Raw genomic sequence first — 69,097 nt, 5'->3', positions numbered from 1 at the left:
TGTATGTGTGTGGCACAAATCGGTGCTGGTGCTTGCTCAAGCATCAGCTCGATACTTAACAGGTGATCCTCTGGATCCTTAGCAAATGTTTAATCCAAGATTTGCTTGTTAATATCAATTATCCGTGTTGCTTTAATTGATGAAGTGGATAATTGATGTGAGTGCGTGATATAGTGATGATCATCACAATTGGTTGGATTAGGCTAGATGGATGCCCACAGTGGTTGGGAACCCTAGCCCTTCTTTGAACCCAATCAGGGTGATGATATTTGTATTTGGCTTGTTGGTTTGGCCGTTCTAGGGTTTGAGGTGACCACAGCAGTAGTCATGTGCTGCCCTAGGGTAGCTCTCCTATTTGTTGGCTTGTTGTTGCTTACCAAATGCTTTACGGGTGATCCATTTATTGGATTGCCGGTGGCTCTTGATGTTGAAATCAAGCAGGCAATATTCTGTCTAGGTACCGATGGTCAATTAGCCGTAGGTGCTAAGTGTGTGAACTAGGCTGACTTGTGCTCTCATCTCTTCGTTGGATTCCTTCAGTTATGCAATTATTGTCATATCTATTGTTCCCTTTTGATGATTGACCGGTAGGCCTTTGCTCTCCTTTGCACCATATGGCTTAATAGCCAGGATGATGACATAACTTGGGTATCACACCTGTCGATTATGGGTGCTTGATCTTTATTATCACCGAGAATTTGACCAGGTCGAGGTGGGCTGCGATCAAGATGGATTTAAAAGAATATACATGGGAGAAATATGTGAATCGGCCTTTATATGCAAAATGTGGGCTAGTTGGCCCGTGTATACGTAACATTTTAGGATGCACGTCGGTTAGTTAGAGTTTTGCCGTGCACGGTTAGGTGCACGCCTAAATTAGAAAGTCCCTGGACTATAAATATGTATCTAGGGTTTATGGAATAAACAACAGCCAGCGTTCAACACAAACAAATCTCGGCGCATCGCCAACTCCTTCGTCTCGAGGGTTTCTCAGTAAGCACCATGTCGCCTAGATCGCATCTTGCGATCTGAAAGCGGCTCTGGCTTGCCACGTTGTTCATGCGTTGCTCGTCTTTGAAGCCTTTTGATGGCGAGCAACGTAGTTATCTTAGATGTATTAGGGTTTGCATTGTTCTTCGTATCCACATGCTTTCGTTATGCAACCCTTGCACATCTAGCCGCCCTACACCTATCTTAGGTGTAGGGCGGCACCCCGCTTGATCATAGTTTAGTAGATCTGATCCGTTACGGTTGCTCCTTGTTCTATCAAGGATTAGTTTAATATCCGCACTAGTTAGGCCCTACAAAGGGTTGGAGGATCCGGCGGCGTGTAGGGTGACGTTTGCTAGCCCTAGAAAGGATGTTCGGGGATCAACCTCGTGTTGGTTTTTAGGCCCTGTCTAGGATCGGCTTACGGTCACCGTGCGCGAGCGCGAGGCCCAATCGTGAGTAGGATGATCCGATTATACGGTGAAAACCCTAAATCGTCGTAGATCTCATTAGCTTTATCTTGATCAAGCAGGACCACCATATATTCGGACACCTCGTCCGAATCATGGGTGGATTGGCTCTTTGAGCCGATTCACGAGATAACCTGAGAGCCGATCGAGGCTCGTATTTAATGTTTACGTGTATGCCATGCAGGAAACTAAGCGAGGCATCATCCACACCTTCATGACCAGGTATAGGTCAGGTGGCACGCCCTTGTGATTGCATCGGACGTGCGACCAGGAGGCTTTGCGGGCCGTCGCTCCGAGGGACCGGGGCCAGCCGCAGCCCTAGTTGTTCCCGGCTCTACTGTGTTGGCCCGTCTCTGCCCGCCAGGGGGTTTCTGACATCAACACATTCTGGCACGCCCGGTGGGACAACCTTCGACATCCACCACATCGCCATCTACATCCGAGATGGCGGAAGGCACTCCGGTCAAGTACGAGGATCTGCCTGATGAGCTCAAGAAGAAACATGACGAGATCAAGGCAACCCTCGAAGCCGAACTCATCGGCTATTTCCACGAGACTCTCTCCCATGGCATCAAGTGGAAGGGTTTCTCACATGAAAGTGCGTTCCAGGTCCGTCCGCCGTTGCCGTGCGTATTGGCAGCACCCGGGATTACCGATTTCACCGGCGTCCACCGTTAACATGGTGGGCATACCTTGAGTGCAACAGATCCCACTCGGCAACGTCGGATCGGACGCCACTATGGTAGGGACGGAGATGAGGGTAGCTGCTCTCACAGCGGCGACAAGGAAGAAACCGTTCCACGCGACCAGCTCCGACACTATGTATGGGCAAACGCCGCAAGGCCGATCCGTGAGATTGGCCCCAAAGATCTATAGAGGAATACCGCCAGACCAGCATGGACCTACTAACATAAAGGTCGACTCTAGGAATCGGCCAAAAAATCATCCTCACCATGTTTCGGTCTGGGCTGAACGTCGATCTAGTGGGCAATGGGATGCGTCGGCTGAGGCACTGGAAGAAATCCACATTGTTCCTGACAAAGCCGACGTTCACATCGTAGTCTTTTGGCTAGCCGTAGAGCCGATATCGGCAATTCTGGCGAGAATCGGCTCGGGGGGGCACCTAATCATATGGGCATGCGGCGACACCGTGGAGCATGTGCGGAGGAATACCGGCGGCCGATAGGGAAATTGGCGGAAATTGACGATATAAAAAAAAACAATCAAAGTGGCAACCAGCAGCCGATGCACGCGACTTGGACAAGTGCGGCAAGGCAAGTTTACAGGCATCGGTTTACACAAGGGGGCCCTGCGAAGAAAAGCATTAAGGGCGTGAAGAGCATCGGCACGGATTCGATCCACCTCGGCGATCTCGGCCTCGTCGTCCTCGTCTCTCCCCATCACCGGCCGGCTGCTCGGGGCACGAATTTCAGCCGGGTCGGCCTTCGGATCAGGCTGTAAGACCTTTTGCTTCCTCTTGGGAGCAAGCAATGAGGGATTCCTCGTCCTGGATAAGTTGTTTGGTCTCCATGGCCCTCTTCTCAAGGTCCTCTAGCTCCTTGCGCAAGGTCGTAAGTCTGACGCTGCGAGCAGAAGTGGCGGTCTTGGCGTCTAAAACGGCTTTCTTCTCATTGAGCCGTTGACATTTGCCTGCAATATCGGCTCTCAGCGGGAGTTGGGCACGGCGAAGAGTAATCCTTTGACGAGCCGACTGCACCCTTGACCTGAAAACTGGCAGGGACACTGCCTGCCAAAGCTTAACTTGCAGCGCTACTGGGAGACGGGGCTGGATGTCCTCGAGGATACCCTTGATTTCCTCAGGGTTCTCGACCAGCGTATCGACCGAGGAGGAGAGCAAGACTTTGAGGCGCTGGAGTGGGCCATCGATCGCGCTAGGATCTGGCTCTTCACCTGTTTTGGAAACGGCAGGCTCGATGGAGTCGGGGTCGAATGTCAACAAGCTTGAAGGATCACACCCCTACAGACGTCAAGAGCAGCATGAGCATACGACAAAGGAAAAGAGCGGGCTTGAAAGAGAGAGAGAGAGAGAGAGCTTACCTCTCCCAAGAAAGGAAGGGAAGCCGATGTTGTGACGATCGGCTTTACGGCAGTCTGGGCTAGGTTAGTTACTTGGTCAGTCGCGCCTGGCGAATTGGACAGGCCAAGGGCAGCAGATGGCATCGGCACCTCTTCAACGTTCCCGCTAGAAGTCCCATCGATCCGCAAGGGAAATGGTAAGGCAATCCAGTTAGTGGCAAGACGATGTGGAACACGAACTGCTGAGTATATTACATTTGAAACTTCCTGGCTCGGCGAGGAGACTTGCGGGTTAGAGCGGGCCCTTTTGAAGCATCGACGTTTCATGCGCGACCTCGTTTGAATCGGAACCTGAAGGACAGCCGGCTCGGAAGTCGACCTTTTCTGAGAAGCCGACGTTGGCGAATCCGTCTGACTCTGTGTAGTGGACCTTTCTGTATCATCTGGGGAAGAGTCCCTTGGACTGGACTGTGCTCCCTCACTGGAGTTCTCTTCAGTAGAAGCCTGGAAGAAGAGGTACAACCATGTTACAAAGATTGGGAAGGCAAATGTGTGCGATTAAGATACGGATCAACTTACGTGCAAGCTTTCCTGAGCAGGAGCTTTGCGCTTCGGGGTCTTCCCGACAGCCACCTTCCTCACTCGTCGTCCTCGCTCGGGTCGAGGTTCGGGGGCAACCGGCCCCAAAGTTGCTTTACTCTTGGGAGCCGATTTCGGAGGAATCGGGCTGGCTCGCATTATGACTTTCTTCGGGGATGGCGAGCTCGCGTAAAAGAACCACCGGAGCCGGAGGAAGAAATACGAAGGGGGAGCCGTCGGCTTGCTTGGGAACCGGGCCCTCTTGTTGCTCGTTAGGAAGATAGAGTCGGGTCACCGGACGATTACCATAAGCGGTTACAAGAAATATGTGAGTAATGGTACTCGGTGCACGGGGATGTCATACTCGGCATCGAGTTGTCTCAACGACGGTCCTAAAGCCCTTCTGAAGACATGGGTCTTCCACATGGACCACCAAGTCTCGAAACCGTCGGTGGTAAAGGAGAAACGAAGGTTGTGGGGAATTGGGATGGCCAAAGCATCAAAGAAGGTGTAGCACCTTTGGCCAGTGAGTATGTCAGGCAGTTCAACTCTGCTTGCTGTCAGGTGGTGTAAGAAGAAGTGTGGCGGCACCTGCCCGAGACCAAGCTGTCGGGCTACCACTACCGGTTGATAACACTCATAACCGGGCTTGATGATCCGGTTCGAGGTACTCATGCCGACGGGGAGGAAGCAAGGGCGAATCATGATAGAATACGGATGCTTGGGTGCTATCGTCATCGGCAAAGTTATCCAATCGAAAGGAGACTGGATTTTCAAAATTCTCCGGTTCGAGTATAAGGAAAGAACAGGGGGTTGTCCAAACCTTGGAAGAAGATCTTGAACCACCCTGTCTGCTTCCTTAGGGATCGACCTGCTGCTCGGGAGACCATACAAAGCTTGGCCATAGCTGGTACATCGGATATCCTTGCCGTTAGCATGCGGGAAGGTGCGGGAGGTCAAAGGTGGGAAGTGCGGGATCCGGTTACGAAAGTATAGCTGCGCCCATAACTGAATAAACCACCGGGGACCGCCGCTTTAACTCGTCTTTTGAGAGAACGAGTTTGACGGACATCAGTTGAAGAGATCGATAGACCTCTCCGAGAAACAGCTTGCCTAGGCCAAGATGGGTGCCTTTGGCCAGTTCATAGGCTAGGGAAAGGTAATTTTTGGTAGGGGCAAGTGATGGGCCACAGAATATGAAGTGTTCCAACCAAAAGTTCGGAGAAGGCTGTGTGTTCTCTCTCGTCACGGGGCCTTTGGTCTTCATATAACGATTGAGGTAGGCACCCCAGCTGGTACACTCTTTTTTAGAAGAAAGGGTGAAAGGGACTTTCGGCAGTTTGAATGCGAAGGGCTTGGGGATGCAATGTCTAGGCTCTGTGATCATGGTCACATCCAGCAGAGTGGGTGTCATAGGGCCATGGCCAAACATGAAACGAGTTCGGTGCGTCGGACCGGAAATAGCCGATGGTTTTCGGAATGTTTTCATTCTTCTCAAGAGGAGACAATGATAAGGACGGGGCATCGGCTATCCCTATGGTTTCCCGGGTGGCATACTGGGCTTTGGATACTCTGTTGTACCATGTCACCCAACCCTCGGGGGGTTAGGCCGGGCTCGCAGGCGGTCGGCCCGGGAGGTCGGATCTAAGTTCCGATTCACAAAGGGGATCCTGTTAGCTTCGCATGAAATTAAGAGGGCGGGGCTCTCGGAAGAACGAGGACCAAGGCACATAGAATTTGCGAGAGAAGGATGTGGCGACAGGATGTCCGAAACCTAAAATTGGTAGTGGGAGAAAACATTAATTCAGGTGTTTGCTTGTTTACTCTTGACATTGATGCATGTGGCGAGGGGGCCGTGAGGATTACCTTCAGACCGGAGATCATGGCGTTGGCATTGGATGATTCCGCCATTGGATGCGCTGAGGGATTGGGACGGCGCGGCTGAGATCTGAGATCCGTAGAGCTGTCTGGATGGCGATTTGGGGATCTGAGTTTCTCAAACGAAGGGCGCAAGTTACCGTTTGGAGGGGTAGTTAGGTTGACCTTGCTCCCGTTTATCATAGAGGCTGATGTGATACCATCGGCTCTTTTGGGGGGCGCCTGACTCTGGCTATCGGCAGGGTTAAGTGAAGAGGTTCCTTCATTTTTTAGATTGGTGATAAAGTTAAGGAGGCAAGATGACATGACCCGATGAGATATAAGCATAATGATTTTGGAAATGGCATTTCCAAAACCAGGGGGGCATGTGTTATCACCAGAATTTGACCGAGTCAGGGGTGGGCCGCGATCAAGATGGACTTGAAGATATATATATATATAGGAGAAATACGTGAATCGGCTTTACGTGCAAAATATGGGCGAGTTGGCCCGTGTATCTGTAACATATTAGGATACCTGTCGGTTAGTTAGAGTTTTACCCGTGCACGGTTAGGTGCACACCTAAATTAGAAAGTCCCTTGGACTATAAATATGTATCTAGGGTTTATGGAATAAACAACAACCAACGTTCAACACAAACAAATCTCGGCGCATCGCCAACTCCTTCGTCTCGAGGGTTTCTCCGGTAAGCACCATGCTGCCTAGATCGCATCTTGCGATCTAGGCAGCGACAAGCCTGCCCACGTTGTTCATGCGTTGCTCGTCGCTGAAGCCTTTTTGATGGCGAGCAACGTAGTTATCTTAGATGTGTTAGGGTTAGCATTGTTCTTCGAATTACATGCTTTCGTTATGCAACCCTTGCACATCTAGCCGCCCTTACACCTATCTTAGGTGTAGGGGCGGCACCCCGCTTGATCATAGTTTAGTAGATCTGATCTGTTACGGTTGCTCCTTGTTCTACAAGGATTAGTTTAATATCCGCACTAGTTAGGCCCTACAAAGGGTTGGAGGATCCAGTGGCGTGTAGGGTGACGTTTGCTATCCCTAGAAAGGATGTTCCGGGGATCAACCTCGTGTTGGTTTTTAGGCCCTGTCTAGGATCGGCTTACGGTCACCGTGCGCGAGCGCGAGGCCCAATCGTGAGTAGGATGATCCGATTATGCGGTGAAAACCCTAAATCGTCGTAGATCTCATTAGCTTTATCTTGATCAAGCGGGACCACCATATATTCGGACACCTCGTCCGAATCATGGGTGGATCGGCTCTTTGAGCCGATTCACGGGATAACTCGAGAGCCGATCGAGGCTCGTATTTAATGTTTACGTGTATGCCATGCAGAAACTAAGCGAGGCATCATCCACACCTTCCCGACCAGGTATAGGTCGGGTGGCACGCCCTTGCGATAGCATCGGACGTGCGACCGGGAGGCTTTGCGGGCCGTCGCTCCGAGGGACCGGGGCCAGCCGCAGCCCTAGTTGTTCCCGGCTCTACCGTGTTGGCCCGTCTCGCGCCGCCAGGGGTTTCGACGTCAACGGACGTATCAAGCATCCCCAAGCTTAGTTCCTACTCGCCCTCGAGTAGGTAAACGATAACAAAGATAATTTCGAAGTGACATGCTATCATAATCTTGATCATACTATTGTAAGCATATGAGATGAATGCAGCGATTTGAAGCAATGATGAAGATAATGAGTAAACAAATGAATCATATAGCAAAGACATTTCATGAATAATACTTTCAAGACAAGCATCAATAAGACTTGCATAAGAGTTACTCATAAAGCAATAAATTCTTAGTAAAGGCATTGAAGCAACACAAAGGATGATTAAGTTTCAGCAATTGCTTTCAACTTGTAACATGTATATCTCATGGATAATTGTCAACATAAAGTAATATAACAAGTGCAATAGGTAAACATGTAAGAATCAATGCACACAGTTGACACAAGTGTTTGCTTCTGAGATAGAAAGAATAGGTAAACTGACTCAACAATAAAGTAGAAGATAGGCTCTTCGCAGAGGGAAGCATGGATTACTATTTTTATGCTAGAGCTTTTCATTTTGAAAACAAGAAACAATTTTGTCAACGGTAGTAATAAAGCATATGTGTTATGTATAAGACATCTTATAAGTTGCAAGCCTCATGCATAGTATACCAATAGTGCTCGCACCTTGTCCTAATTAGCTTGGATTAACACGGATTATCATTGCATAGCATATGTTTCAACCAAGTGTCACAAAGGGGTACCTCTATGCCGCCTGTACAAAGGTCTAAGGAGAAAGCTCACATTGGGTTTCTCGCTTTTGATTATTCTCAACTTAGACATCCATACCAGGACAACATAAACAACAGATAATGGACTCCTCTTTAATACATAAGCATTCAACAACAGTTAATTTTCTCATAAGAGATTGAGGATTAGTTGTCCAAACTGAAACTTCCACCATGAATCATGGCTTTAGTTAGCGGCCCAATGTTCTTCTCTAACAGTATGCATACTCAAACCATTTGATCATGAAAATCGCCCTTACTTCAGACAAGACGAACATGCATAGAAACTCACATGATATTCAACAAAGGTAAAGGTTGATGGCATCCCCAGAAACATGGTTACCGCACAACAAGCAACTTATTAAGAAATAAGACACATAAGTACATATTCTTCACCACAATAGTTTTTAAGGCTATTTGTCCCATGAGCTATATATTGCAAAGGCAAAGAATATAATTTTAAAGGTAGCACTCAAGTAATGTACTTTGGAATGGCGGAGAAATACCATGTGGTAGGTAGGTATGGTGGACACAAATGGCATAGTATTTGGCTCAAGGATTTGGATGCACGAGAAGAATTCCTCTCAATACAAGGCTAGGCTAGCAAGGTTGTTTGAAGCAAACTCAAGTATAAAAGGTGCAGCAAAGCTCACATATGAATATATTGTAACTATTATAAGACTTTACATTGTCTCCTTGTTGTTCAAACACCTTAACCGAGAAAATATCTAGACTCTAGAGATCAATCATGCAAACCAAATTTTAACAAGCTCTATGTAGTTATTCATTAATAGGTACAAGGTACATGATGCAAGAGCATAAACATGATCTATATGAGCACAACAATTGCCAAGTATCACATTATTCAAGATATTATACCATTTACCACATGCGGCATTTTACGTTTCCAACCATATAACAATGAATGAAATAGTCCAACTTTCGCAATGAACATTAAAGATAAAGCTAAGAACATATGTGTTCATACGAAACAGCGGAGCGTGTCTCTCTCCCAAACAAAGAATGCTAGGATCCAATCTTATTCAAACAAAAAACAAAAACAAAAACAAACAGACGCTCCAAGTAAAGCACATAAGATGTGACAGAATAAAAATATAGTTTCACGAGGTGACCTGATAAGTTGTCGATGAAGAAGGGATGCCTTGGGCATCCCCAAGCTTAGACGCTTGGGTCTTCTTAAAATATGCAGGGATGAACCACGGGGGCATCCCCAAGCTTAGACGCTTGGGTCTTCTTAAAATATGCAGGGATGAACCACGGGGGCATCCCCAAGGTTAAACTCTTCACTCTTCTTGATCATATTGTATCATCCTCCTCTCTTGACCCTTGAAAACTTCCTCCACACCAAACTCAAAACAAACTCATTAGAGGGTCAGTGCATAATTCATATATTCAGAGGTGACATAATCATTCTTAACACTTCTGGACATTTCACAAAGCTACTGAAAGTTAATGGAACAAAGAAATCCATCAAACATAGCAAAACAGGCAATGCGAAAGAAAAGGCAGAATCTGTCGAAACAGAATAGTCCGTAAAGACGATTTTTTTAGAGGCACCAGACTTGCTCAGATGAAAATGCCCAAATTGAATGAAAGTTGCGTACATATCTGAGGATCACGCACGTAAATTGGCAGATTTTTCCGAGTTACCTACGGAGAACCATACCCAAATTTGTGACAAGCAAGAAATCTGTTTATGCGCGGTAATTCAAATCTAGTATTGACTTTACTATCAAAGACTTTACTTGGCACAACTATGCAATAAAATAAAGATAAGGAGAGGTTGCTACAGTAGTAACAACTTCCAAGACTCAAATATAAAACAAAGTGCAGAAGTAAAATAATGGGTTGTCTCCCATAAGCGCTTTTCTTTAACGCCTTTCAGCTAGGCGCAGAAAGTGTGAATCAAGTATTATCGAGGGATGAATCATCAACAGAGGGGTTTGGAGTTTTCTCAACTATGCATTTTATCTTGTCTATGTAAGTTTCAGAGACTCCTTTTTCATTATACTTAGGCTTGCTATCCTCATCAAACAAATTTTCGGGAACAAGCCAACCATAGTTATTTTCTAGAGCTTCATGCATTCCTAGGAGCTTACAAGGTATTGTTGTCTTAATCTCCCCAGCATCATTAACATTATTAGTGTACCTTACTCTATCCATGTCCATCTTTTCGAGGGTACTAGCAAAGTTGGTATAAGAGCCAAGCATCTTATATTTAATAAAGACTTTTCTAGCCTCTCTTGCTACACCACCAAATTCTTTAAGAAGGGTTTCTAAGACAAAATCTTTATTTTCTCCTTCTTCCATATTACCGAGTGTAAGAAACATATGTTGAATTATAGGATTGAGATTAACAAATTTAGTTTCCAACATGTGTACTAAAGAAGCAACAGCAATTTCATAAGTAGGAGCAAGTTCTACCAAGTGTCTATCTTCAAAATCTTCAGCTGTACTAACATGAATGAAAAAATCTTCTATATTATCTCTCCCAATGATAGACCCTCGTCCTACCGGTATGTCTTTAAGAGTGAACTTAGGAGGAAACATGATGAAATAAACAAAAGGTAAATAAAGTAAATGCGAGTAACTAATTTTTTGTGTTTTTAATATAGAGATCAAGACAGTAAATAAAGTAAAGCTAGCAACTATTTTTTTTGTGTTTTTGATATAAAGCAAACAAAGCAGTAAATAAAGTAAAGTAAAGAAAGACAAAAACAAAGTAAAGAGATTGGAAGTGGGAGACTCCCCTTGCAGCGTGTCTTGATCTCCCCGGCAACGGCGCCAGAAAATATACTTGATGCGTGCAGTTAACACACGTCCGTTGGGAACCCCAAGAGGAAGGTGTGATGCGTACATTAGCAAGTTTTCCCTCAGAAAGAAACCAAGGTTTATCGAACCAGTAGAAGCCAAGAAGCACGTTGAAGGTTGATGGCGGCGGAGTGTAGTGCGGTGCAACACCAGGGATTCCGGCGCCAACGTGGAACCTGCACAACACAATCAAAGTACTTTGCCCCAACGTAACGATGAGGTTGTCAATCTCACCGGCTTGCTGTAAACAAAGGATTAGATGTATAGTGTGGATGATGATGATTGTTTGCGAAGAACAAGTAATGAACAATTGCGATAGATTGTATTTCAGATGTAAAGAATATGACCGGGGTCCACAGTTCACTAGTGGTGTCTCTCCCATAAGATAAACAGATGTTGGGTGAACAAATTACAGTTGGGCAATTGACAAATAAAGAAGACATAACAATGCACACACATATATCATGATGAGTACTATGAGATTTAATCAGGGCATTACGACAAAGTACATAGACCGCTATCAAGCATGCATCTATGCCTAAAAAGTCCACCTTCAGGTTATCATCCGAACCCCTCCAGTATTAAGTTGCAAACAACAGACAATTGCATTAAGTATGGTGCGTAATGTAATCAACACAAATATCCTTAGACAAAGCATCGATGTTTTATCCCTAGTGGCAACAACACATCCACAACCTTAGAACTTTACGTCACTCGTCCCGGATTTAATGGAGGCATGAACCCACTATCGAGCATAAATACTCCCACTTGGAGTCACAAGTATCAACTTGGCCGGAGCCTCTACTAGCAACGGAGAGCATGCAAGAACATAAATAACATATATGATAGATTGATAATCAACTTGACATAGTATTCAATATTCATCGGATCCCAACAAACACAACATGTAGCATTACAAATAGATGATCTTGATCATGATAGGCAGCTCACAAGATCTAACATGATAGCACAATAAGGAGAAGACAACCATCTAGCTACTGCTATGGACCCATAGTCCAGGGTGGACTACTCACACATCGATCCGGAGGCGATCATGGCGATGAAGAGACCTCTGGGAGATGATTCCCCTCTCCGGCAGGGTGTCGGAGGCGATCTCCTGAATCCCCCGAGATGGGATTGGCGGCGGCGGCGTCTCAGTAAGGTTTTCCGTATCGTGGCTCTCTGTACTGGGGGTTTCGCGACGAAGGCTATATGTAGGCGGAAGGGTAGGTCAGGGGCGTCACGAGGGGCCCACACAATAGGGCCGCGCGGCCAGCACCTGGGCCACGCCGCCCTAGTGTGTGGCCGCCTCGTGGCCCCACTTCGTTTCCTCTTCGGACTTCTGGAAGCTTCGTGGAAAAATAGGACCCTGGGCGTTGATTTCGTCCAATTCCGCGAATATTTCCTTTGTAGGATTTCTGAAACCAAAAACAACGAGAAAACAACAATCGGCTCTTCGGCATCTCGTCAATAGGTTAGTGCCGGAAAATGCATAAATATGACATATAATGTGTATAAAACATGTGAGTATCATCAATAAAGTAGCATGGAACATAAGAAATTATAGATACGTTTGAGACGTATCAAATATCTAAACCTCCAGCTAATGTTTTGCAAAAGGATGTTCCTTTTACTTTTGATGAAGATTGCACATGATCTTTTGAAGTTTTAAAGAGTGCTCTAACTACTTCCCTATCATTCAATCTCCTGACTATGATGTATCTTTTGAGATTATGTATGATGCTAATGACTCCTTGGCCAATGAGTTGATAAGAAATTAAATATTACTCCCTCCGTTCCTTTCTATAGTGCCTATTGTTTTTTGGCACGGAAATTAGCGCAAGGAAATTTATTGACACAAAACCCCCAGCGCTATTTGAGAGAAAAAAAAGGAAACTGGAAACAGATCGGAGACGTGATCTGCTCCCTACGCGCGGCCTACTCCTTCCTAATCTCACGTGATCTGTATTTGCTATTTCCTTAACGGACGCGTGCGTGATCTACTCCTTCCTAATCTCACGTCCAGATTTTCTCTACGTGATTGCATACCAGATTTTGTCAACGTGAACAGATTCTTTCCGGATTTTACGGACGGAAACAAATCGGTGGAAGGGGTTATTTGCAAAAAAACACAGCTTTTCTCTTATATTCTGAAACAATTGCGAAAAAACAATAGGCATTACAGAAAGGAACGGAGGGAGTATCTATTATGCTGACAAAAATACTAGATGGTGCTCAAAGGAATTACACCACTAATGAAAATGATTTTTAGTTGTTTTTTGTTTTTTAAGAAAAGTTTCTTCTTTGTTTTACTACAAGAATTTAATTTACATATTTGTTTATAGGAAAGGTGAAGATAATCGTTTATCTAGAAAGGAAAATATTCAGTAGACTCGATTCGTATTGATGATAGTTTCACAATGAACAATTAGCTAGCGTTCGAGTTTGCATAATTACGCTAAGTATTTTGCTGGGAAAGTAATGCCACCACATTCTCATCAAACTCGAGAGAGAGCAAACTAATGATCCAAGGTGGTCGGTTTTCATGGGGAAGGAATACAAGAAGATCGAGCTTGAGATGGCACGAGTTGAAGCCGCCAAGATGGAAGGCTTGGTATATGATGGCTCATCAACCATCATGCATGAAATGAGACTTGCTAGTGCATCAACACGATGGTGCCAACACCGGTGGCGACGGACGAGCCAACACTGGCGGTGACGAAGGACCTCTCGCCCTCCATTTGATATCTATGCATACCATGTTATAATATGTGATGCCCAGACTTTGATGGCGTTTTGAATTTATTTGCATGTTCTATGTGTCTTTGAATTTATTTATTGGGCCAAAACTCTATTCGACCTGCCATACTGGGCGCCACTATAAGAAGCCCCTCCCAATGCGGCGGCAACTTATGCTAGCGCTCTTAAAAGCATATGTCCAACGCTGTTGCTGGCACAACACCCCATCGAGGGTGGAGATGCTCTAAGATTATACATTTATTTTTTATTTTTTATTCAAAGACGCTTTGGTGTTTGGCCTCACGTCAAGAAAAAACAACAACAAATCTGTGGAAAAGAAAGTCGCATTTCTTTCCTGAAAATAAAATCTAGTAACGGCATAACTCTGCGTGTACTTTCAGAAGTGGCAATTCTTTTTCCACCTATAATCGTCACTCAGAGCGAAAAATCATTGTGAGATATGGTGAGCCTTGGCGATAATCCGCCTAGAGCTGTGACCCGCACCACACGGCCGACGGGAGGGTCTCCGGCCAGCCCGGCCCAGCCCAGCCCGCCCCGGCCTAGGCCACCTGTACTGTACGGCTCTACCCCTGCATCCTCCGTTGGTCTCAACAACGCATCCGTCACACCGTCGTCCTCGCCAGCGCCAGCGCCTCCATGCTCCTACTCCTTCCATTCCACCGAAGCGCACTCGCCGCCTCGTAGCGTAGGAGCTCGCCGCTGGTAGCTGTCGTGTCATCCTCTTGCTCTCTGCTGGAGGGCTCTGGGTTGGCGTGGCGTGCCGTGGCGTGGAGATCCATCCGGGCCCTGAGATTATTTTCTCTTCTTGGTAAGTGCGCCTAACTTCGCCTGATGGATTGTTAGCTGCGTGGTAGTACTGTGCTAGCCCGATCCATCCATCCATGTTTCGATGGATCTTTTCGATGCTGCCTGCGTGCAATCAAATCCAAATCTTTTTTGTTTATCACCTCGTCAGTCTGTAACATGGAGATTTGTTAGCTGCGTGGTGCTATACTAATCCGATCCCTCCATCCATGGTTGGATTATGCCCTTTTGTTTCACAGCCCGCAAAATCGATCTTGGTTGACCCTACATGACTTGGTACCCAAATTGCGGGTGCACCTTTTCGCCCTTTTTTTCCGGGTCCTGATCAGTGGATCAAGCATACCATGCAATTTCTGCAAGTGTTTCGCTGGAGGTGACTATAAAATGCAGTCATTGTCGAAAAATAGTTTTTTTGGGGTTCGCTTTGATGTAATTAAACCACCTAGATTTGCAGAGTAAGTTTTTGGGGTTCGCTCTGGATGTTTATACATTTTTGGGGAAGATTTTATCCCTTTCCTGGAAAATGTGTAATTCAAAACAACATGTTAAGAAAGTAATCGTTGGTAAGTTAGACATTCAGAAACGATAGATTCAAACAACTGCCAGAGCAAACAATAGAATGTGCCACTTGATATTAACCCAGTACTCTCTATATGTATATGTACGACTTGTTGGCGCCCAATTTTCATGGGCTCGGTCTCCTGGATTTTTAGAACTGTGACATATCAGTGTGGTAAACATTTCTGGTCAGGTTTCCTTTTTACTGCATTATGAAAATGCAAAATCATGGTCTAATAAGACTGTTTACATGATGTCTCTGATGTAATACTTACTTCCTTGTATACACAATGATCATTGTGACCGCTGCTCCTTGTAGTGCGGCTTCTATTCTCTGCATTTGATTGTTTTAGCTATGCTGTTACTGTCTTTGGATGGTCCAACTCATGCCTAAACGCTGTTTTCTAGGCCAAATTTTAATCAGAAAAAACTGCTGAATCGATTGATACTTGTACTGAAGTAGTTTACCTTCTACCTAGCTACAGGGTTATAACTGTTAAATTTATTAATTATTCTAGTAGTACTCGAATCGGTTAGTTCTAGAAACTTCTGTCACTTTTTGTGCCTGCGATAAAGTCCTGAATTATTATATGCTTTGCATATGATATGAGACAACAAGCTAACAAATTTAGAATGTGTAGATTTTAGGTACTGTGAGTTATTGTTTTTGTTTTGTTCAGATGTAGGCCTCAGAGTTACAGTCCAAATACGAGGAAAATGACTAAATTGACCGTCTTATAGCTCTGCAGTCGGTAGCTGATGCTGCTATTGTTCAGCATGGCACTAGCAGATGGCAGCACCGGAGCAAGTTAAAATGGTAAAAATATAAACTTCAAAATGTTGGTTGCAATTCAAGAGGTCCCCAAGAAAATCATTTTTAATCAAAACTCCAGTAGAAACGCAACCGAGTTAGGTGTTACCATATGTGTTCCCAGTTGCACATTTACCGGATATCATCTTCTCTTTTCTTTCTTCTGTTCGCCAGATCTGGTACCCCTTCTCTGGCGTCTGGTGCCGCGAGCTCTCATTCGCCCTTTCTCTTCCCTTACTTTGTTTGCCTCATCTCCTGCCCTCTCCGGCTGCCCGTGCGGTGAGCTCTAGCCGGGGATCCCCTTTCAAAACCCTCACGAAGGTACAATCCATGCTTGCTGCAAACTTATTTGCTGCACGGGGAGCACTACTGCATGATAATCTAGTTTTTATATATATATGGATGGCTTGTTAGATTGGAACCCCAACTGTTACAGGAACATTCTGCAAGATTTTGTAGAACCAGGAGACATCAGTGAAATATGAACACTTTTGATTCTTGGCACATGTTTCCATTGACACCACATGTTTCCATTGACACTTGTTTTTGAAAAATGCAAAATGATGATCTGATGAGACTTTATACATAATAACCGTGGGATATAATCCAATAAGACTTGTTTATGCAATGTATCACTCTGACTGTATTCCTTTTAACTGTAGCTTTCTGAGTAAGGATTTTTGGCTCCTGCATGTATCCTCTATTAGCCTGAAAACTGTACTCTCACATTTCGACAAATCACGAAAAATATATATGTTTACATTGAGCAAAATATCGTACTAGGAAACATTGTGCCAAAATGTGACAATTTATTTTTTTGTACATAAACGCTAATTGATAAACGACTAAAATAGTAGCTATGCATGTGTATTTTATTATAGAGCTCACAACTATTCATATTTTTTACTCAATTCTATGCTTGCTGTGTTTTTTAATCAAATTTTGGTGATGTGCCCATGTTTTTACCATGTGAGCACACACCCGAGAATGCTTTTGTATACCATTTATTAGCTATATGTTTTGCTCTTTCGTGTTTTTAGCTATGCTGCTATCAGCTTATACTAAATTTTATTCAGATCTTGGGGTGGTTCTGGTCCCAACTCACCTAGGCCACATTTATCTCAGTAAATTAGTTGCAATCGATTGATACTTGTAACAATGTAGTTTTGCCTACTAGGCTTGTATCTAGGTACTGAATTGTAACTGTTAACATTATTTGTTGGAACAACTACTTTAAATTTCTTTGGCATATTTTCTACAGTTCGTAAACAAGTCTCAATTGTTCAAGTAGTACTTAATTCAATATGCGGCATGAAACTCCTGAATTTTTATATGCTTTGCACATGCTATAATTCAAACTAACAGATTTATATTAACTTGATTTTAGGTACTGTGAGTTATTGTGCGCTTCTTTTGTGCAGTTTATCTACTGCGAAGCAAGTTGTCCTTTGCAATTTTGTCTGGCTAAAGCCAATTTATATTAACTCTCACTGTAAGACTATTCTCCCTTTTATCTTCATGCACAGATTTATCTAGGTTTATGTTCTGCTGTTCAGATGATTTTCATGGTGAATTGAAAATCCATGGACTAATATGGTCCATGCTCTTTACAGATGAATTATATTGAAATCAAGAGCGAAGAAGAGTATCTGGTAATTATATATTTATATTCTATTGGAGCTATGTGTTCACATATCATGGATCCTAATCTTATACCCCCGGTTTTTTTTTGTGTATGTGTGTGTGCAGATGGATCCTATTCAAATCAAGGATAATGAAGGGCATCCGGTAGAGATGCTTGCTGACCAGCCACATTTTCTAGAGCCCGTATGTCCAGAGGAGGTCAATGAAGATACACGAGTATACCCTCGTGAAGGGAATGAGTACCAGGTGGAAGTTCCTAATCTAGCAACAGAAGAGGAACACATGAAATTAAGGTCGTCACCAATTGATGACAGCAAAATGTCAGGTTTTGAGTATCCTGTGGTAGTTGGATTAACTATTCCAGTCACATGGAGCCAAAATACAAGCACCCTCATGAAAGAAGAGTGGAGGGAATTTTCAGGACACAGTTTGTGCCCTTCAGAAGATGAACATAACAGCCACAGTAGTTCAAACATTGCAAGAAATTTATCTCAGGACATCATTTGTCCTGTCTGTCTGGGCTGTAAAGTTGAATATGATGATCAAGACAGGAAACTTTCAAAATCTGCTGGACAAGATATGGACCGCTCACACAGAAGTACAATTTTAAGCTGTTCTTGTTTAAAGAGGAAAGTCAATGATTATATTCCATTGCCTGGAATGCCAAGATACTCCTGGACAGATGAAGAGGCACAAACTTTTCTTCTTGGTCTCTACATTTTTGGCAAAAATCTTGTTCAAGTGATGAAATTTATGAAGAGCAAGACAATGGGAGAAGTTCTATCGTACTACTATGGAGAATTTTATAGGTCTGATGCATATAAGCGATGGTCGGCATGTAGAAAAGTAAGAAGCAGGAGATGCATACTTGGGTTGCGTATATTTTCTGGTTCCAGGCAGCAGGAACTGTTGTCACGTTTGCTTGCTGGCGTAGCTGGCGAAATTCGAGATCCTTTGCTAGAGGTGTGCTTAACTCTAATTTCCTCCTTTTTCTTTCTTTCTTTCCTTACTGAATTAGATCCCTTGAATTAGTGAACATTGGTATGCGGAAAGTTGATGTTTATAGTAAGTTCCATAGCTATATCCTACATTTTCTAATCCTGATTACACTCTGGGAGCGGTTTTCTTCATTAGCATCGCTACAATATTATTCTGTACGCCATTACAATCATGTCTTTTCTGTTTTTTTGAAAGGTCCAGCATTTGGTGTACTGGTTTGCCTATATTTAATAATAAAATCTCACTGTATTACTATTATTGCATTTTTTTACTTATTTTCTGTACTCCTATATTTTCGCATATCGTGTCTTTCCATTGATGTTGACCGATACCAGTTTATGCTCCTGCTAGTTTTTTCAAGAGAGTGACAGTTATATATGATCGTCTGCAGGTCTTCAAGACATTCAATGAGGGAACATCTGATTTTGAGCAGTTTATTTTATGCTTAAGGTCCACAGTTAGTGCGCAGGTTCTTATAGAAGCAGTTGGAATTGGCAAGGGAAAGTATGACTTAACAGGATTTGCATTAGATCCTAGTAGAAATCATGGTATTGCGGCCCGTGCAGAAATACCTATTGGCAAGGCTTGCTCATCGCTTTCGTCTGGAGATATCATAAAGTATCTGACTGGTGATTTCAGACTAAGCAAGGCAAAATCTAATGATCTATTCTGGGAAGCTGTATGGCCTCGCTTGCTTGCGAGAGGGTGGCACTCTGAGCAGCCTAAAGATTCTTCACTAGTCGGCAAACATGCTTTAGTCTTCCTCATTCCCGGTGTAAAGAAATATTCCAGAAAAAAGCTCGTCAAAGGAAATCATTATTTTGATTCTGTTAGCGATGTCTTGAGAAAAGTTGCATCTGAACCAAGGTTACTTGAGTTTGGAGTTGAAGGTGGTAATAATGAAGGTGGGGTTAAGCTTGAAAATGGATGGACCCATGATGTCGAACCTGACAAAAACACACTTCCTGACAAGAAATCTCCTGGCTATGTCCAACCCAGTGAACCTGGTTGTTCCCCAGAGCTTATGAAATTTACTGTAGTGGATACTAGTTTTGTTCAAGGCGAAGCACCATGTAAGGTAAGGTCACTAAGAAATCTACCTACAGACGCTGTTCATGGCTACAATTCTTCACCAAATTCAGGAAATTCTGGGAGTGCCAACTCAGAAGAACACTCAGATTCAGAAGACAGCTCTCAGCCTTATGAAGATATAAATGTTGATCAAAGCAAAACTGATGCCAGCTATGTCAACGAGCAGAGAACAGGCAATCTCCCAGCAGGGGATGAGATGGATGCTGATGTACTTCTGAAGATTTCTGCCTTTCCAGGCACAATCAATGGTCACATTTCTACTGATCTATCTTTTGGCACAAAGAATAATGTCTGCTCTTCAGCTGCCACAGTTCTTCCTGTTGTTAATCAAAGGATCCATGCTACTAATTCTTCTACTGAAATAAACTTCCAGTTCGATCAGAGAGTAACTCCTGAGCCTCAAGTTTTCTTAGCACCTGTGTCGAAGAGAAGAAGGTTAGTTTCTTGCAAGAATGAAAGAACTGGTCGCAAAAGTACTGCCGTCAATAAAAGACACTGCTGGAAGCAAGCTGACACCCCATTGCAACATTTGGCTGACGCAAACGAAGCAAGTGCAGGGGCCAACCCTTTCATATGGAGTGCAATTCCCAACTCATCAACCAACATAACCTTCGATTTAAATAATAATCACACATATCACAGACCGCTTCACAATGTGCCCCCTAATATTGAAGTGGTTTACAAGGAAAAGGCCCAACATAAGCATGTTATTGATCTGAATATCCCTCAAATGCCTTCAGATTATGAGTCGACTGCAAGTTATATCTTGCCTCCATCTGGCAATAATGCACCAATCATGGACAGATCTATACATCCGTCAGAAACCAAGGAGATGGAGTACTGTCTTCCCGACATCAATGCTCCTAGCAATGCAGTCTTGAGTGAGCAGCTTTCTTTTAGCTCAAGGAGGCAGAGTACCAGAAGCCGCCCACCAACAACCCGTGCTCTGGAAGCTCTGGCATGTGGCTTTATGGGGACAAAACAGAAAGGTGGGGAGGGAAACTTTCCATCTTCAAGCAGGAGCAGCAGACCTGTCCGACGACCACGAAGATCACCTGATGTTAGAGTTCAATTTCCTTCTGATGGCGAGGGAAGTAGTTCTCATTTTACTGATCAAGCCATTGCTGTCAGTGAATGGGGCATGAGTAACCATCAGTACCAAATACTTCACAGCAGCCCCTCAGATAAGTCCAGTGAAAAGGGGACTCATGCATTGTTTGTGGCAGACAAGTCTACTGATAAAGGAACTCAGGAATTTGTTTGGCATACCGTAGATGGCATGAAAACGAGTAAAGATCTCCATGCCCAGCAATTCCGTTAAATTATTCAACCTTTATAGAATGGATTTTCTGCTGGTTAAGAGAAATGACTTTGATATTATGGTCATACTTCAACCCGCGGAGATCACAGATACTACTTCATCAAACTTCTGTTATGGATTATGAATCAAATCGGGGAACTTATACAGATAATATGAATTTCAGCTATAGTTCGGTGCATTTGAATCACCAAATGTTTGGGCTTGATTCTTATCAAGGACATATGAGACTAAACTACAAACATGTGAAGGATGTTTGTCCTCGTGCCTTTTCTGATACCTTGTGAAGATTAAAAGAGGAAGAAAATGGCGAGTCCCCTTGTTGTTAAGAAGCCATCTCATGAAGCTTTTACTTCATTTTATGTGTGGAGATTTTCCTGATGAGTTATACTTATACTCTTGACCTTTAATACATGTACCATGTGGAGATGCTTGAAAAGTCTGTAATGGTCTGCCCATATAGGAACCATAGTTAACTAAACTTTGAACTCTTTATCTTGTCCAACAGTCCCTGAATTCAGAAAGAAGAACACAAAATACATATGTTCAATCCATACATGTTAAATTCTCTTTGCTAGTGTTCGGCTCCAGATGTTTGAAATCTGCATATTTGCCCTTTTAGTTTTAGCAGTAGGTAGCGATAGTATGGGTCTTGATTTGGTGTTTTTTTTTTGCTCTGAACATTTACTAGCCTTTTTTGGGGTTCATATACCAATATTGCAAACATATCTACTGGATTCAATGAAACTGCTACTCAAATCGTGGTCGAGGAGAAAAGCAATCCAACATCCCTTTTTTTTTTATCAGATATACTCCCTCAAGATTCAAAAGACTGGATAGGGGCGACCAGGTTGGTCGATGGCTTTTCTACATTTTTCGACACAGCTTTTGTGTTGCTAAATCTATGTTTTGTAGGACCAGTTTTCGATCAAACACTGAAAAAGGTTGAAACCTGGATGATTGGATACCTTATAAATTTAATAGAGTAAAAGATATATACCGCATATTTTAGTTTTGACTCAGATGTACCATGGAAACTGAATGGTTCTTGCTTCCTGAAGCAGGAATGTCATAAATAATGAACTGATGCTACCTCAACATTTCTTGTTTTAGTTTGCCAAATAATACATCGACAGTAGTCCAAAGAATAGTTGGGCCACACATGCATGGCACATTCACCATCAGCACATAGTATTGAATTAACGGAAATTTTACAGGCAAAACTGCCTCTCCAGGAAAGCTTTTGTCGCTGCCACAGCCGTGGATCTGCTATGTGGTCACTGCGTCTGCATGGCCTATGTAAGTGCAACCTCTTCATGCCCTCCTCAGCCATTCATGGCTTCACAGTAAACTCAGGTTGTGTCTTCAGCAAGCATCGCATCCATGAAGACCATGGGGGATGAATGAGGACACCGTTTCTAAGATCTCCAATACGGAGGCGAGTTACCTCGGAACCCAAGGCAGCGTTTACAAAGGTCCTTTACCCGCGTCTATTCGAGCCGAATCCAACGCACATTTTGCTGCATCTATCCGGGCTGAGCCTGACCCAAACATTTTCCTGTCTATGGATAGGTAGCGGTTGGAGCCGAACGTCCCGGTGCTCTCCATGGACCTCATGTACTCCGAGGCATTGTTCTCAATGATCAGGGAATCCTCCAGCTCTCTCACGATGTCTTCCATGCTCGGTCGGAAGGTCGAGAAGGACTCAGTGCATGCAGATGCAACCTCAAGGACCCTCCACATGGCCTCTGAGCAGTACTGCCCTTTTATACCAGGGTCGACAATTTCTTCAATCCTGAAATCTCTAATGTATGGTTTTGCCTACAGAACATAGACCATGGTAAGATTGGATGCACAAACACTTCAAAGTTTTGGAACTTGAAACGAATGTGGTTTCATTTGACCTGTAAGTAAAATGCAAGGCTGCTGATGGTACACAATGAAAACTTACCCACTCAACTACGCTCCATTCACTTCGAGGCCTTTGAACATCAAGAGGTTCTCTTCCCGTTACAATTTCCAAGAGGACCACTCCAAAACTGAACACGTCACTTTTGGTTGATAACACCTGAGTGGAATAGTATCTGAAACAAAGGGAAGATTCACAAAATCAGCCAAATGTCGAAGCAAATATGAAGTGTACTACAAAAGTTCCGATACACAAGGGAATTTACATTTCCACATGTATGCAGTGTACTCAAAATCACAACAGATAAACGCTAAGTTCTAGCCTTCTAGGTTAACTTAACAAATTACCGTAAAAAAGGATAGCTGAAATTTTTACAACCCCTTGGACTTCTAATAAACCTCTGTATATAGCTTTTGATGTAGCTTTCTGTCTACTGAGTATATTTTGAATCACCACTTTCTCAAATATACAGACTTTTCATCTGGTACCATCGTTGCAAAAACTTACTCAGGGTCTAAATATCCAGCCGTTCCTCTCACTTCCATTGATGCATTGCTGTCACCTTCTTGAGGTGCATATTTAGAAAAACCAAAGTCGGCAACCTTGCCACACATGTTGTGATCCAGAAGTATGTTGCTTGACTTAACGTCTCTGTGTATGATACATCGGCCAGCAAAGTTGTGAAGATATACTAATCCTGAACAATCAACAAATTTATGTGAAGTTACGACTGGAAAGAAGAATTTGCAGTGTTCGAATATTTGTAAAAATGAAGCATGAAGATAAGCACAATTTAGTGTCCCCAAGACCCTAACTTGCATAAAGAACAATTAGTTTTAAGTTTTAACCCTATTGTCGATAACATCAACTGGAGTCAGTTTTCTGAAGAAAAAAAAAGACATTTACACTGCTGACCTCTAGCAGCACCAATGCAAACAGATATTCTGGTGGCCCAATCCAAAACTTTTCTTTTTGACGCCTCCCCTGAAATAGAAATGCATATTAGAAGCGAAGGATCTTATGTTGAAAACTAACAAAACCTTGACACAGATTACTACCATAGAGGCGATCCTGTAGTGAGCCATTGGACATGAATGGATAAACCAAAATCTGTTGATCCTTTTCACAGCAATAGCCAATAAGTGGGACCAGATTTTCATGCCAGACAGCAGAAAGTAGCCGTAACTGTGTCAATTTGATAAATTCAGTGATCAGAAAGAACACTGAAAAATAAGTAACTGGAGAAATTGTGCATCGATGTAAATGCTGGGAAATTATAGATTATGAACTGTATCCAATAATGACAGTGAAAAGCGTAATATTCCCTCATTCCTGAATCACTGCTGAGAGAGTGCTAATGCAACCTGATCGATACTTCTTATATCCAAAAATAAGAGTGTGCTACCCCTGACACGATATCAATACGGTAGTACTGGCATAGTTTCTGATTACCTCATTGTTAAACTCGCGTGTTCCCTGTGTCGATGATGGTGAACGGACCTTTACTGCAACTTGTTGACCATGTGCTAAAGTACCTTGATAAACAGATCCAAACCCACCCTCTCCTATCAATGTCTTGAAATGTCCTGTTGCATTGTGGATTGATTTGAGGGATAACTGTTGCACTGCAGGATTTGTAGTTATTTCAATGCTGCATTCTTCATAAACAGGATCTGCAAAAAGCATCATCATGAAAAAAATCACTTTTGTCCATTGCATATTTTTCTAATTTCATAGATGGTAAGTGTGCATGTTGATCTAATAGGTCACACATGGTGCAAAAGAACTGTTTTCTATACCAAATAAAGATTTCAGATGACAGGAAACTGCAGAATTGTTCAGCATGACCTAAATAAAAGTGCAGATGTGCACATTATCTACTGGATGAATGTGGTAGGAGAGAGCATACTTGTTGTAGAAGCGCAGTCTGTTTTCTGAGGCCGCTTTTCGCGTTTACTGAAACAAATAAAGAACGATCCAAGTGCAAAAGTACATGCCAAAGATCCTCCGGCAACACTACTAATAACAAATGTTCTCTCTTTGGCAGCTCCAGGTGGACTATGGTAATCTTCGGCAGCACAACCTCCGTAGCTTTTTAATTACCACGAAACAATTCAAGTAGAATTATATTACTGTCAGTAATCACGATATCATGTTGAACATCAGAATAGAAATCTCACCTGAAATTCATGCCGGTAGATAAACCATCAGGTAGCTTATTGATCAAGAAAGGGTTGCATATTACTGACCTGAATCAATGGCCGTGTTTGATTAGAACTTTTTGGTTATAAGGAATGCTATGCATATGGCATGAGAAATTGAGAAGCATATCGAATGGAACTAGGAAATATCTGAATCGTAAGGAACATGGATTTGATCCACAGTAACATTTTAACATAATTTTTTTGCTTGTTTCTGAAATTACCATGAGATGAAATGGCACAAGATAACGCATGCTTACAGCTTCAACAGTTGCGTGAGCGCAGAGAACGATCGTGGAATAGACCCCGTGAAGTTGTTGTCCTGCAGATCACTACACCCACAAGTAATAAGAACATATAAGTAGGTCTAAGATAACATGAACACATTCCGGAAAACAGGCACTGAAGCATACATCTCAGTTAGTTCCGTCAGGCTACCCATCGCGGTGGGAATTGGCCCTTGCAGTCCCTTTGAAGAAAAGTTTCTGTTCAAACACCACCAGGTACATATCAGGTTAGCTGACTGAGTAATCTGTGCTGCATAAATGGCAGCAAGAAACCAAACGAAAATCTGGGTAACCATTGTCACGATTCGACAGGCACTTACAGCTTAACTACGACACGGTTACCATCTTTTAATTGGCAAGAGAACCCTTCCCACGCAGATGGGGAACAAGGGTCTGCTCCATTCCACGACTTGAGCATCTCATTCCCTGGGTTCCTCCCCAATAGTTCCTCCTTCAGTTGCTTCGCCACATCCACTGCAGAACAAGGTCAGCAGAAAAGTCCACATGGCGTCAGGAACACAGGCATCGAATTTGAAAGTGAACATAAAAGGTAGGCGTGCTAGTCACACGAATCGCATGCAGAGTAATTTCCTAACTGAACCAAACACCAGTTCGGACAATCTCCTGAACAAACCAGCAGCTTGAGAGCCACACTATCAACTATGGCGATCGAGCTACCCAAGAACAGGAATCTGCTCCGAAGTTCTAACTGGCTCGGTTGCGTGATTATCTGATCGATAGCTCACAGGTGGGGGCTGTGCTAGCTGCTCTGCTCTACCTTGGGTGAGGCCATCCGGGGACGCGGCGGCGGCAACGGCGGCGGAGGTGATCAGGAGGACGCCGAAGCAGGCGAAGACCATATCTCGTCGGGCCCGTCAAACGACCATGCGGGCGGGGCGGGGCGGGGCGAGCGATGGGGTGCTGCCGCTGCCGGCCGGCCTAGGGGGAGAGGAGAGGGTGGTGGAAAGGGTCAGCACTGGGCGGGCGGCTAGGTGGCGCTTTGTTTTGTAGCTTCGCCGCTTGTCTGCTGGTGCTCGGCAGGCGGGAAGGCTGACGCCGCCGCCGACAGCGACCGCCCGCTTGCTCCGTTGTTGCACTCTGCGGGCGGCACTGTTTCAGCTCGTCATCTCCCGGATATTCTTAGGACATGTTCCCGTCTCCGACCTCAGCGCTACGCGTCATGATTGACCAGGAACAAACCGTTCTCTGTTTTACTCTATTTTTATGATTCTTCATCTTATTTTTCTCCTTCGTCTTTGTCTTTGTGTCCGTTAGACAACAAAGACGTTGAGATGCTTTTCTCAGAACACGCTTCAGCCGGGCACATGTAAGACTTGTCGAGCAGCTCAAATTTGTCTTACCTATATATTCCATTTTCAAGTCATTTGAAGATTTCTTGTTTCAGTAAATTCTGACATGTGGATTTGAAGATGAATTAGAACTCAAACTCAGGTATAAGTGCGATACCACCAGAAAATGACAACTGAATATTTAATAAACCCCTTGCCACGCTATACAGTACACCTAATGCGCTAGTATATTTCATATGCGAAGTTCGGCCTGTTTGGAGCTCTGGCCAAGCTCGAAAGCTATGCCATCTACGAAGACATGTACACGTTATGGTATGGTAGATTTCTAGGACCTCTAGTTGTTGCATCTAGTGAGTAATTGCATCTAGCCTAACCGGGATGAAACTAGAGGGGAAAACAATGGGGTTCATACCGTCAGTCTTCGTCGACGAGGAGCTCGCCATGGCGGCAATGGAGGGGCGGCGGTGATGTCGGTGGAGCTTCCCGCCGCTACAGCGCCTCACCAGATCGGGTGGCTTAGGGTTTGTGTGTCGGTGGGGAGGACGGCAGCGGACGAACCTTCGCGTCCGTGCCCCGGCCCCCACCTCTTTTATATGTGGCGCTGGCGACAGGGGCCCACCAACCAGACGTGGTTGGGCGCCCCCGATCAGGGCGCGAGATAGGGTCGTACGACCGTTGGGTCGTACGTGGAGATCAAACTAACATTCTCCCCCTTGATCTCATCTTACTTTAATCTTAATCTTAGACTTAAACTTTTCTTGGTATCCATTTTATCACAGATTAGCATATAGAGCATGTCTCGTCATGATGGCCAGTTACGCACCATCAGATTCAACAGCTACTACACACCTTTCCATTTTAAAATAGATTCTTCCTCTAGGCCCTTAATATCCGGGTATCATAGGCTTTTCCGTAAACCCATGCCGGCTACGTGTTCACCGAACACACTGGGTGGTAAGCCTTTCGTAAGCGGATCCGCGAGCATTCTCTTTGTGCTTATATGCTCTAAACTTATGGTATGATCCTGGATTCTATCTTTCACAACATAATACTTGATGTCAATGTGCTTGCCAGCATCACTTGACTTATTGTTGTGAGCATAAAATACTGCTCGGCTCATTGTCGCAAGACATTCTAAGTGGTCTTTGAATGCTGTCTACCACTCTCAACCCGGGTATAAATTTCTTTAACCAGTTTGCCTGCCCCGATGCCTCATAACATGCTACATACTCAGCAACCATCGTGGACGGTGCCGTGATAGATTGCTTAAAGCTTTTCCACGATATAGCTCCACCTGCGAGAGTGAATACATAACCTCGATGTGGATTTTCTCGTCATCTACATCTCCCGCAAAGTCCGCATCCGAATACCCTTCTATTTCAAGGGAATCAGCTTCTTCTATATGTTAGCATGAGGCCTTTCGTGCCTTGCGCATAACGCAATGCCTTCTTCACCATTTTCCAGTTGATCTATTCCTGGATTACTTTGGAATCCGCCAAGTACCCCGGTAACAAAAGCTAAGTCCGGGCGCGTACATACTTGAGCATACATTAGGCTTCCGACAACTGAAGCATATGGAACCGCTTTCATTTGATCGATCTCATATTGGTTCCTGGGACATTGAAAATCCCCAAATCTATCGCCCTTGACTATAGGAGCAGGCGTGGCATTACTCGCATGCATACCATACTTCTTTAGAACTTTCTCTAAGTATGCCTTTTGCGATAGTCCTAAAACCCCTCTTTGTCTATCTCGGTGAATTTCAATTCCTAGAACGAATGAAGCTTCACCAAGATCTTTCATATCGAAGTTCGAGGACAAGAACTTCTTCGTCTCCAATAGTAGACTAACATCACTACTAGCAAGCAGTAATGTCATCCACATATAGGATAAGGAAAATGAATTTCCCTTTCTTAAACTTTGCATATACGCAATTGTCCTCTCTATTCTCATTAAACCCAAAACTTTTAATTGTCTCATGGAACTTCAAGTACCATTGCATGGAGGCTTGTTTTAATCCATAAATGGATTTCTTCAGACGGCATCCCATATGTTCTTTTCCTTCCACGACAAAACCCTTGGGTTGTTCCATGTAAACATTTTCCTCCAAGTCTCCATTTAAGAAGGCCGTCTTTACATCCATTTGATGCAACTCTAAATCATAGTGTGCCACTAAAGCCATTATAATTCTAAAGAATCCTTACATGAGACCGGAGAAAAGGTCTCATTATAGTCTATTCCTTCTCTTTGAGTGAAACCCTTCGCAACAAGTCGTGCTTTATATCTTTCAACATTCCTTCTAGAGTCACACTTTGTTTTGTAGACCCATTTACAACCTACTATTTTGGCTCCTTTAGGAATTTCTTCTAAATCCCAAACTTTGTTGCTACTCATTGATCTCATTTCATCAACCATGGCCTCAATCCACTTCGATGAATGAGCACTTCTTGAGGCTTCTTCAAATGTGGTGGGATCACCCTCCATTTGAACTTCTTCACTGACATAGATCTCAAAATCGTCAGGAATAGCTAACTTTCTTGCTCTTTGAGACCTTCTAAGGTTCTCGATCTCTAGCGCACTATCTATGTGGGGCTGTTGCAGCTCTTCCTCATGTGTGGTAACATTCTCTCTATTTTCATTCATTGTTGCCACAGGAGAACTAACAACGGGTGTCGCAATGACATCGTCCTGTGTCGGTGCAGCAGCAGGTATCGATAAAATGGTTCCTGGATCATCGGAGTGGGTGCATACACCCGCTTCTCCTCAAGGTTGATTTCTCGGGATACCGTGCTCCCCCTGATCATCTCATCCTCCAGAAACACAGCGTGTCTCGTTTCTACAAACTTAGTGAGTCTGTCTGGACAATAGAAACGATAACCTTTCGACTTGTCTGGATAGCCAATAAAATGGCAACTTACTGTCTTAGGATCTAATTTCCTAATGTTCGGGTTAAAGAGTTTAGCCTCAGCTGGACAACCCCACACTCGCAAATAATTGAGTGAAGGTTCTCGATTAGTCCACAATTCATATGGTGTTTTAGACACCGACTTACTAGGAACTCGATTAAGTATGTGAATAGCGGTTTTTAACGCCTCCATCCACAAACTAACCGGTAAAGTGGAGTAACTTAACATGCTTCTCACCATATCCATCAGGGTACGGTTTCGTATTTCAGGTACTCCATTCTGCTGAGGCTCGCCCGGTGTAGAATACTGGGCAACTATGCCATGTTCCTGTAGGAACCTTGCAAAAGGTCCAGGAACTTGACCATATGGGGTGTGCCGACCGTAGTACTCCCCACCACGGTCAGACCTTACTATTTTAATCTTTATGCTATGCTGATTTTCTACTTCAGCCTTAAATATCTTGAATTTATCCAATGCTTCTGAACGCTCTTTAATTGGATAAATATAACCATAACGCGAATAATCATCCGTGAATGTTATGAAGGAATCATAGCCATCCACAGATTTCACAGGAACGGACCGCATATATCCGTATGAATTATTTCTAAAACTCATGTGCTTCTTTTGGCGCCCTTCTTTATGTTCTTTACATACTTTCCTTTAATGCAATCGATGCATTGTTCTAAATTCGAAAATTCCATAGGCGGAAGGATTGATTCTTTTACTAAGCGTTCTATTCTCCCCCTCGAAATATGGCCTAAACGACAGTGCCATAATTTCGAAGAGACTTCATCAATTCTCTTCCGCTTATTATTTTCATTCAGGGATGTGGAGACATTCTCATTATCAGCGCTTAAAACATTCACATTCTCATCACAAAGTGACAATAAATAAAGCTTGTCTTGTCTCGAAGGCAAGACCAACAATCTCATTATTAAACTTGATCTTACATTGACCATCACCAAAATGGCAAGCAAAACCATCATCATCTAAGCGCGATACACTTATTAAGTTCCGATGCAAAGAGGGTACATAAAGCACATCTACTAATAAAAGTACAAAGCCATTAGCTAATACTAATGGGAGATCTCCAATGGCTTCGACTTCAGCTTGGACGCCGTTTGCTACTTTAATGCATCTTTCTCCTCTTTGCAGGGTCTGTCTCATACGGAATCCTCGTAATGAATTTGCAACATGAGCAGCTTGCACCCGAGTCAATCCACCAAGTAGATTTTGCATAACTTAAAAATAAGGATTCATCTACAAATGTAATTAAATCCTCACCTTTCTTGCACAGATGTTTCAGGAATGCCACACAGTCTTTCTGGTAGTGGCCCTTTTCCTTGCACCACTTGCAAGTGTCCTTGGCCACCTCTTCATGCGGCTGATGATCTTGAGCTTTTCCATGCGGCTTAGCAGAAGGAGGATTCCACTGAGGTTTCCCTTGTGGCTTGGAACTCTGAAAGTTCCTCTTCTTGGTTGGGCTTAGGTAATTGATAGAATCACCAGATTGCCCCTTGATCCTCTCTTCTTCTTGCACACACATGGCAATCATCTTCTCAATGGCCCACTTTTCTGGCTGTGCATTGTAGTTCACAGCAAAGGTCTCAAATTCTTTTGGGAGTGAGGCAAAGATCAGATGGATGATGAACTGTTCTGGAAGCTCCATCTCCATAGACTTGAGCTTGGAAGACATATGGCTCATCCTCAATATGTGATCCCTTACTCCACCACCGAGTGTACTTTGTAGTGACAAGCTTTCTTATGAGAGTGCTAGCATAGGCCTTGGAAGACCCGATAAACTGACTCTCTACCTTTTTCAGGTACTCACTGGCGGTGTCGCACTGTGGGATTGCTCCCCTTATAGCCTCCAAAATGGAGCTCTTGATCACCATCAAGCATTTTCTGTTGGACGAGTCCCACTTAGCACGATCAAGATCGTACTTCATTCTTTTTGGTCCATGGTCAAGAACCCTTTTGTTGAAGTCATCTTCACTTTCTTTGTCGCCCCTCACGGGGTCCTTAGGTTCTATGGGACAAGCCTCTATCAGTGCCAAGTCGAGGTCAAGCAAAGCAAGCCCCATCTCAACCTTCTCTCGCCACGAGCCATAGTTCCCTCCATTGAGGGGCTCAATAGCCGAGATAAAACTCATAGGATTTCCTGAAACAAAATTTCCATTAAAATGAGTTAATTCAACGTTGGTCAAATTAAAACATGCCACTTCTCAATATTAATTCTACATCACCGTTGGGCAGAAATAGAACCAATAATGATAATTCTGAATCTTGCGGAATACAATTTTATTAACAACGTTGGTCATTAAATAAAATCATCATACTCAAAATTAACTCTCATTTCCTAATTCAATTTTCCCGTTGGTTCCAATTAAATTAGGAAACAATAAAATATGACTTCAATTTAACTAACACAGCGGAAACTTAACTTAATTTTCGAACTTTAACTCACTGGAAAATAATCCATATCTCACTTTTATTCTTATTACTAAACTATTTCCAGAAAATTAAACAGAAAAAATTACTGGAAACAAAAGACAGACAAAACACCCCAGATGGGCTCTGTCTCTGTTGAAAAACGCGCAGGAGGGCGGAAAAAATGTCCGCGTCGCCGGACGGGCCTGGCCCAGCAACCGGCCCCGGCCTCTCCTGCTCTCTCCCTTTGGCCCGTGGCGGCTCCCGACGACTCTGGACCGTCGGATGAGATCCGACGGCTGTGCGCCGAAATCGGCCACACAAAACCGGCCGGAGAGCCCCAGAACCCTAGCCCCTTCGTTCATTTCCCCCCTTCCTCCATCTCCCAGCACCCGACGGCGCGAGGCTGGCGATGGAGACAACGTTGGCCGCCGCAGCGGTCCGTCGTGCGGACGCTCGGGGAGGCGGGGAAAAGCGGCGCCGTAGCCTACCCTCTCGCCGGTGCGCGCGTTCCCCTTGCGGGTGGGCGCGCCGCCATCGATGGGATTGGCCGCGGTGCCCTGGCGTCGGCGCCTCTGCGGAGGGCCCTTCCCGGAGCAAAAGCCGGTAAGTGGAGGCCGGCATGGTGCCGCCTCCCTCTCTCTGTCCCCTTTTTTCTCTTATCTAATCCATGTTCTACTCGGGATGATCCGATCTAGGGTTAGGGTTTGCCTAAAAATTAAAACTTCTCTGTTTTGTTCATCTATCCCGGTTTGGGTTACTACCTCAACTAGATCAACGAAACTAGACATGCTCTGATACCATTGTTAGATTTCTAGGACCTCTAGTTGTTGCATCTAGTGAGTAATTGCATCTAGCCTAACCGGGATGAAACTAGAGGGGAAAACAATGGGGTTCATACCGTCGGTCTTCGTCGACGAGGAGCTCGCCATGGCGGCGATGGAGGGGCGGCGGTGATGTCGGTGGAGCTTCCCGCAGCTACAACGCCTCACCAGATCGGGTGGCTTAGGGTTTGTGTGTCGGTGGGGAGGACGGCAGCGGACGAACCTTCGCGTCCGTGCCCCAGCCCCCACCTCTTTTATATGTGGCGCTGGCGACAGGGGCCCACCAACCAGACGTGGTTGGGCGCCCCCGATCAGGGCGCGAGATAGGGTCGTACGACCGTTGGGTCGTACGTGGAGATCAAACTAACAGGTATAGCCCATGGTCTTCAAGGCCATCGTTTCTAGTTATCTCCTTTGTATCTCAAGGTTTCACCATGCTTTGCATTAAAACCTGCAGAAGACCGAACACATATAATATCGACTACAAGGTTTTGAAAAGATGCATGACCCCCACCCCAATAGGGCCTTGTTTACTTGATTACTTTTCTCTTATTTTCACCTCTAAGAAGCTTGGGGATGTGAGGGGATTTGGTGCTCACCCAATCCCCTCTCATCCCTCAAATACTCTTGTCGGAAAATAAACTAGTAAGGCTTTGTTTGGTACTAGAGTTTTCGTAGAGATTATAGTACTAGGTGAAGCCCCTACCTTTACCCAATTCCCTACGAAACCCCATCCCCAATCCACTAGGTAGGCGTAGATTATTAGGTATTGAGAAAAATACGTTAAGATTTGGAGAAAAGTAGGTGGAAGGGTATATTGCCCTTAAGTGTGATTTTGGTAATTAGTGACAACCCCTATGGACTAATGTTTTCATTGATTTTATATGAAGGAATATTCCATAGGTACTACTTGTATTCCATATATTGGATTCAAGTATGGATGTCATGAAGATTAAGATATACCTTGTGTATTGGCATCAAGATCATCGATTTGAAGATATATATGTGATATGATCAAGAAGAAGAAATGAAGATGGAGTTCTTATGTGGAACTCAATATTAGCCATGCTCTACCTTATGTGATAAGCAATGAACGATCAAGATCTTGAGTGCTTGATTCCAAGTGAAGAATTCAAGTTATGGCTCTAAGTCGGTGTCATGATAGTCTCATAAGTTGAGCTATGGTTGGCTAAGATTTAGAGCATGCAAACAAATGAAGAATTCTATATACACCTCAAGATAGTATGATAGAGCATGAGAAGATACAAGGTTGACCAATACAAAGAGTGAAGAATAGATTCAAGTTTGGTCAACACATGAAGCATGAAGAATGTGCCACGAGAAGTCATGTGGTATGGTAAGCCGTGTCAATTATGCTTTATGAACTAACCCATCATATAGGGTCCCTTGTGTTGTCTATGCGGGTTAGGTATCTTTCCATGGGCATACATCAAAAGTGAGATCTCATATAGCCCATGAGAGGATACCGTCAAGTGGTGATCGTCATCAAGGTTGAGTTGGGAAAGTTCAAGTTGAGCATCTCAAGAGGATCATATGCTTGAAGCTTGCCGTCCATTGGTGATAATGGACATGTGAAGATGTGCATCAATGGAGCTTTCCCACATGGTGTATGGGGGAGCATTTATGAGTCTTCACGAAGCAACAATGATCAAGTGAGGCATTCCGGCTTGAGTGGAGCTTGAAGAGTTATCATCAAGATCAAGCGGGATGCACAAGGAAAAGGTATGGCCTTGCTAGGTTTCCCTTTTGCCGGTCTCAAGGTGGTTGTTGGGAGACCGGGTTATATGATAGATAGCCGCACTATCAAGAGGGGCTTTCGGTTGCGTAACTTAATCACATCGTCTTAGGGAGCTTAATCTTTTCATATTTGCATATCCCTATTACTTCTTGGTGTTTCTCTGTGTGAGGTTCTTGAGCTTGTTTCCAGCTTTACAACAAGCCCAAGTTCATCGAAAACGGAATCCGCATGCATCTTCTATTGCGTTTTCGAGTTTGGACGTCTTCACCGTTTCTTGACGGTGGGAGACTCCCTCTCTAGAATCTCTAAAAATATCCTGTGTGGAGTCTCCATATTTCACCTTTTTTTGGGGTTCTATTTACGTTATCTTTCCAACAAAATTGGTTTCATGTCAATCGGAGTTCGGGAGCATTTTATGTTTAAAAGGAAAAGAACAGGTCTTCACGGGTCCGGCTGGACCGGCCGTGGCACCGGCTAGCCCGGCGCAAACCGGCTCCTGGACCGGTGCCAACCGGGCACTATCCAAGCAAGGTTTCCGGCCTTCGCCCGGCCGGGTCCGGCCTGAGGTCCGGTTTGGACCGGCCGGGTCCGGCCCCTCGCCCGGTCTGACCGGCCTCCCGGCGCCGACCGGCTCCTGCTCCGGTGAACCGGCTGGGTCGTTTTTCTGCCCGTTGTTCTCCCCAACGGTTATACTTTCCCTTGGGCTATAAATAGCCCTTCTTCCACCTTGGGCCAAAAAAAAAGTTCTTCCACTCTCTCTCCTCCATTGTTGACTTTGAAGAACTTGCCATATCTCTTGATTCCCCCCATGATTCTTGCTCATTCTTGAGGGATCTAAGAGAGAAGATCTAGATCTGCAATCCCTGCCAATCTATTTCTCCTCTAAGTTAGGGGAACCCTTTGGATCTAGATCTTGGAGTCATTTGTTGATTTCCTCTTTGTTCTTCCTCTCTAATATCAGTCTAGCATTTGTTGCTTTGGTGGGATTTGAGTGTGAAGGATTTGAACACCTCTAGTGTTCTTGCTTTGCATCATTGCATAGTGTTGAGCTCTCCACCACAATTTGTTCGAGTGAGAGACCGTGAGCTTGTTACTATTGGAGGGAGACCTCCTAGTTGGCTTGGCGGTTGGTGCTCCAGTGATCTCTTAAAGGAAGATTGTGAAGAGGCCCTGGCTTCTCCTTCGTGGAGCTTGTGAAGTGGTTTTGGAGCTTGCCATCTTCGGAGTGGAGGAAAAGCTAACCATAAGGAAAGGGCCATTATCCTTCGTGGGTTTGGCTCGGAGAATAGGGTGAGCCTTCGTGGCGTTGGGGAATCCTTCGTGTGAACTCCACCCCTCCAAACGTGACGTACCTTCTTGCAAAGAAAGGGAACACGGGAATACATCCTCGTCTCCGCGTGCCTCGGTTATTTCTATACCCGAGCTTACTTTCCTCGTGATAGCCATCGTGCTTGAAGTACATATATCTTGCTATCACTTGTGCTACATATATCTTGTGCCTATCTTGCTTAGATCTAGTTGTTGTTGTTGCACTTAGTCAAGCCTAGCATATTTATGATTTGCGCTTGTAAAATAAACGATTAGTTTAATTCCGCATTCTTACAAGACAAATCCGTAAGAGTTTTTAAAACTCCTATTCACCCCCCTCTAGGTGACATCTCGTCCTTTCAGTAGGGATAAGCGAGGATTAAACTTGCTCAATACTCTATTACCAAATATACTTTCACAAATAACTAGGGATGAGGTCTGGTGGTGATTATTCCCACTAATTCCTATAAAAACTCTAGTGCCAAACAACCTAAAATGGAAAATCTTTAATGTAGCCAAAAATATGGGGATTTGAGGGCACACATCAAGATTATTTCATCCAAAACCGGACAAGTAAATGGACTATTGGAGAATTTTGGGGATTTGGGATAATCCCCTCCGATCTTGTAAATACACAAGAAGTAAACAAGCCCTAAGTGAGAATATAGTAAGTATCAAAAAATGCCTTGTGGCCGGGATACCTCCCTTTCATGGCAAGATGTCAAACCGTTGCTTTGTTGACGCACAATTAAAGAAAGAAGGTTGAAGCACAAAAGAAGCACTGCCAAGACATACCCAAGCATCACACGACAATCCATCAGCTTGAGAGCCAATGATTATATGCACTGAGGCACCACAAGCTCCTCGGCAATTGCACCAACTAAGGGCATGAGCAATGGTGGCATACACAACTAGCTGCTCCATGTAAAATTTTTTGTAAGAAGCAACATGGTGAATTTTATCTCTCCAATGAAAGCTACAACTTTAGTCAGAAAAAAAGAGAAATGACCCCACAAATATGACACTATGTATCTCTTTCTCTCTCCAAAAATCATGCTTTTAAGGCTTAAGATCCCACTTCTTGAAGAGGAGGCTGCCTCCTCATCCGAACCTACTTTGGACCACCCGAACCTAACTAAAGGTGTGAAGCAGCACCTCTAGAGCAGTGCATTGGGTATTGCCCTAAGACACCATTTTTTGAAATGGAGGATGATACCCTGGTACTAAGACATACTAAGACACCACTGCACCAAAGCTATGTGGCCTTTATCCTTTGCAACTGCAAGTTGAGATTGACCTAACATGGAAGAAACCGATTTTTTTACTCCCACTAACCCAAATTAATTGTCATGGTTAAAGAGTACACTTGTACTGAACATAGTATACTGCTGGGCCAATGACATCTTATTGTGTTTTTCTCACATCAATGCACAAGCCTATATATTTTCTTACGGAGCTTAGCATGTTAAGACTATCAACCTGACTGATCGAGTGTTAAACGCAAGTTTAATTGTGCCCATGGGATGGGGTGGATTTTGCTCTTCGCCTATGGCACCTTCACTTGTCCAAAAGAGTACCATTGCCAAAGCATCATGCGAATCATTCTAATAGAATGAATATTAATGGCGGAGGAAATCCCAAATCCTCTTGTAGCAATATACGGAAAGAAGACAGAGGGAAGGAAAAGATACAAGTTACCCTTAGTAATTTTCTTCATTGTTCTCAATTATAAGTATAGTTTTGATCTAAAATCCCATATGATGCTCCTCATGGTGCATCAATGGTAATTTCTTGCATTTCTCCTGGCCCATTTGACCATTGTTTATGAGTGAGGGGAGCATATTTGTCCGCAATACATTACATTAGCCCAATACATTATAATATCCCATTCCAGTGCTAAGGGTGGCACTTCTCCACGTGATGCGAAGGGTACATATAGGCATAAGAGAAAATTTGTCCGTTACAACAAAAAGTAACACGCCCGGTAATTCTGGATGAAGTTACTTGGTAGTACCGAATAAGTTCAAAATTAGAATGGTCAGACGGGGATACCAACTTCTCGGAGGTACCAACCTACACCCGCTTGTACATGCATGACCAGATCACCTCTAGAGAACATATCACCTCAGAGGTACTGGGAAGGATACCTTAGAAGTTCTAGATCAAAATTGCAAGTTTGTCTTGCTGAGAAAATTGTGTTCAGTAATTCTAAAGAAGTATCTCATAGGTTCTCAGCCTAATAGAAAATCTTCTTAAATAGAGTTGAATAAAAACTGATAAGCCCTTGCTCGAGGTTCTGGTTCAACTTCGATCACTTGAAAGTTGTTGGGCATTTATAGGAAATTAAGGTTCATTTTCCTCATACTTTGTCAGTGCCCCTTTTTGATAGTACTATATATACCTATGAATAAACAAAATATACAATAACATTCTACATAAGAACCCATCCCTTTCCTCAAATTTTATGGTTTATGTGACATCAACTTAACAGAATTGATAGAATACTCATACCAATGTCACAACTTCTTTTCCAAAAGCCCATCTCCAAAATACTCCGAGGTTAAGCGTGCTTGGCCTGAAGTGGTTTGAGGATGAGCGACCGACCGAAAAACAGATTCTGGGTGCGCATGAGTAGGACAAAGATATGTGTTGGTTTGTGGGGCTAATCTAGAGTTTCCAGAGAGTTTCCATGGGTAACATGCCCGACCGAGGGTGGATGGGGTGCCACATTTGGTTTTAGAGCCGACCTTTGCGGTTACATGTGCGTGTGTGGATCAGGGGCGCGGACATGTGGCCCATCGTGGCACATGTGCCGGCACTGGACACACAATGTAAGGTAGGGACATTTTGGACTACAAAAAATGAGTCAAATTTTCTTAGTAAATAATTTGGTAAATGGGTAATTTCCTAGAATATGTCATGGAAAGTGGTATGGTTTTACACCCCATGCACCGACACAATGGAAGTATGAATTCCTTCTCTCATGCACACCCTACTTCACTCCACCAAAGAGGAAAATGGCTAGAAAACAGAACCACTCAACATGTAGCAACCTTGTCAGCAATTCGGCCATCAGGAAACCTATCTCCTCAAAAAGGTTTGCTAGCTTCCATTGTCGCACTCCTGATCTAATTTATATCAATGATATGAACCGCAGAGGCGTGAGACCTGATGGAAACGACGTCATTTATGTGGGTCCAACTGCACCACAAGACCAAGATTAGCACTGTCCAAATGTCTCTTGTGACACCCCCTCACATGTCGGGTGGTCCATCACTCTTGGATCCGCATACCTTGGTTGGGCAACCCAACCCCCAAGATACCACACCTGTAGCAAGGAGTGCCACGCCTCTTGAGTCACCACACAATTGAGAAGGAGATGGGCATCGATTCCATCTCCTGCCTGCACAACAGATATCTTGGCAAGTGAAACATACATGGTCCCATAAGCAGTCCGTGCCCATAAGCCTATGGTGTCATTTGAAATAACTTTACCTCGAGTGAATTTTATTGAAAATATTTTCACCCTAACGGAGGATTCTTCCATAAGTCTATCTGAATTTTCTATCCATGTAATATTGTAATCTGATGCATCCTCCATGCCTAATGGGCGGGCCATGGTGGTCAGCCATGCCACCTCCCTCCTTTAGTCCCACATTGCCAAGCCACACCCCTTCCCTCCCCCCTTCCACCTATATATAGTGGAGGCACGTGGAGAAAAGAAGACACACGGAAATCTCTCCCGAGTGCGACTCCTCGAAGGGCTGCGCACGGAGGGAGTCAACCCCACCTAGTACGCGGGAGGGTTTCTAGGATTCCAATCCAAAAGATCTATTTCTCCAATCTCAGTTGGATGACTGGATCAAGAGGTTCAGGAGTCGTCGGTAAAACCGTACGTGTGCAAAACCTACGAAATGTGGTACTCGCGACACTTGACGTCGTACTCTTGATTGTGGAATTAGATCTTCCGGATTGGAATCCTAGCAGCGCTCCCGCATACCAGGAGAGGTCGACTCCCTCCGTGCGCAACCCTTCAATGAGCCGCACTCGGGAGAGAAAAGCATCCTGGGAAAGAGAGCCTTTGAGAGATTTTCGTGTGTCCTCTTTTATCTACGTGCCTCCACTATATAGGGAAGCGAGAGAAAAAGAGTGTGGCTTACCAATGTGGGACTAAAGGAGAGTCCAAAACATAGTTGAAGCCACATTCAAAATTAGGAACCGGGTTTAACCAAATTTTGGCCAACGCAAAGTCGAAGCACGCCCAAAGCGTCTTTCAGCCGACGGCTCTGCTTTTCTCACCTGCATCGCACAAGCACAATGCGCAGAAAAAGGAAGGAAAACCCCTAGACCCGCACCCGCACACGGTAGGCCTCCGGTCGCTGCCGGTGGGTGACTGACCCCCATAACGGCACTCCACACTCCACGCCGCTCTGACGCCACCACCGACCCTCTCCTCTCTCTACTCTCTCCTGCCGCGCCGCCCAGTCGCTCACCGCTCGCCAGCAGCCCGGAGAAAGCTTTCGAGCGAGCGCCGGAGAGCCCGGCGGATTATGGGGAGGTCGGCGATGGAGAGCAGCAGCGAGGAGGAGCTGGAGGACGACTTCCCGGGCCACGAGTGGATCACCCCGCAGTCCTCCATCCGCGCCGCCTACCAGTCCCAGACCGAGAAGGTGGTCTCCGTCCTCCTCCCCTCCCAAACCCCATCCACCTTTTCAGATTTCTTCCCTTGTTGCCGCCTTCTTCCCCCAAAACATCCAATCCAAGTATTGCTGAGATTTTTGTTTCTTAGCTAATTCTTCTTCTGCTGCTGCTGCTGTCTAGTCAGCCTGCTGGCGCTTCAAGTTAATTTCCGATGTTGGATCTAGAGCGGGCGTTGCAATGGGCAATCGCTCACTAGAAAATGAGCCTATGCAGCATTTAATTACCGAACCCTTGAGTAAACTCTGATCTGCGAATCTTGATTCTTGGATATGCGTTGTTATGTAGCACAATCTCTGGTAGTTATTGAGAAGTACAACTTAAGCTAGCTTGACCTTATTGCAATCGAACTAAATGAGAGTGTTGATCTTCCTACATCTTTAACTCCTTGTCTGTTGAGGCCGGTGGGGCTCTGGTGGTTGTGGGAACCATCGCATTAGTGTGGTGGCAGTACTCAGTGAGCAACGATGTTGTGTTTAACAGGGTATCAGGAAAATCTGCTCCGAGCTACTGGAGCTGAAGGATGCCATCGAAAACCTGTGCGGGAATATGCAGTCGAAATATCATGCTTTCCTCAGGTAATACCGGTTATCTTGTTCTGTTCTGAAAGTAATGAGAATCGTATCTGAGTGTGACTATGAGTGATGCCTATTATATTGTTGAATATGGTTTCTTCTATTCTGAGTTTTATCTTGTTTGCTACCGGCTCTACAGGGTTTGGTGGTTAGTGGTATGTGCCTAGATTAAAGCTCGCAATGAGGCTGTTTGGTTACCTTCTAGAAACATGTAGGTTGCTGCTTTGCGCCAAAACAACAAACTCATACAGTTGTTCGTTACACATTTCTGCTGATGCCATACATACCTGTTAAAAAAACCTGCATTACTTAGAATTAGACAACTATTGGCATGTGGGTTATCAGCGTTGACTTCGATATTTCTATAAGGTCACCATGGGGAATACAGAAATATGATATTTATTTCCTGCGCAGGTTATGCTGAATGTTGCATAACTTGAAACACATCTTGACAGCGAATGTATGATAACCTGAAAGTCAAACTTTTATTTAATTTCTTCATTGCCCTGCCTGATGCATCAAGCTTCGTTCAATTAGAAGAAACTTGATTATGAACTATAGTGTCTTCTGTTTCTATTTTGGACAGATCCTTGCATTTATTGCCAATTATATTTTAATTCATGCAGAATATCTGAGGAGGTTGTTGAGGCAGAACAGGAGTTAATTGAGCTACAGAAGCATGTGTCTGCCCAGGGGATGCTTGTGCAAGATCTGATGAGTGGTGTGTGCCGCGAGCTTGAAATGTGGCAAAAATATAGCAAGGAAGAACATGCTGTGGAAAAGGATTTTGAGAGTGAACTTAATGAAATTTTATCTGTTGGTACTCAAGACCCCAAAGTTATTTTTCTGGATAAATTGGACATTTTGCTAGCAGAGCACAAAATAGAGGAGGCTCTTCTTGCTCTGGAAACTGAAGAGAAGAAATATATGGCTACAGATAATCCAGGCAAAGAATCAGATACAGAGATTTCTGCCTATAAGACTGCACTATTAAGAAGGAAATCAACTCTTGAGGATCAGCTTGTTAGGTATTCAGAACAGCCATCTTTATCTATTACCGAACTAAGAAAATCTTTGTCTGGTTTAATTAAGATTGGTAAAGGTTCTGTAGCCCATCAAGTACTTCTAAAAACTTATGGTTCACGCCTTCAGAAAAATATTGAGGGATTTCTTCCAACCTGTTCAGTCTACAAAGAAACTTACTCTGCAACCTTGTCACAACTTGTTTTCTCAGCAATCTCAAAGGTGTTCAATGAATCTAGTACCCTATTTGGAGATAGCCCCACGAATATGAACAGGATTACTCAATGGGCTGAATATGAAATAGAAGTTTTTGCGCGTTTGGTTAAAGAAAATTCTCCTTTGCTTGAGAGTGATGCTGCCCTTCGCTCTGCCTGCATATGCATACAAACTACTCTTGCTCACTGCTCTTGTCTAGAAATACATGGGCTGAAATTCTCAAAGTTACTCATGGTACTATTGTGCCCTTATATCGAAGAGGTGCTTGATCTGAATTTTAGAAGGTTGAGAAGAAAGATTATTGATCTAGCAAGGAATGATGATATTCTTCTTCTCACTCCTCAAGAAGGGTCACCTCCATCTGGTGCAGTTGCACCTAAGATGACTCTTACAAGCAGTGGAAAGAAGTTTATGTCCATCGTCAATGTGAGCCCCCCTTTTATTGATTAGGATTTGTTGGTATTTTTCATTCTGGATTTTCCTTATCCCCATCACATGTGTTACTATGTGTGAGAAGTCATTTTCATGTCATGTTAGATTGCACAACATTTTATTTTGAGCATCTGTAAATTTTACATGTATTAGTTCCATTGAATTCTCTTTGCGGTTAAAAACGTGCACCTTATTGAACAGCAAGGCATTTCTGTAAGTTGGGAAGTTTCTAATATCCCGTGAAACTGTTTAACCTGCTCAATGTGGTTGATCTTACTGTTTGTCTCACCTATTTATGCTAGTAGTCAGCACAGTCTCAACAGATACTAGTTAATTGACACAAGCAAACATGCATAACTGTAATAACACCCTGTGTGCACCTATGCAGAATTATCAAGCGCAATGTACTTGCACAACTTAGTGTAGGGATGAATTAGTTAAGACACCAAACTACATTGTCATTTTTACTGGCTAAGCACCTATTCTTGAACTTTGGGTATAATAGTCTTTTGCTGGAAAAATTGTAAAGTGCACCTATTCTTGAACTTTGGGTATAATAGTATTTTGCTGGAAAAATTGTAAAGTGCACCTATTCTTGAACTTTGGGTATAATAGTCTTTTGCTGGAAAAATTGTAAAGTTAATTTCGTTTTCCCATTATTTTCTGTACTTGACTGGATATCTGATAATCTGAAGCAGCTGACTTTGCATGTGCTTCTTGCAGGATGTTTTGGATCAAGTTACCCCAATGACCATAGTTCACTTTGGTGGAACAATTTTGAACAAATTTCTCCAGCTATTTGATAGATATGTCGAAGCACTTATCAAAGTCTTGCCAGGACCTTCTGAAGATGATAATGTAGTGGAGTCAAAAGAGCCTGTAGAATTTAAAGCTGAAAGTGATGCGCAGCAGCTTGCACTAATTGGAACAGCATATACCATAGCAGACGATTTATTGCCAGCAGCTGTATCCAAGTTTTTTGATATGCAAAAAGATAAGAAAGGAACTAGTGGACCAAATCAAGGCCTTGGTCCCGGGTCCGTATACTCTACAGAATACAAAGAGTGGAAACGTCATCTACAACATTCATTGGACAAACTGAGGGATCACTTTTGCCGACAGTATGTCTTATCATTTATTTACTTGGAAGGGAAATCGCGATTGGATGCTAGAATGTACTTGGAGGGGAACAAGGATGATCTCCATTGGGATTCTGATCCCTTACCGTCACTACCGTTCCAGGTGATTCCATTTTAATGATGTGAATTTGCATCAAATCTGTAGTGTAAAATTTTCTGTGTTTCTTATGAAAACTCTAGTGTCATATGCTCATATTACAAAAGTACACCTGTGCTTACAGACTGGAACCTAGTTCAGGGTGGGGTAATGGGGGTGGTTAAGTTAAACTTGATGCATGCTCCATCTTTACTTGGGGACGCAATTGTGCATTCTCTATAGATAATACAGCTGCTTTGCAAAGTTCCATTTTTTGTGTTTATAAAACCTTTCTAGATGGCCATGTTGAGAGTTATTCACTGGAGGTGATGTGGGACAGTGATATTTATTTTTACACAACCATCTTTCTGTAAATTTTGTGTAGTCTGAGAGATATAATTTTAGATGGCAATGACAATGTATACATAAGTATTGAACTCATTTTGTAATCAGGCCTTGCACAAAACACACCTGTCTCACATAATTTTCCTTCAGGCGCTGTTTGGAAGATTGCAACAGCTAGCCAGTGTTGCGGGTGATGTTCTACTAGGCAAAGAGAAGGTACAGAAGGTCTTGCTATCAAGGCTAACTGAAACGGTCGTCATTTGGCTCTCCAATGAACAGGAATTCTGGGATGTCTTTGAGGACAAGTCCATCCAACTCCAGCCTTCTGGACTTCAGCAGGTATTCCATATTAAATTTCGTGTTACTTTGACCAAAATACCAAGTTACTTTGACAAAAAAATACTAAAAGTATCAATCTTTTGCCCCTTCCAGCTTATCCTTGATATGCACTTCCTCGTGGAGATTGCTGTATGTGGACGATACCCGCACAGACCAGTTCAGCAGCTTGTGTCGGTAATAATTACTAGAGCAATTGCAGCATTCTCAGCAAGGGATGTTGACCCACAAAGGTCTGCCTTCATTTTTTTTCTTAATTTTTTCACTCGGCCCATTTTGCCTGATTGTCTACTGCTGAACATCATCTTGTTCCCCACGCTAAAATCATTTCAGCGCTCTTCCGGAGGATGAATGGTTTCTCGAGTCTGCCAAGGCTGCAATCCACAAACTCATGTTGGGGACTTCTGGATCCGAGTCTGACCTCGAAGTACCTGTCGCTCTGCACGACGAAATATCAGATTCTGAAGAGAGCACTTCAACCGCGTCAACTGTAGGGTCTGAAGACTCATTTGCTTCTGCAAACAATGATGACCTAGAAAGCCCTGTGTACTTCACCGATCCTGAGGCGTAAAGAGTTGCCTCAGTCTTGTAGATGCGAGTATGACTATTTCAGGTTCTGTTAGCCTGTATGCTTGTCGGAGATGTCATCAGTAATTATTGCCTTGATGGTTAGCTATATATCAGGTTTACTTATTTTCCTAAATTTCTTGCCTTTTTAGCAACTAGTTACTCAAAAATGAGCATGGCGATTATTTATTAGGCGCATACAAAGGTGCAGAAATACAGACCTTATGCCAACATAACAGAATAGAAGGCGCAACTGGTACTGCACCTACAGTTCTCTAGTTACAAACGGACTCTCTCCCTTACAACTCCAGACCAAAATAGATGGTGCGTAAGTAAACACTAGAATTAAGAAGCAGCAAAATGGTTTCTATACTTTGGCTCTTTGTGTCCTTCAGAAGCACATGTCGAGGAGGCAACAGCAACAAATGGCCGCACAGCTGAAAAACAACACAGATCACACAGTTGATGAGCATTTCAGTGTATCATTTTACGCCTAATGCTTTTCTATAGGTTTCAGAATGCTATTACTACTACGATGGACATGGACGAATGGGTTGTAGAATAGTGAGTAATATGCTACTTCGGTATCTAAAATTGCAGCAATTGTGCACATACGGTTGTTTTCAAAAAAACTTAAAGCTGAACAAAAAATAATCGGGCATGCGTATATCTGAGTCGACTTAGGTTCAACTAAATCTCGTTGAGGCATAGGTCAGTACGAATCACAAAACAAATCAATAGTCTAGATCTTTTTTGTCTAATGTGCAACTGTGGAAATCTCAGTTACAACCCATGTTCAAATGAGGATAATCCACGCGTAACTCACAAGGATACATCCAAGGGTTTGGAAGTCGACTGATATTTAGTTAGAATTGGCAAAACCGAAAATAATCAGGTGAGCTGGTGAGGCGAGGCGGCAAAGCTCACCATCCTTCCAAGAAACCCTTGTCACCGCGGCTCTGTGTCTTTGCGGGCTGCGGAGCACCCATGGCCACGTCGTAGTTGCCCGGGTAGCCTGGTGGCGGCGGTGGGGCAGTCGGCAGGTAGGCAGCGGGAGGCGCGACCACCACGTAGTTGGCCTGCGGCGGCGGGTACGCTGCTCGATCGTCACAGTCGGCAACAAGAAAAGCCATACACGCGATCAGTTCACGCAAAGCCGCAAAAGTCACGACGGGAACCGTTCGAGTTGCCGGGGGTTACCGGTGACGGGAGCCTGCTGCTGGTTGAAGTAGCTCATGGTCGGACGCTAGCAGCGCTCAGCTCAGTCGCTCAGGTGATGGTCGGAACTGGCGGGGCCTGTGGTTTCAGGGGCTATGCGGGCTCGGCAATGCTCCTCCTAGCTCCTGCGTTTGAAGGCTATGTAGGATGCGTGTGGGGCGGAGCAAGAGCGGTGGAAGATGACAGCGTCTTTGGGTACGATCGAGGTAGAACGAGCTAGGATTAGAAGGACGGTCGGCTCTTGGGTTACGAACAAATTCTGGCGGAGCGCCACATGCAGTGTACGTGGAGAACTGACGCGATCTCGGCCGGCAAAACAAATCAACATGTAGACTTGTATTTTCGCAAAACAAATACTCTTGTAATAAACCTGTGCAATTTTTGAATCTAGGCCTGTGGGTTAACAAGATAGCGAGAGGGCCCAAATCTAATTGTATCAAACGGGCCGAGCCATTGAGCTAGCCCATTTTTCTTAGGCATGTCAGCATGTGCCACTGTTTCCTTTTTCTTTTGGTTGATGAACAATCATCTTTATAGCGAAGTTCCCCTAAAAAAAATCTTTACCGCGAAATTCAAAATCAATCCTGCAAAAAAGTACGAAACGATAAAGATACACCAATGACACCAATCACATTGCGTATTAACTAGGAAACATGCCCGCGCGTTGCGGCGGATTGATGTTTACTGAATATTACATTGTTCTAAAATGTAAGCCTTTTTAAAAAGCTATTTTAGCTAAAAGTATTATTTTACAAAAACACAACTACCATCCAAAATATATGTTTATGTTAATTTCTAGTGTTTAACACTGCCCATAAATCATGATCACCTAAATTGCTCTTTAGCTAGTCTTCAGATTTCATGAAATCTAAGTCACCTATAAAATTGCAGTTTAGGTAGTTTGCAGATTTAATAAAACAACAGTGTACTTTTTTATCAGTAAGTTAATTACACGCACAGGGAGGTGTGATTCTGCTGGTCAGATGTTAACCCAATGGTTTACTATGGTGTTCCACTTAAAAGTTTGCTCGGACATATTCACTGACCAATCAAAGAGAAAGAATCAACTTTGTGCAAAGAGAAAAAAAAAAGAAAATACAACTCACGCGCTCGCTGGATCCCGGTGCATTTCACCATCACTATTCATCAACAAGTAAAAGAAACTACCTTCAAATGCTGTCGGTGGACATCTGCTCCAGATTTAGTTGTCACTCCGCGCCGGCCTACACGGGAGTTCTGAATATACTGGACTGCAGTACCAGTACCACTACACGCGAGTTCTGAATCCAGGGCTCCAACACCCTTGTCAGGTTACTGCAGCGAAGCACATGAAAGAGGGTCGCGCTCGGTCGCGGTCGAAGGTCAGGCTCCCGGTTGGGCAGCGGAGCGCACTACTGTACGGTCCATATTTAGGGGCACTTCAAAGTGCTTGCGATAAGTAGCTCAAAGTGCTCTAATTACTTTTAGAGCACTTATGAAAAGTGCTCTGGATGCTTGTGTCCCTAAATGTATTTGGGGCACTTTGAATGAAATGCCCCAAATACATTTAGGGGCAGTTTGAAAAGTGCCTCTAAAGGTTTTTAGGGGCAGTTTCAAAAGTGCCTCTAAAGATTTTTAGGGGCAGTTTCAAAAGTGCCTCTAAAGGTTTTTAGGGGCAGTTTCAAAAGTGCCTCTAAAGGTTTTTAGGGGCAGTTTGAGAAGTGCCTCTAAAGGTTTTTAGGGGCAGTTTGAGAAGTGCCTCTAAAGGTTTTTAGGGGCAGTTTGAAAAGTGCCTCTAAAGGTTTTTAGGGGCAGTTTGAGATTTGCCTCTAAAGGTTTTTAGGGGCAGTTTGAAAAGTGCCTCTAAATGTCTTTACAAGCTAGTAAACAAAATGCCCCTAAAACTACAAGCATGACAGATGGTCATATTACGAGTACTAATAACATTAGAGTACTAACATGCACAGATTTGGTCAAAGTTAAGGTATAAGTCATATTACGATACTAATAACAATTCACAGTGGTCACATTACAGTACTAACATGCACAGATGCATAACTTATACCTTAACTTTTTAAGGATAAAATTGCAACCACACACAGAGAAACAACCTTATCTACATGAAGATAAAGTGAACACTGAACAAAGAAGCCTACAATTTGGAACTAAATATATGACTGAACACTATTATATGATCAAACATAGATTTATGACTCTTTAAGCTTTCGCAAAAAAAAAAAACTCTTTAAGCAAACGAAAATCAGACTAATATAAACAATATGAGGGCTACCATAGATACTACATAGTACAGGCACACGCTGCTAGCTACGGAGAATGGAGGGCACTGGGGTCATTGAGCACCTTTCGGGCACGCCAGTAGATAGCATTTGATGTTTCCGATGTTCCCACCTGGTTGGTATAGTGCAAATGCAATGTCAACAAACATACAATAAGCAATTAATCAAGAGATAAGAGCAGGTGACTAACGAAAACAATGTCTAATTAGCAGTATCTTTTTTTCAGCAGTTTTCCTTATTAATTGGTCGGTTGTTTTTCTCCTTGATGAAAAGGAAGAGCTCCTACATGTTAATTCAAAAGTAATAAATAGCAATAGGTAAACCATACCTTCAACTCCATGTTGTAGTACTTCCTCCAAAGTTCTCTTTCTTGCGGATAATGGTTCATTGCTGAATCAAACAGCTTACGCGCAGTTACTAATGCATCATGGTTTCCCGTTGATGCAAGGTTACCTTCCAGCTCTATGCAGAACTGGAAGAACTTAAGACTGGGACGCAGTAAAGCCAAAGATCTGCATGAACACAAGTGTCAGAAACATGCTACCTCAGGCAATGGAGGCACAAGTTTCAGAAACATGCTACCTGAGTACATAAACAACTCTCAAGTCTAATCAACCAACAACCAGCGAGCAACATCAACTAAACTCATCTTACTTAGACCTTTAATGCAGAAATAAGTGTAACCAAAAGGGACAATGAAGACAGATAATATATCTGAATTAACAAAACCATTAATTCATAGTATGTTAGGCCCAATGTTAGGTTTTGGCAAACGGACAGAAGACATTACATGCAAAAATATCACTGAATGGCAACTCACATTAGCATTGCAAACAATATCATTGAAGGGCCATAAATTCTGTACCTCTTATACATCTTCCTAGCTTGTTTAATACCATCCTTCTGCAAAACCCATCCGACAATAGCAGAAGCGACTGAAGCTCCACAATCGCTCCCACCAGCCGAACTTAATGATAACGTTGCACACTTCACCAGCTTTTTAAAATATATCTTATCGTGAGAAAACAATTTCATGGCCTGCAATTCACATTACAAACAAACTATTATTAAATGCAGAAGGAAAACATTATCACACCTTTTACAGAGAGCGGTGCAAGCGGTTGAACAATATAAAGATAATGCAATAGAAAGTACAATACAAACCCATATCAAGTAGACAAATGAAACAGAAAGACCAAGACAGTGTCATAGTACCATATATATAGAAATAATAAATCATGATCACACATTCACGCTAGAAATGGAGCAAAACAAAATATTTCCAACATACGTTTAGAGTAGCACCAGGGAATAAAGTGCTAGAAACTAGGGAACCATGATCACTGGGAAAGCACGAGATAGAGCTAAGACATACCGTATGCCACAGTCCCTCAGCCTTGGTTATGGATAACTTCGGAAGTACAACATTAAACAGATCAAACAGAGAACTTAGATTCTCCTCACTAAAGGAAGCACTGCCAGTAGCAGTACCAAGCGAGTTTATCTCTATGGAAGCTCTCAGGTTTCACAGATTTGCAGCTCGTAAAAGAGGACCGCTGCAGAGCTTTTCCGCAAGATTCTTAGCTTCCTCAAATCTTCCAAACCTCAAAAGGAGTGAGACATATTGGCAGGCAAGTTCCTCGGCGAGACATCCACATGGTTCAGCATTTTCATAAACTTTCAGCATAGATGAAGCGAATTGCCATCAAAACAAGACCCTTGTGCACCACCTTGCCTAAGAGGCAGGTCAGGGTATTCCGCCAAGAACGAGGAAACAACTACCAGGTATGAAAAATGTTTCGCCAGCTTGTTTGTACAAGACAAACATTCAGCATACAGTTAGTTTACCAATTCCTAATGGAAAATCATGAGAACATTCAGATTTTAGTCTCCCGGAGCAGACGACTTGCCAGCCGTCCAAGCGGACGGTGGATGGCAATTGCCATCAAAAACAAGCTAAAATAAGTTGCCACATTGCAATTTTTGGTTGGTCCAAAATCGTTTGCTCGAATAACAACCGCTAAATATTGGCGTCCTTCCAAATTAGTAAGCTACCCTTCCAGAACTCAACCAGGTGAAACCATCGATAAATTTCATGCACATCTAGATACCCAGAACTACCAGTTGAATTTCTCAGTGAATTTAACAGGGTTGGGCCCGGAAGGCAGTTTACCTTGCCTAAATATTCACCTGGAATTAAAATACACATCCCACACTGGCACTAAATTTCTAGCACAAAACACAAAGCGCTCTGAAGGCCATCCCAGCTACTACCCAAAGTTTCTGAGCATAAATGTTTGTTACATCCCAAATTCACATTATATAGGTTTATTATAAGTCAAGAACAAGAGAAACTCAGGCATGGTGAAAATAAAACATGACGAACACTGACCGTATATGTCGACCCTGCAGCCCCTATTAGAACAATCTCTCACTAAATCGTTGCTGAACGAAGAGCTCTACAGGTAAAATAGCCCTATTAGAACAAAGCAGAAATGAATGAATAAAAAGGACAGTATATATACTGATTCTTGGTGCACGGATCAACTCATCCTCAGGTGATCTACGATTGGCTAACTAAATGTTGTCTACCTAAACTTGAATTGACACATAAATCATGCAACCATGGACTCCCGATAATGTGGAAACTCAAGATACTCCCTCTTCCCAGTAAAGCATTGAAGAGCTGATGTTTGCTAAGGAATTTGTTCCTAGGAAAAGATTTAAGAAATGTGAAGAAAATATCATCTTCAGTGTTCTAGTACTCCTAAATCTTCTAGTTACTATTATTTGTATAAAGGGAAGAAGAGCTGTATGTTGCTAGGCCTCGCAAGTGGGAACGGGCTGACCACGGTGCCGCCAGCCCAACCCAACATAACTCGCTAAGTGAATGCCCACCGAAACAAACAGAATCATGGCGGACACTCACCATGCGCCCGCTACCCCCACCACGGTGCCGCCTCGTGACCCTCTCCATGGTGATCGAGGAGAGCGCCATGCCCAAGGAACTGTCCCACGCCGCCGCCCAATCCCTCTGCTCGTCCCTCCCCCTCTCAGCTAGAACCTAATCAGAACATCACAACGGTCATGTATCAACAACATGACAACACATCACTTGTTCAGACGGTCATCCCATAGTCATAGACCTAAAACTAACCACAGCTCGCTGGCCGAACCATCACAGTGCACAAGAGAGATGGAAGGGAGAAGAAATAGCTCACAGTTGTAGCCGTGGCTGAAGCCATCGAGATCGCTGAAGAAGAGGGGAGGGAAGCTGCAGCCTACCACCACCGCACCACGGTGGGGAGGGCCCCGGCCACCCAGGCGACAACAACAGGTGGTAGTCGTCGACTAGGGAGGCAGGGAATCTCGTGGTCGACGAAGGGGAGTAGTGGAGGCGCGGGCGCGGGCATCGTGTTGCGAGCCCGAGACCCACGGCTAGGGTTTCGCGGGCACGCGCGCTGGGTGTTGTAGGGTGGCGCGGAGGCGTCGATCCGGCGGAGAGATCCATGGGGGCATCACGCCGGGCGCGGCGGAGGTACCGGCGGGAGGCGGCCGGAGCAGCGCCGGTGAGCCCGAGCTGCGAGGCTAGGGTTTCGTGTAGCCGCGCGTGCGGGCACGGGCATACATCGTGGCGGCGAGGAAAGTGGCAGAGAGGAGGCAGCAGAGTTTCACCGGTCTACGGCAGCGGCGGATGCGGCAGGTACCGGCCGGTGCAGCGGCGGCGGCGGCGGATGCGCCAGGTACCGGCCGGGGCCGCGGCTAGCGTCGCAGTGGGGAAGGGGATCGCGAAAAAGGGAGCGCGCGTGCGAGGAGAGGGTGAGCGATTCAGGGAGAGAAAATGAGAGAGAGGTCTGGGTTGGGCCTCGTGGGCTGGCCCACTAGAGCCAAATGGGCCACCGACACGACCCAACACCCCATTCCCTCTCCATCTCTCGTTTTTCTCACGCTCGGCCACCGACTCTGTTCGCTCCCCTTCTCCTCGCGAAGCCGCCGCCGCCCTTCTCCGGCCGGTCGCCAGCCGTCTCTGGCGCAGCCGCTCGTTGGAGCCGCCTCTCCCATGGACTCTTCCATCGATCTCCCCTTCTCGGTTTGATCCTCACGCCCTCTCTCTTTTGTCCTCGACCGCGAGTACACGCCCTCCCCCTGCCGATTCGGCCGTCACCGGCCGCTATTGACACTGCTCCGGCTTCCTCCACATGCTCCCTGTCAAGTCCTTGCCTCTATGCGCACTCGTCCGGCGCGGGTGCCACCGCCGGCCGCGAGAGATCTGGCTGGTGCGGCAGCAGCAGCAAGTGAGTGTGGTGGAGAGCGCGGCTGGAGGGGATTCAAGTATACTAGGATAGGGGAGTTTATCTCAAATTATGTGAGTAAAGAGCCAATGCATTTTCAGGTGTTTCTCATTCTGTGAATGAATTTGGTGCATTATGTCATCCAGTCAAGGATACCACCATGGCAGATGATGACGATCTTTGGTTTGCATCCCCTAAATCCTTGTCGAAAGTGAGGAAGAAAGATGAATGGCGGAGACCGTACCTTGCTGCTTATAATTCAAAGATGGCATTGGTGGCTCTATTATCATTTTGGCCCCAGGCTTGTAATATGCACGATTCATATTCACTTCTTGGTCATAATAATCATGTAGTAAAAACGGTCTCCATGTTGTTCTATGTTCATTTATTTTTGACCAAATAATATTCTTTCCATTTCTTAGTATGTTCAGTTCTGATTAAGGCTTACTCTATGTATGACGTGAGCTTTCTTTCATGGCAGATCTGTGGAGACAGATAATCACAAAACCAAGCATGGGTGACTATGTGAAAAAACTAGATATGTCATCGTTTCATATTGGAAGCAGACGGCCCGTGCCAGTATCTCTGAGACAGGAATTGCTTGACATCGATGGAATCTCCTATCGGCTACAGCGGGAGATTCAGATACTGAAGAAATTAATCTCGTACGATGTAAAAATTGCCTGGTAAATGTTTTTTTATCTTCATACTATTTTTGCTTTAGTTCCTGATCATAATTTGACCTTCTTCATTTGATGCCTCAATCTTGATTGCACTAGTTCTGTTGTGTGGTTTCTTAATCTTCACTGCTCTGGTCCTGCTTACTTGTATTGGGGGGTTGTTGGGTGTACCTTCTGTGGTTTGCAGTTGCAGCCACAGGTCTATACTTGGTATGCTGGAGCAAGCCGCAGCTACCTGATAAACAACAGCTGCGACATAAAACCATATTGCTTCATGTAGGCATCTATGTTGTGCCTAGGGTTTTCAACAACCTTGCCACCAAGGTTTCCAGAAGATGAGGTCTAGATTTTGTTTTAAATGGACTGGTCTCTAAAATGTTATGCAATTTTCTTTTGTGCACATTGGGTGTTCTGAACCACCATGTAAAAAGACCAGGAAACAATTCCGAACAACTGGTTCTTCTACCCCTAAATAACTAAAACTCACTGCAGATTTTGCTGAGTTGATATTTGGTGTTGGCTTTGAAAATAGAGTCCAGCTGTACCCGTTAGTTGTTTCCTTCAGGAAAACAGCATGTTGATCTATTCTTTATTTAAGATTTTGGAGAGTGGTCCCGGCCAGCTCTTTGGGACACTCGCTATGCATTTTAGCAAAAGGCATAACTAAACTTATTTGTAAATTCAAGTTAGTTTTAATATTATAATTGATAATTGATATGGCAATGTGACAAGTCGATTTATTATTGTAGGCTCTCATTGCAAGACGTAGTGACAAGGTGGTAATGTCTAGTGATGACCGAGGAGATCTCTGTGTTGAACCTTTTTGTTGGTTATTGAACATATCGTAAACACCAGAAATTGCTATATATATGTCAACAGGCAAAAAAACTTCCAAGTTTATGAATGTTTTCTTCTACTCCACAATTACAATAATCTGTGGACTTCTAATTCACAACAACAAAATTGCAAATTTAGACTATCCAAGAAAATGAGCAATTCTCGCCATGTTTGCAGGACCTTCAAGAACACAAGGGCTGCATCGCCTCAGCCTCACGCTGCTACATGGCCTGGCCATTACGCCAGGCATCGCCCCGTGCTGCCCACGTACATATGGCACACGTCTCGCCGCCGGCCAGTTGATGACCTCAGCCGCGCATTTGCTTCCTCCGCATGCAAGGAAAGGTGGGATCGAAAGAAGAGAGGTAGTAGTCCTGCCTGCCTAAACCAGCTGGTGAGTGTGACTAGTGCCTTGTGTAAAGTAGTGTACTGCCGATAAAAAACATATCCTTTGGCTATTGCTAAATTCAGTGTATACATGTAAAATTTTCACTAGTGTATTTTCTGCATTCACTACAGAATGTTTGGTTGCCAGTTTGACACAAGCGTCTGGACCCAGTGAGCCCAAACCTTTGAATAAATAACACATGTTGCATTTTAAAGTTCCAGTTAGTTCTTAAAATATTTCCACATGTTATAACTCTATGTATTGACAGTGAGTTAGTACTCATGTGCCAGTATGTTTTACTGGCTATTGCATCTGCCAGTATGTCATGTGAGTTAAAAAAAGTTACACCTAACAAAGTTGATCCCAAGGAGCTCAACTGAGGTTGTATGTACTATATGTATATACTGTTTAGCAGAGTGATGACAACCATTTTGTTTCTTGCATGGGGATATCTAGTCGCATTTTGGGTTGCTGGGAGTATAATTTTCTTGCATGGGGATGATTATTGTAAAATTGTTTGTTTTGTTTCTTGATTTAGAGGGCAAGTAGAAGTTCAAGTAACTTAAGACGCTTTGCAGATACCTCACAGTTTGTGATTTGATAACCAGGGAAGAAGAAGGTCAAGGAGAAAATAGGGCAAGAGGACCAGACCAAGAAGTGTTGGTAATCGAAGGGCCCTTCCGATGTCACTGTGTTGTCTATTCTGTCATGATCACGGTGAGCTACTAAGTCCTACTGTGGTGGTTCTGGAGATGGAGCTTGCTTGAGGTTGCAACTGGCTGTTCAAACCGAAGCTGCAGAGGAGCATGGCGAGCTGCCGAGGAGCGGAGAGCTGCGGAGGATCACGGTGAGGTGCCGTGAAGCCATCTAGATTGCTAGGTGAAGGTCTCTACAGTGAACTTGTTCAGATTATCAGTTAGTTTAGATTTGCTGTGGTTGCATTTGCTAGTGTTGCCTTTGAAGTTGTATGTGATGGTTTGTTGGATTTATATCTATGTACTTTTATTAGCAGATGGTGTTGTTTCCGTAGACAGTTTGTTGTTTAGTAGAATTTTCAAATTCTATTGTTTAGTTCAATTTGACCAGAGGCATAAATTGGGGCACTTGTCAAAGTGCCTCAGTAGCTTGCTACTTATTGGGGCACTTGTCAAACTGCCTTAAAAGGTAGTCACTTATAGGGGTAAACTGCCCCAAAAGATAGCCACCTACAGAGGCACTTTTTCAAACTGCCCCAATAGGTGTTACCTGTAGGGGCACATCACCAAACTGCCCTAATAGGTGGCCAACTATTGGGGCACTTTTTCAAACTGCCCCAATAGGTGTCACCTATAGGGGCACATCACCAAACTGCCCTAATAGGTGGCCAACTATTGGGGCACTTTTTCAAACTGCCCCAATAGATGTCACCTGTAGGGGCACATCACCAAACTGCACCAATAGGTGTATACCAATTGGGGCACTTCACCAAACTACCCCAATAGATGTATACCAATTGGGGCACTTCACCAAACTGCCCCAATAGGTGTATACCAATTGGGGCACTTTTCCAAACTGCCCCAATAGATAGGGCATTAGAGGGATTTTGGCCAAAGTGCCTCTAAAGGGGGGTATTTAGGGGCACTATGAAAAGTGCCCCAGGGCAAAGTGCCCCTAAATTCCTACCGTGTAGTAGTGGCGGTGCGGGGCGCCTCCATGTAGCTGATTAGACACCAGATCAACAAACACAACGACGCCGGCACGCCGCTGTCGGCCGCCGGTCGCCGCATCAACCATGGGGCGCGTGAAGCCCCTGTCCCACGGGGTGCCGAGGCAGAGGTCCGAATCACCCTCTCCGCTCGAGCGGCAGCTGAGCCAGCGGCGTGACGGCCACCTGCACCGGTTTGCAACTGCTCGGGGAGGAGCACCTGCCTTATCCAGTCGGCGAGGAACTGCAGGGCGTCGGAGAGGAACTTCTGGGCTTCTGGCAGCGTGAGGTTCTCCTTGATGTCGACGAACCGGTCGGCGTAGGACGGCGGCTCCACTGGCCGTAGATCGACAGGGTGGCGGCGGTGTCCAATACGATTTAGCCGAGCGTCATTCAATGTTGTCGCCGACCAGCCGTCGAGGTGCTCCTGATCCTTAGTGATTGCCCAGATATAGTACAGGCCTAGAGGGAGTAGTCGTTTTTCTATGTGGACTCCTGGACGTAGCAGACTCATGCACGATTCATGCATGAGACGTGTATGGTGTTGACTCAAGTTTCTAGGGTTGGACTCCCACGATACGCTGGATCATCGTCAGGTTCGTCAGCTTGGCCCGTCCAGCAAGAGCGGAGGCAGGAAAGGACGGGATGGTCGAAATCGATTCGGTGGACAACCGTTATTTGACTCACCGGTGGCAAACATTGTAATTATAACCGAAAATTAGGGGTAGGAAAAAACGGACGAATAAGAAGCCTTATTTTCTTTATTATTAGGTATAGATATAGACTAGAAAAAATGCCCGTGCGTTGCATCGGGTGAGGAAAAAACTGCATAAAAAAGAAAGCATTCTATCGAATATTTTCTAAACTTGGAGAATCTTTTCACTACTCAAAATCAGTTAATGTTAACGGAAGGTAGAAAATTTATCATCTAAATACACCTAGAATTTTCTGGTTCAACAAAACATAGAAAACAACATGTTGACAACTCACACCGGGCTTGCCGGTCAAGCCGAGACGCGCCTACTGGAATTTGGTCCTGTGTTTAATCTGGAAGAGTACTATATGCAAATAGTAGGCAAAAGATGTCTCGGGTTTTGTGCCTATGCCGCACAAACTTGCAAATGGCTGAATCTCCACTTCTCAACCGAACAGCAGAACAAACTTTTGGGAGCAGTGAAGAGTCCTCTTCCCAATATTATGCCAACGCATACGCTTACCTCAGGGTCCTCAAACGCACACGGCTTCCCTTTGCATCTGATTCTCGATCAACTGGGCCAACCGGGTGGCGGAGACGGCGCCAGACGACATGCCTCCACGATCGTCCACCTCCGCGCTCGCCCGTCGGGGGCGACGACCATGTCAGGTCAGAGGGGCACGACCGCGGACGGCCCGGATCTTGGGGGGCAGAGGTACCTCGTCCTTGAGTCCTTCATCTCCTTCCCCGCGCCTATTCCCGTCTCCCTATTCATCTTCGCGTCCGGCGTCCCACTCGCATCCATCAACTGCTCCGCGCCCGGTCTCTGGCTCACTGCCTCCTTCCATTACCTCTCCCTCGGAACTGGGCGGCCGGTATCCCCAGTGGTGGCGGGAGTAGCAGCAGCGCGGGGAGCACACGCTGGTGGTAAGAAGAATCTGCGGCGGCCGCGGAAGCTGTGCCAGCGGCGAGAAATTTGACCGGTGGCCACGCATGAGGATTAGCGGCGGATTGGGGGGTGGAAGGGGGAGGGACTCCTGGCCGCGAGTACCCTGCCTCACCAGGCACCAGCAGCCCCGATGGCGACGATGCGGATATGGAGGTGCCGGGAGCGGTGTGGATGGGGAGGTCGTCGGTGCGGTCCGCCCCTCGATCTTCTTTACCCCTGCTGCAATCGATCTAGATTCCGCCCCTCGATCTTCTTTTTTCCCCTGCTGCAATCGATCTAGATTTGATTTGGTATTTCTAGGACTTTTGCGCGAATCGTGTGCAAAGGAGACATACTATATATGGATGATTTTCCGTGGGGCGGGGGTAAGAAATCTTGGATTGATTTTATAAGGACCAGTTCGTGTTCCGGTGCGCTACGGGAGGTTTGTGGACAGATGAAAGGGCGAGACGGAAGAACTCTAGTTTCTGGTTTTAGAACGAACCGTTATTTTTCACTTACCTGTGGCAGTGGTGGGTAAATACCTCAATCATCCAGGGGTAAAGTCGTCCAAAAAAAAGCGTTGACGAAAATTTTGGCAGAAACGTTAACTCCTTTATTATTAGGTATAGACTAGCAAAAGTGCCCGTGCGTTGCACCGGGACGAACAAATATTCTAACGCTCTACCAAACCATCCATGTTCGTAATCTATACCTAATACCAACGGCTAACTCCAACGCGTATGATGAGAACAACTATTTTTATAAAAAAAAACTAAGCATTTCGTACTCAGATTGTTCGAACAATTATTTGGACATGAATGTGTTGTGTTCAGAGGCATTGGACTAAAAGAAGTCCAAAAGCGCAATAACCGATGAAGCATGATTGTTTTATTGGCGGAAAGCTTAGAGAAGCTATTGAAAAGTTACCTCCTTATCCATACAAACAGGTGAAACTGGCTTCCGGCCTGCCATCTCTTGTTCTGCTCCTTCTACTCCCTCACTTTTCTGTATGAAACAAATACAAACACGGTCTGACTACGAGCATAAATTGCGAGATACCGAAAACCTTCGGCATGAAAAGGGAGAGAAAAACGCAGCATGAAATTAGGGAGAAAAACACTGAAACTGACACCACAGGCCTATGGCATGTTATAGAATGCATTTCTCTGTTTTACTAATTTGATGATAGATAATTATCTCTTCTTTTTACGACCACTGCGAGGAGGAAATCTGAAGCCATGTTTCTCGATATATCTGAGAAAGATTGTAGTTCTTTTTCCTGCGGTACCTCGTTGTTACATGAGTACATAGGAAAGAAAAAAAAAAGCTTGTGCAAGAAAGTCTAGTACGTACCACAAGAATAATCCTCAGATATCGCACTTTCTTTGAGCGTCGAAAAACCTGTTTGTAGTTGATGTTGTTCTTCCACAGAATGTAAGTCTTAGTCCATCCCAATTACATTCTCATCCAATGCATGCTTTCTAAAATTACATGGACAAGGTTAGAGATTGGGTGATTGGGTGAAAAGCCCAGCCTCGAGTCGTTGTATTTTATTGGATCGGCAGCCGCGATAATTACCATCAGTACTCCTCCCCTGCTGCAGAACCATATGCGATGCATCCGTCGAAGGTACCAAAAGTTCGTACCGTCAGTACTCCTCTTCTACTGAACCATATTACGCTATGTATCCATCTAAGGTACCAAAAATTGATGCCAGACTATACAGAACTTCCGCAGCCTTGCGTCAACACACCAACAGCCATGAGGAAGGTAGATTGGGTCATTGCCAATTGTCGCCTAAATCGATGTTGACTGAAGGCAACACAGGGTCAGGGCTAGTGCAGGGTCGTATGTTCCCTTGGATCATTCAGAAATAGACGGTGGGGCTCCCCGCGAGCTCCTGTCCTGGAGTGGCTGCAGGACGTTAGCGCGGGGCACGACCACGCAGCCAGGCAGCTTGACGGGCTGTTCTAGGCGGAAGGGGATTCAGGTCAGGCTGCGGCCACGCGTGAGGCGGAGCAGGGGAAGCAGGGAACGACCGCACGCAGAGCAGCGGAAGAAGGCGGCGGCCGCGCGCTGGAGGTAGGTGGCCATGGCGGCGCAGTGCCTCCAATGGCATCAGACGCGCAACGGGGCGCATCGAGTCAGATGGATCTCGCGGTGGCGGCCACGAGACTGGGTCGGCGGGAGGAGAAACTTGGCCAGCCACGGAGAAGAAATCAGGACGGCGCGGAGGAGGAATCTGGCCGTCGGCCGTTCCCGAAGGTCGACGGCCCTCCGGCGCCTCTTCTCGCGCGTGTGGCGAGCAGAGCGGGTGGTTCTCGGATGGTTCTGACCCTAGCGAGAAGCAAGAGGAGACGAAGGTCCAAAGACAAAAACAATATAAACCGAACCGGTATCCTCATGGCAAGGCAGTATTAAGGGATTTGGTGGGAGGGCAAAATAGTCTAAAAAAAATTGGACGAAAATTTTGGCAGAAACCTTAGCTCCTTTATTATTACTAGCAAAAGTGCCCGTGCGTTGCACCGGGGAGAACAAATAGTCAAACACTGCAACAAATCATCTATGTTGTGTATCCTAAATTCGATTGGTTCCAATAAATTTGTAGCCGTTATCTATACCATCTTCCCCCGTTGTTCTATGTAAAACCTACTCATCTACCACTACTCTTTTCCCTGATTTATGCATATTTGGGTGTTGTAACTGTGCTCGTCTTCCCGGTCTTCGGTAGTAAGGTTCCGTCGCGTCAATCTCCTCCAATTTCTCGTCACGGTCCTCCACCGGTTCGTCACCATCTTTTCGTACATCTGGAGCTAATTACCCTCACATCTCCGAGCCTCGATGCATTGTCTGTATGCTTTGAGCACACCACCTTTGATAATGGCTTCGCATTCGGTTTTCGGAGTTGGCTAGCAAGGTACGCAGGCTAGAACTCATCTTGTTCAGATCATCGACGAAGAAACCTTTAAAAAATCATATTTTCATGACTCGCCGGCGAAGCTTCTAGTGATCGAGGAGTCTGTCCATCATACATGTTCTTCATTATATATATAGAAAAATTGCCCCTGCGTTGCAACGGAAGATACATTATTAAAATATTGTCATGGCAGTAAAAACAGGCTATGAAAAAACATGTAATATTTTTGTGCGTTTTGACTTACTCACAACATCCTAGTCGACACCCTTCTTGCCCTTCATCGTGTAGAATGATGCGAAGGCGTATAGGCCATTGCCTATGATCCTGCAATGGAAACCTGACTGTTCACCGTTCGTGTGATGGGCCACAAGTGTGCGTATAGGCTCGCTAGATACACCTTCGAATAAAACAAAGCCATTGTAATCATCTTTATTCAGCTAGTGCATATAGACAGCGCCAGACGAAGGAACTCCTGATTGTGGATGGCATGAGTATATCAGTATATCTTCAACACGGCTAGCAGAGGCTACGCACGGTGGGCATCGTGGAGGGGCGCTGGCACCCGGATGCCGGCGTGTAGGCTTTTTTCGATGGCGACCATCAGATCGATGGCGCGCGTTAGCTCTTCTCCTTCATGAAGAAGGAGGCTGGCCAGCTTGTCCGGAATACCCGGACGGGGTGGATCATGGTGGAGATCAGCCTCGAACAAGAGAAATCCTCGCACGAGTTCGTCTTGTGCCCACCCAAACGTTCAGCGTTCAGTGCCTTGGAATCGACCGCTCGGCAGCTGCGTCATCTACGGCGCAGCAACGCCTGTACTCATGTTGGAGACGATCGGTGCCAAGGAATCTACGTCGAAGACGGCTCTGAACGTAAGAGGAAAACCGGCATCACTACCAGCGCCTCGCCCTGTCACCGCGACGCTGTTTCGACGTCTCGCACCCATGATAACGCCAAACCACCGACGAGCTCGAGCTGGAAGCCGTCTCGGCAGACTACTTGTATCTACCGCGGCCGCCTGTTTATCCGCTTGCCGGCGCGCTGGGAGCTGTCTCGGGTCATAGATGTAATTAATCTGTCATCTCCTCGGATGCGATCTGAAGAGCTGATCATGGCGGCCGACACAAGCACAATACATTGCTTCGTTGTTGTTCAGCCATTGGACGCGCGGGACGCAGTATCAGGAACTGCCCGCGGGAGGCAGCCGTAGTTGCGTCTACGCCGCCTCCTGGTTCTCCGCCGTGTGCCTGTATCCATGTTAGCTGCTCCGAGAGCTAGGGTTGAAGATCTAATTAATAGCTCTCTCTGGATGCGATGCAACGAGCACATATATAGAAACACACTGTTTTGGTTTGCATTGGACTCTGTTCGATGAACGTGTCGTGTAAGCTACGATGACTACGTACAGGCGGCGACTCTACTCGATGGACATACGCTGCGATGGCTCCATCGATCGGAACAAAAGCCCACACCAAGCGAAGCCATCACCCAGCGGGAGAAGCGGATCGATCGGTCCGCCCAGCGACGCGACTTAATTTTCCCAATCGGTACGCACGATGTCAAACCATGTATTATGCGGTTTGGTGGGAGGGCAAAACGGTCCAAAAAAAGCGTTGACGAAACTTTTTTGCAGAAACCTTAGCTCCTTTATTATTAGGTATAGATAGATTAGGTATAGATTACATGACTCACTTGTGTAACGTAAATCTCCTATTGCAGGATCACGATCCATAAAAGGAGAGATGATTGTCATGGTTTCTTAGGCCAATCTACCTCCTTTCTCTAACGCCTATCGGATATAAATAATACAATAACCATTATTACGAGAAGTCACTTCTTCCACGATCGTTTGCATCGGTTCCCTCCTCGTCTCTTCTAGTCTATATTTTATTGGGAGGAGCGATAATGCAAGACGTACTCGTGAGTCGCAATTTAACTTCCTTGAATATAAGGTTCATGTGTCATTGGTGATCATCTTGACGGTGGAGGTGGCATCGCATGAAATAAAAATTCATGGCTATGACCATATCCTATTGCGGTCCACGTCGTGTAATCTTGGGAGCTTCTAATGTTTCGGCCATAAGGATCGTCTGTTATAGATCTAGTAATTTCCCCCCTTATCTTGACGGGGGTGGGTATCAAACTATCTTTGGTAAGTGACTCTCGTGTTTTGTGTTTTTTGATCTCGCAAACTTTTCCCAAATAGAGTTAGGACGGATCACATCTTTGAAGGCCCATCGAAGGTGAAAGGTGTGTCCCAGTCTCTTACTTAAATGTTAAGGTTAGAGTTAATAGCACAGGAGGTACAAGAAGTTGTCTCGCGGGTGCACTTTCATACAACTAGTTGCAAAATGTCATGGACTGGTACAGGACTTTGTTTTTCGGGTGCACCTTAGTACAGAACGTCTATGGTGACGACGCGTGTGCTGCCACGGTGGCGAATGGTCACGGGCGTTGCATCTTGTATTATTTCCAAAACCCCCCTGAGCTGTAGCGAAAATAGCAGGTTAGTTTCAATCAGAGATCCTGTGTGTGTGGATAACCCTGGGTAGGAGCGGCGGGCGACGGTATCAGAGCACTCGCCCATGTCGACGACGGCTGCAGCTGAGCGTCCCTGACCATGCCGCCTCCTCTGTCCAGCCCTCGCCGCCTGCAATCCCTGCGTCGCCGCCCCTTACATCGTCTCCTACCTCACACCTAGCCATGGCCGGGGGTAGCGCTGTTATCCAATGTCAGCGTTGCCCCGACCAGCAGGCACGCCGTAGTCCCGAGTCCCTACCTTAGTCGTCGTCGCCGCCCCGACCAGCAGCGTCGTTGCCATCCCGACCAGAAGCTCTCCGCTCGACAACGGCCTCGTGGTCATCCGCCGCGCCGCCGGCACCGCGGCCTCACGGATGTCCTCCGCGCCCCCGTCGTCGAGGCAATCAGAGCCGTGGCGGGCGTGGTGTCACCGACGGTGTGCGACCGCGTGGTAGCAGAGGGGTGATGGACTCGAAATCGTCTGAGAAGGTTAGTAATTTGTTACCCCTCTTTGATTTTACCTCCAGTTCTTTGAATTTCTCTATTTTGCACACAGTTAACTGACAGAGAATTGATGTTGCCATGCTCAGATAAGGGAGATGAGCAGATCGTCGGGGAAGCAAGCTGGATTGCCGCAAAGATGGACTGTGATTGCTTGCTGAAGAAATAGTGCATGTATAGGAAGATTGTTGTGAAACTTGCTGAAGAGAAATTGATGTTGAAGAATGGAACTATTCAGCAAAAGGGAGCTATACTGAAGATGAAGACATGGAGAAAGATGAGCGCAAAGGCTCAGTTGGCACAGAATATGGCTGGGGGTAGAAAAGAACTATTATCTGTCATTTTTGTAGTTGGATGTAGCATTGTGTATGTAGTCTGTGCTTTGTATGAAACAATGAGAGAATTGTGTAAGGTGAAATGAAATAAAATCTGGGTTGTCATATTCTATGAAATGTATCATATTCTGTGAAATGCAAGATTATTATGAATTATGATAAGTGCCCAAGCGGTGGAGATGGCAAATGGCAGGACATATTCAGTAGTACACCAAAATGCATGCACATCACAGAACAAATGCAACAAAGAATTGCGGAACAAATGCAATATAGTATCTGTAGTTCGCTATGACAGATAAGTTGGAGGAGATTTAGTACCGCACAAATAGATAATATATAGTATATGCAGTTCACTATGGCAGATAAGTTCAATATGCCAGTGCCAAATAATTAGCACATAACAAAATAATGTAGAAACACCAAACTAACTATTATCTTCAGGAGGGGCAGTCTGTGTTGTATCAATCTCGACTGCTTCTTCATTCAAATCTGGCAGTTCAACTTGTGTTGCTGGATGAGAACTGTCATCACCAAATGCCATGTAGTAAAGAGATCCAGGGCCTGTGTTGTAATTTCTTGTTCTAGATCTTCCTCTTGCAGGAGCTGCTGTATGAGAAGTGCTTGCCGGAGGTGCTCTTTTCTTGCCTCTACTAGAGCTCTGTGATGCACTTACTTCCCCTGTTGCTGTTGCAAGTGTGCTTCCTCTTCCTCTACCTTTCCTTCTGGAACTTGTAGCATTTTCCACTCTGTTTCCTCTACCTCTCCCAGTTACTCCTCTTCCTCTTGCCATGGCAGTAGTCATTTGTGCTGCCGGTATGGAATTTCTTGCTGCAGTTACGAACTCACTTTCTTGTGGTAAAGGGCCATGTGATTTGTTAGGTGCATAGTGGGCACTTTGCTGTAACAAATGCCAGAAAATGAACAGCACTTTTTAATCTTGATAATATAGGAGGAAATGAACATCACTTTTTAGTACTGATAATATAGCAAAAAATTAACATCACAGTCAAATCAGGACAAACCTCTTGTCCCATTCTATAGACCATGCTGTCCATCTGGTGGGTTGGATCCATGGCAGGGTGCGGCCTTTGGTGGATTATGTTCTGTATACGATTACATTTGTTAGTTTGCTTCACCAAAAAAATACCCACTTATTATAGTATAAAAAATACCCACTTCTTATACCTCTAGAATAGATGGAATGTCATGTTCTTCTTCTTCTTCTTCTTCTGCAGTAGGAGCAACTTCATTTGCTTCGATGCTCTGCATGTACTTGTCATGCCCTTTCTTATTATGATTTGCCTTCCCACAAATAGAACAGTGCATGGTCAGGCCACCTCTGGTTAGTGTCTTTGCTCCATCTTTTGTGATCTTCTCTTCCGGTGCTTTCTTTCTATTCTTTTTTGGCCTTCCCATCACCTTGGTGTACAATGGGGGATGGATCTGCATTCCAGGTTGCTTCTCCCAGAACACTCTTGCCCTTAGTGGCACTAACTTGTATGCATAAGCTCTTTTATAAGCCTCAATTGAGTAGCACCTATGCACATATTGATCTGGATCCCTCCTCATAGTCCTGCAACATGCAATTGCATGGTGGCAGGGAATTCCACTCAGCTGCCACCTGTTGCAGTCACAAGTTCTTGCCTTCAAGTCAACATTGTACTCTCTTTCATACTCACCTGACCAAACATGGAACAGATCTGCAGCAGCTACCTTAACTCTGCACGACTTTGCTAATTTTGTAGCCTTTTCCACATTTTTCTTGATTTTTGGATAGATTGTTCCATGCCATTTGTCAGCCTCATCATCTTTTGTAACCATTCTGTTACATATTTTGTAGAATATGTTGTCTAGCATGGACAACATGGGCATCTCCCTTGCTTGGAGTATGTAGCTGCACATAGTACAAAACATTAGTGATTATCAGTATTTATTAGCAATTATTAAGCATTATTTGGTAGCAAACATTTATTAAGCAGAATTTACCTATTGAAGACTTCACTGTGATTATTAAGCAACATATCACACTTTGGTAAATCGCTAAAAAAAGCTTTTATCCAAGTGTTTGGTGCAAGCTCCTCAACCCACTTAAATGCATCTTCACCGTCCACCTTCATTTTATCCATATTTCTTTGCCAAGTTGGTATGTTTGTTGATATCGCAATTGCCCACAAATTATTCTTCAATGTTTCACCTTTGTGCTTCTTATGGAAATTCTGATACAAGTGTCTGACGCAATGTCTATGTTCAGAATCTGGGAACACTTTCTTTACAGCGTTAATTAGCCCCTGATAGTAGTAACAAAACATGACAATCAGTACTAATTTCTATGTTACAATTGTATCCAAATGGCAGTAGCATATAGATAGAGATAATAAGAAAATGTAGTAAATGAATTACAAGAAAATCACAGAAATGTACCTTCTGTTTATCACTCATGATAGTGAAGGGACAAGTGTTCGTAATATTCAGATCCTCTTTAAGTGTGGTAAAAAACCATTCCCATGAACTTGTACACTCAACCTCCACTAAACCCATTGCTATTGGGTAGATACAGTCATTAGGATCTACTCCTACAGCTGTCAGAAGTTGTCCTTTGTACCTAGTTTTTATATGGCAACCATCGATACAAATAAATGGTCTACAATCCTTTAGAAATCCTTTGGTGCAAGCATCATATGACCAGTATAATCTTGAAAGATGTTCCTTTCCTTCTTCTCCAGCTGCTTTGCTTGGAGTTGTTGACAAAAAGAACTTCGATCCAGGGTTAGAAGTAATTAGATCCTTACCATAATCTCTTAGAGAACTGAATTGTACAGCTTCATCACCATGAATAATTGTCAGTGCCATGTTCCTAGCCCTGGTTAGCTTCCACCTGTTTGGTGACATATTGAACTCTCTTTCAATTTTAGCAGCAAATGTTGCTAGATCCATTTTCTGATTGTCCCTAAATTCGTTGATGAAATATGTTGTCAAAAATGGGGCTGTCAATGCCTTCAGCTCGAAAGTTCCCTCACAAGTGTGCTTTTCCGTGTACTTTCTTATTGTTAGAGCTTCTTTTCTTGAATCACTTGATGCGTTTAGCCTCCATGTGCAACCTTCTTCACAAACTGCATTTATCCTTCCCGCTTCGTTTCTAGTTTTCCTCACTTTGACTCTATTTCTAATGCTATATGCACCCAGAGCATGTCTTAGCTCATTTGCATTGGCAAAAACCATTCCAATCTTAAAAACTGGACTTTCCATGTCAACTTCTGGATTGAACTCACTGAACCTGTATTTCAGATATTCTTCTTCTTCTATTGTTAGCCTCAAATCTTCATCTCCTAAAGCAGCATCATCTTCAAGATCATGAACAACAAGAGGCTCGTTATGATCATTGACACCTCTGTCCACTTGAGACTCAAATATGTCGTCATCTCCATCCTCCGCATCCCAGTCACTGTCATAGAATTCTGAGTCAGTCTCACCTTGCTCATCTCCATGTACCACAACTTCACCATCTCCATCTACCCCTGCTTCACCATCTGACTGACTAGCCCCGCCTTCATCTTTGTTTGCAGCTTCTCTTGTATGAGATGTGCTTGCTTCATTTACTGACTGTGTCCCTCCATTGACAATCACATCATCTCGGAGTTTCCTCAGGAAATTTGTATGATCAACAATCAAACACAGTACCTTGTTGTTTGCTGATGCATTTATCATTTGCACTATATCTGCATCTTTTTCAATACACACCAACCCATCTGTGAGATCCCTCTGATAAAATATGTTGTATCCATAACAGCGACCATGTTTCAGCACTACAGTTGTCATACAAGTCTCTAGTTCCATCTACATATGTCAGGTCGCTACCAAGTCCACAGAAAAATCCATTGTGCTCGACCTCCACAGTAAACAGATCAGGATTTGCACCTACAAAGTTTAGATAACACAACAAATTTCAGATAATGGATAGCAAAATTCAGAAACCATATGCAATTTTTTCTGCACAAAATTATCTACCTTTTCTATACAGATACGATGCAACAATACTACTTCTTAGCCAGACAACTACATATTTGGGGCCGAATCTGCCTACAAAATTCGCAACCTTTACTCCCTGATGATCATGAACAATGGCAGGAAAAGGGCACACAGAGCACATACTAAACACCACAAATCAATTCGATCGGGCCATAATACACAGATTTGGGGCCAAATATGCCATCCTACGAACCCTACTCGAGCCGATCATCTGCTATAGAAGAACCCTACCTAAACCTTAGGCAATCCAACTGCGCCGCCAGAGAGAACATACGAGATCAACGCAGCCGCGGAGGAGGGAAACGGCGTACCATAATCCGGCGGATCTTCTCTCCAGAGGCGCAGCCGCGGAATCCCCTCCATGGATGATTTCGAAGCCGCGGATTCTCCTCCACGCGATTCCGACGCGCCGC

At 44.5% G+C, this 69,097-nt stretch overlaps 3 protein-coding genes, 1 long non-coding RNA gene and 1 pseudogene across 4 annotated transcripts; 3 read left to right on the top strand and 2 right to left on the bottom strand.

The window, feature by feature from the left end:
• Positions 1-14,395: 14,395 nt before the first annotated feature.
• Positions 14,396-21,621, top strand: LOC124670238 (annotated as a pseudogene).
• Positions 21,622-22,133: 512 nt separating this feature from the next.
• Positions 22,134-26,313, bottom strand: LOC124676496 (nodulation receptor kinase-like). Its single transcript, XM_047212541.1, has 12 exons — positions 26,220-26,313; positions 25,762-25,915; positions 25,568-25,639; positions 25,415-25,486; positions 25,134-25,202; positions 24,863-25,044; positions 24,406-24,626; positions 24,012-24,138; positions 23,869-23,937; positions 23,461-23,650; positions 22,996-23,128; positions 22,134-22,865 (listed from the first exon to the last, which is right to left on the bottom strand). The coding sequence occupies exons 1-12, from the start codon at positions 26,299-26,301 to the stop codon at positions 22,512-22,514; spliced, it is 1,725 nt and encodes a 574-aa protein (XP_047068497.1). The 5' UTR covers positions 26,302-26,313; the 3' UTR covers positions 22,134-22,511.
• Positions 26,314-40,469: 14,156 nt separating this feature from the next.
• Positions 40,470-45,599, top strand: LOC124674306 (exocyst complex component EXO84C). The gene is made up of 7 exons (XM_047210345.1): positions 40,470-40,648; positions 41,160-41,254; positions 41,878-42,916; positions 43,646-44,164; positions 44,633-44,821; positions 44,915-45,051; positions 45,152-45,599. Exons 1-7 carry the CDS (start codon positions 40,529-40,531, stop codon positions 45,387-45,389), a joined length of 2,337 nt encoding a protein of 778 aa, XP_047066301.1. The 5' UTR covers positions 40,470-40,528; the 3' UTR covers positions 45,390-45,599.
• Positions 45,600-48,907: 3,308 nt separating this feature from the next.
• Positions 48,908-52,124, bottom strand: LOC124672712. Its single transcript, XM_047208894.1, has 7 exons — positions 52,101-52,124; positions 51,809-51,943; positions 51,272-51,338; positions 50,255-50,385; positions 49,745-49,917; positions 49,208-49,391; positions 48,908-48,991 (listed from the first exon to the last, which is right to left on the bottom strand). The coding sequence occupies exons 1-7, from the start codon at positions 52,122-52,124 to the stop codon at positions 48,908-48,910; spliced, it is 798 nt and encodes a 265-aa protein (XP_047064850.1).
• A 1,626-nt stretch (positions 52,125-53,750) lies between these two features.
• LOC124669225 lies at positions 53,751-56,096 on the top strand. The gene is made up of 3 exons (XR_006992075.1): positions 53,751-53,857; positions 54,866-55,082; positions 55,685-56,096. It is a non-coding gene; the product is annotated as an uncharacterized LOC124669225 (long non-coding RNA).
• Positions 56,097-69,097: the final 13,001 nt, after the last annotated feature.

Source organism: Lolium rigidum, chromosome 7 (genome assembly GCF_022539505.1).
Source record: "Lolium rigidum isolate FL_2022 chromosome 7, APGP_CSIRO_Lrig_0.1, whole genome shotgun sequence".
NCBI classification, from domain to species: Eukaryota; Viridiplantae; Streptophyta; class Magnoliopsida; order Poales; family Poaceae; genus Lolium; species Lolium rigidum.
The sequence above is the reverse complement of the archived record's forward strand: the minus strand, read 5'-3'. Positions and strand labels throughout refer to the sequence as shown.

Excerpts from the sequence above, each read along its gene's own strand:
- LOC124676496 (XM_047212541.1), bottom strand. The coding sequence starts at position 26,301 with ATGGTCTTCGCCTGCTTCGGCGTCCTCCTGATCACCTCCGCCGCCGTT. Across the intron at positions 25,203-25,414 it reads CTCACGCAACTGTTGAAGCT|GTCAGTAATATGCAACCCTT; the intron begins GTAAGCATGCGT and ends CCATTGATTCAG. Across the intron at positions 22,866-22,995 it reads AATGGAGCGTAGTTGAGTGG|GCAAAACCATACATTAGAGA; the intron begins GTAAGTTTTCAT and ends TATGTTCTGTAG.
- LOC124674306 (XM_047210345.1), top strand. The coding sequence starts at position 40,529 with ATGGGGAGGTCGGCGATGGAGAGCAGCAGCGAGGAGGAGCTGGAGGAC. Across the intron at positions 42,917-43,645 it reads AGTTTATGTCCATCGTCAAT|GATGTTTTGGATCAAGTTAC; the intron begins GTGAGCCCCCCT and ends TGCTTCTTGCAG. Across the intron at positions 45,052-45,151 it reads AGGGATGTTGACCCACAAAG|CGCTCTTCCGGAGGATGAAT; the intron begins GTCTGCCTTCAT and ends AAATCATTTCAG.
- LOC124672712 (XM_047208894.1), bottom strand. The coding sequence starts at position 52,124 with ATGGCTTCAGCCACGGCTACAACT. Across the intron at positions 50,386-51,271 it reads CTGCAGGGTCGACATATACG|AGATAAACTCGCTTGGTACT; the intron begins GTCAGTGTTCGT and ends GAGCTTCCATAG. Across the intron at positions 49,918-50,254 it reads CTGAGGGACTGTGGCATACG|GCCATGAAATTGTTTTCTCA; the intron begins GTATGTCTTAGC and ends TGTGAATTGCAG.